We start from the raw sequence: 72,089 nt of genomic DNA, 5'->3' as shown, positions 1-72,089 counted from the left end.
TCAAGTGTGGGGATGGTGCAGGAAGCAATATAAACATAATAAAGAGCAAAATAAAGAATAATACATAAGAGAGAAAACAAATGAGTTTAAAAAAACTTTTCCTTGGTTCTTAAAGAGTTAGGTTGGTCCCCAGATTTTGAAAAATATTTTTCCATCTCTGCTTTGGGGTCATACATTTATTAGATAAAACATTCAAATTCTCTCAGACCATTCAAATTTTTTGTGGTAGTGGAAATGATAGTCAATGCCTTGCAGCCTGATTTTTAGACACCTCTTTTACTTTATCAGCATTACTTTAGGTGTAGGTTATCTAATCAGTATTCATTAACAGTTGTTTTTTCTTAATGCTATGTTTGTTTGTGTGTGTTTTTTTATAAGGTTATAATAGCAACACCAGGAAGACTCCTAGAAATTGTGAGACAAGACTGTATTCAACTCCAGGGTATTAAAATTGTAGTCGTGGATGAAGTAAGTGTGTGTGTTTTTTTTTTTTTTTTGCATTATTCTGCTCCTTAGGATTCTAGTTTGGTCATAAACCGCATCCTTTGGACTGTGGTTCCATGAACTTTAATTTTCAGGGATCTTTCTCCTTTATATCTTGTTATAATCCCACTTTCCCCTCCATTGTGACAAACAGCCCTTGGTTGGGGTCACAGCTCCCTCTAGAATCTGAACAATATGGACCTTGCTTCTGTCTCCTTGGTATCATCACAGCATCCACAGAGGCATGGAGAGCAGAAGCCAGGTTTGGGAATCAAACCCAGGTCTTTTCATAGCAACGCAGTTTGTAGCACTTACCACTGAGGCTCCCCCCACCCCCCCCAACACCAGGCCAGTCTAAACAAGTTGGTCCTTGAAATGAAAACAAAAACTGTTTACTGGGGGGGGGGAGGGAAGCAGAGATATGCTTTCCTTATGTAATTTATGAAGAACTGATATTTAGATGTCATATTGAAAATGCCCCTCTAAGTCCAGCTTTGGACATTTTGCTCAAAATGTTCAGACTCCAAATAGTAAATATAGAGATTTTCGAAAAGTCTATCTTTTTTTTTTTTTCTGAAAATGGCCACTTGCTAGATGTTTTTATGCTCTGTGTTTATCATTTTGGTCCATTAAAAAAAAAGTTCAAGTAAAAAAATGCACAAAATCAAGCCACTGGGATATGTGCATGTTTGTGTGTGTGTGGGGGGGGGGGGGGGCAGCATTCTTAGTACATTGGCCACACAGACGTCCCAGCAGATCAGTGAATTAACCTAGGGGCACTGCAGTGGACGTCGCATAAAGGTCCCAGGTACACATCTCACCACTGCTCACTTATATTGTAAGTGAGCCCTCTAAAACCCACCAAAAACCTACTGTACTCAACTATACACCACCATATGTGGCTGCGAGTGTCGCCTATTTAGGTACAGCAGTGTTTTGGAGGGCTCACACTCCACCACAAATGTAGATTATTGGCCTGGGTCATGTTCTCCATAGTGCACTGCACTGACCACTAGGCTACTCCAGGGACCTGCTTGCTGTACTAATAGGACTGGCTATAACATCTGAGGCTGTCATACAGACTGATATGTACTGTTTGTTTTACATCTTTGGGATTGGGAGGGGGTCATTGACCACTAGGGGAATAAGGGGAGGCCATTTCTTTATTCCTACCATTGTAATTTGGTCATTTAGGGCACTTTTCTGTGTCTTAGTCATTATTAAAACAGGTCTAGCTCAAAACGTGTTAGTTTTAGTCCTGCACGTTTTCATTTTGTTCCATTATGGCTGAAAAACAACAAGGTCTTTGACACGTCCCCTTGAGATTTGGACGCACTGCAAATGAACAGCATAGAAAAACGTCTGGAATATGGGTTTTGAAAATACCGATTTGGACATTTTGGTGAGGAAAAGGTCCAAATGCTGCTGTACGCCACTTTTGAAATGTTTTTTGAAAATGAGCCCCTTACCAGAACTACACAGCTACTTATATAAAAGCATCTTAGGAAACAAAAGATTTCTTGAAGGACTTCTGCTTTAGTTGTTTGACTAGGTATATGACACTTGAGTCAGCCTAGAGCAGCCTTTTGATTGCTTAAGAGAAAAGAAAACCTGTATTCTAGGTCCAAACTCAACTTTGGTTAAAATAAATACTGCCTTAAAAAGCTCTGCTTTCTTCATCAGGCCTTTTGGCAGAACTTCTTAGTCAGATGTATATATGACTTATAAACTTGATTTGTGTGTGGCCTTGCTCAGTTCTGTTACATTAAATTTTGGTTCATAGTATAGCACAGTTTTGCAAGTTAATGTTTACAAATTAATAGTATTTCTGTTGCATGAAATATTAAATGTACTGAATTTTTTTTGCAACCTTCATGACCTGGCTGACTGCCGTTATGGTTTATTAAGTTTAATATACTGCCATTTCATGAAGTCATAGCAAGGCAGTTTGCAGTTCAGTTAAACTAGTAAAAAATAGAGTCACACAATCAGTTTAAGAATAGCATGGGTTAATGGATGTAACAAAACCTTTTTCTATCTGCTGTTTCTCTATTTAGAGTTTTGTAGCATTTGGAACACACATACCTCTGATTTCTTACATGGCTGTTTTTGTTCTTCAGGCTGACACCATGCTAAAGATGGGTTTCCAGCAGCAGGTTTTGGATGTGTTAGAAAACACACCAGAGGACCGACAGACAATACTGGTGTCTGCCACAATTCCAGCAGGCATTGCACAGTTTGCTGATCAGCTTTTGCAGAATCCTGTCAAAATAACTGTTGGGGAAAAAAATGTGCCCTGTGCCAGTGTTCGGCAAATTGTCTTGTGGGTAGAAGAGCCATCCAAAAAGAAGAAATTATTTGAAATCGTAAATGTAGGTCATTGTTCATAATTTTTTTTCCAGATGCAAAGTGTATTCCGAGGTTCCTTCCTTTGCACAGATCATAAAATTAATTTTATCTTCATTGCCTATTTTAGTATTTTTCAAGGACAGCAAATATGCTACTTAAGTTTTGTAGAGACTTTGTGAAAGTTATCAGGAGTGGAAAGCAAGTTTCCTCTCTTTCTTTAGATTCTCTGAATTTACCTATTTTGCAGAGTGTATTATTGTTTTAGATTTTGAAAGAAATTTTAAGAGATGAAAACACAGCAGTCAGTGTGCCTGACAACTTGGATTTGGGCAGTTTTGGTGTTGGATTCCTTCCCTCAGTGGTTGTGAACTTAGCTTCCTCAGTCCTTGGCCAAGAACGTATTAATAATAGTTCTGTTAAATTGAGTGTAAAGGAAGCTATAAAGTAACTGAGCAAAGGTATTTTTGTTAGGCTAATGAATGTTTTGTGTTGTGAGCTTTAGGACCTGCTGAAGTCCTTTGCTCAAGCAGCTGCTGTTTCTTCTTTGAAGTGGCTTAATACCATATTCCATTTCTTGTAGGAAAATTAAAAAAAAAAAAAAAAGTTGATCATAATGAAGCATTTGCAAGTGTTTTCAGTCTGCTAGTCAGTCCCAGTAATATAGCAGAATGGGTACAACGTTTTGAAATGGCCTTTTTTCCATTCTCAGGATAAGAAGCTCTTCCACCCCCCTGTTTTGGTGTTTGTGGAGTGTAGACTAGGAGCTGACCTTCTCAGTGATGCAGTGCAGAAAATTACTGGACTCCAAAGCATTGCTATGCATTCTGATAAATCACAGAGTGAAAGAACCAAGATTTTACAGGTTTGTATATTGTGAAACTAAGGAGATTTGTGATCCTGTGGTGTATATTAAATGTGTGTTTAAATTCCAGCTTCTCTGCCATGATTTTTAAATACATTATGGTTTTTACTTATTAAGGTGCACTAAGGTTTTCACTTTACCATACATTGGTAGCCAGAATGAATACGCAGTGACTGTAAAAGCTCTGCATTAGCTGTTCTGGATGTTCCCAATCTTTTTGGAGGGCCAGCAACGCAGAGAAAACTTTGCTGCCTAACATAAACATCATGGCAGATAGTACACAAACCCCCAAATTCTATGTAGCACGCCTAGCTTTCCGCACAGAAATCCAGGCTGTAACTTAATTGACTTAACCATCCTATCAGCATTGTTAATAGCACTTAACAAGTAATAATAAGTATTAATTACAATGTACACGTTCAAATCCCTGAGCGTATTCTGTAATGCAGTGCACCTAAATTTTAATGTATGCAGGCAAAAAGGGGCGTGGTTATGGGCGGGGAAATAGACATTTTGTGCTTGTTCCCAAATTTACGCATGTTTTTATAGAATGACCCAGTGCGCATAAATCTGCGTGCAGGGATTTACACCAGGTTTTCGTTGGTGTAAATAGCAGCATGTAGTTTTAGTCACCGTGAGGTCCGCCTAAGCATGTTCTATATACCACGCGTAATCTAAGCATTTCTTATATAATACGCCTTGGTGGAAATGTTTACTGCACAGATTTTTTAGGCGCCATTATATAGAATCGCCCCCAGTGCAGGTAGTTATGCATATGGCATTAACATTGAACAGTTATCTGTAACTCTGTAATCATGAAGTTCTGTAAAAAAAAAAAAGCAACAACACATGGACGTCATGCCTTTAAATATTAAACTTTTTTTTGCAGGTAAAGGTTAGGTGATTATGGTTCTTTGGAGTTTTGTGTGACTGTAAGGACTTGGCTGTTTTCTTTGACTGCAGTTTCTTTTTGTATAGGCTGCTGCCATAGGCAATTGCCTAGTCTTGCCTAGTGGTTGAGCCAGTTCTGCATTAGGAGTTTGAAAACAGATGTTATGCTCTAATAAGACTTGTTTTCCTACTTTGTTAATTGGCAATGTATAGTTTTCATTTTCTAGAATGACATTTCAATTCAAAGTAGATTACTACTATTACTACTATTTAGCATTTCTATAGCGCTACCAAACAAACATTAATCTGGACTGATTACACCTTCTGAGCTGAAGTAAATGTCCATGGCTGCTTCTTAGTTGTGATTGTAGGTTTGTTAGGGTAATTTTATAAAGGCACGTAAGCGCTCATGCATCTTTATAAAAGGAGGCTTGAAATAGACCTGCCTTTGGGAATGCATCTGTACAAAATACCTATTAGGACTCAGTCTTGTCGACATGTGTACTTCTTTACATGCTGAAAAAGCTTTGTAATATTATCTCCATATGTGGAAGTGACTCGGAGCCAGAGGTTAGTTTGTTTCTAAATGATAAATAGTCAACTTCATGGTGAAGTTCAACCAGTAAAGAATTCCAGAGTGGTGGCAACGTGCTTGACGAAGCCCTCTCTCCTAAATGGATGGCAGATATATGCAGACTTTTGCTTGGGATTTGATGCTATGTTAAAAGAATGCTATATTAGATACTCTCTAAGATAGTTTAGCACTCACCGCACTTTGGTCAAATGGTTAAAAGTTAGAAATCAGGTGGTTGTAAAATACTAACTGGGAGCCAACAAAGACCCTCAAAAGCCATGGGGGAATGCTAACTTGCAGTTTATGATCTGTTGGGCTGCTACATTTTGGACTCTTGGCAGATTAAAATTTTAAATGTTGTTGTTGTTTTTTTGTTTTTAATAGTCCAGACATAGTGTCCATAATCTTTATCACACTGGAGTTTCTGAGAAAGAAATGTAGTAGTTTCATAAGCATAGTTTATGGAATAGTATTTTTGCCGTGAAGGAGAAAAGTTTGGGTACTTGTACTTATTCGTGGATTGCCTTTTTATTACTGAGCAAGCGCACTGATCACTAGTTTGTTGGCAAGAAAACCTCCAGATGCCAGAAGAAAGAGGGTAAGAAAAAAAATGAAGAAATAAATCTGCTTGCTTTTCTAATTGACAGGGGCTGCTTCAAGGGGATTATGATGTTGTGGTCAGCACAGGAGTCCTTGGACGAGGACTAGACTTGATCAATGTCAAACTGGTTGTGAATTTTGATATGCCTTCCAGCATGGATGAATATGTACATCAGGTATGGATCATAATAACATTACACAAAGACTTTGGTATGTTTTACTCAAATAAATCTATGCTGGCTTTACAAGGTCTCTGTAGACAGCATGGGGAATGCAGACATACTTTGAGATGATGTCATCTGATGAAGCCCGAGTGCCCAGAACTCTCCTCAGGTCAGAGAAGTCTGACAAAAGTTGACCCGTCTGGGTGGGGGATTCCTACACTGCCTCATAATTCCTCTTTGTTTCCAGACTTCTACATCTGGCGGATGTACTACAGCTCTTCTTAGCACCTCCTCTTACCTCAGAGCTATTTTTAGCTTGGCTCAGTTTTTACTTTCTGTTTTCAAAACCCCCAGTGTCATGGTTTCACTTGCGCATTCTTTTTCTTTCTTTTTTTTTTTTAAATCTTTATTAATAAATTCAATTTTCACTACAAAGTGTAAATATGCAATCGGCATTATTTTACAAATGAAATTCAAATACAATTAAGTAATGGAAAGAAAAATTCTTAACAGCCTATTTGTCCACAAACAAAGAAATCGGGTTCCAAGAATTCAAAAATTCTAAGAGAAATTAAAGAATATTTTAGCGGTTGCTACCTCGGGTTGTCGACCCTAGCCTGCTTTTTAGGGAGGGCATACAACATTCACATCGGCTCTAGCATCAAGAAATTCTTTAAACTGTTTTGGGTCTACAAACTGAAACTGTTTACCCTCAAGCAATACATTACAGATACAAGGAAATCGTAATACAAAGTTTACTCCCAGTGCCAACGCTCTAGGGCGCTGCTCCAAAAAAGCCCTGCGCCTTACTTGTGTGGGCCTCGAGAGATCTGGAAAAATTCGAACCTTTGAGCCCAAAAACAAGTTTTCTAAATGTCTTAAGGAAAGTCTTAAAACAGCATTGCGATCAGGCTCCAGTACAAAAGTGATCAGCATAGTTGACCTCTGTGTAATTATTTCCAGTGAACTTTCCAGGAAGGAAGTAAGATTCATTCCATCCCCCACTACTGGGGGGTTTCCATCAGTCCCCTTCGGGTTCCAGATATAATAGGCTCGTGTAATGGGAGTTAGTGAGTCTTTATCCATTCCAAGAATGTCAACCATATATTTTTTTACCATTTCCATAGGAGAAATTAAAGGAGATTTGGGGAAATTTAGAAACCTAAGGTTAAGTTTCCTAACCTGGTTCTCCAGGTATTCCATTCGCTTGTGCATGAAATTATTATCTTTAACCAATGCAGTTTCCAAATTCCCCATTTCTTGAAGCTCAGCATTCACTTTATCTAATTTCAAAGATTGCTGTGCAGTCACTTGCGCTTGGAGCAACGCAGCTTCAGACAAAACTTTAATATCACCAGTGTTTTCTTTCAATGTGTTCTGCATAGAAACCTGAATGCCATAAACCATGTCCCACAGTGACTCAAGTGTCACTATTGCTGGTCTAACCACGCCACTAAAGACTGGGAGAGATTGAGGTTGAGCCTCAGCTCGAGATAATTTTGAAACAATGTCTTGAGGTAGTACCTGTAAAGCTGATTGAATTAGCTGCTCTCGTTCATGAGATCCACTCTCTGTAGCTGCAAACCTTCCCTCAAGCAGGTTCGGTTGAGCCACTTCGGCTTCCGTCGCTGTTCGGGCTGCAAACAACTCTCTCCCAGGCTGAGGCGGAGCAATACGATCCACAGGGCTCAAGGAAGCCCCGTTAGGACTCTCGATCGACAGCGATACGTCGAGAGTTGCAGTGGGGGTCGAAGTTCCCCGAGGCCCTGGTTGTTGCTTTGAAAATTGCAAGGTCGTCTGCTTCAACGTTGGGATGGTCTCAGGAACCGAGGGATGTTCCTTAACCTTTCCCCTCCGCTTCCCCATCTGGAAAAACGAGGCAGCAGAAGCACCAACGGAGCTGAAAACCTAAGCTACCTCAGGAGCAAACACAGGTGCGTCCGCTTACAACGCCATCTTGGAATGTGCGCATTCTTTTTCATTGCTGACATGGCTGTGTAATTGACATCTGCCTCTCCTGTGTTGCCCAGACTTCCTTTCCGGCAACTCACAGCAGCACTTCAAATCCTAAAGTAAAATCTGCCACACAGCAAGCCAACATCTTGCCTGTTGTGGCTGGGGGCTGTGGTATCTATCGGAAAGGCAACAATCCATATTGTTCTGCAGCACCTCACCACCATGGGCACTGACTTGTGGGGTACCGCAAGGATTGATACTATCACTTATTCTGTTCAATATCTACCTTAAGCCACTAGTTGAGCTGATTCGGTCAATGGATACTCAGTTCTACATCTGCGCAGATGACGTGCAGCTACTCATACCCATTGAACCTGACTTTCCCACAGCCCTGAATAAACTGACTACCTGTTTAACAGCAATTCAAGAATGGGCTAAAAACAACAAACTTTGCCTGAACCCAGGTAAAACAGAGCTTCTATAGGTCCCTAACACAAGTGGACACATACCCAACATAAAAATCTCTTTTGGGAAGTACAAACTCCCCTGATCCTCCAGATCCAAGCAACCTTCATGAGCTGCTTCCATCATTTGCAGCAACTATGCTGCCTCTCTCCTTACACTGAGAAGGCAAATCTTAGCGGGGTTTAAAAAAGGTTTGGACAGCTTCCTAAAGGGAAAGTCCATTGACCATTATTAAAATGACTTGGAGAAAATCCACTGCTTTATTTCCGGGATAAGCAGCATAAAATCTGTTTACTGTTCTGGGATCTTGCCAGGTGCTTGTGACCTGGATTGGCCACTGTTGGAAACAGGATGCTGGGCTTGATGGACCTTTGGTCTGTCCCGGTGTGGCAATACTTATGTACTTATGAATGGTTGTGCATGCTGTAATATTATCAGGACTGCATTACTGTAATATACACTACACTGGTCTGACTACAAAGGGTTTCCACCAGCTCCAATTGATTCAGAATGCTGCAGTAAGACTAATAGAAGGTTGTAAGTGATGTGATTACATCACACCATTAAAAAAAAATTTCACTGGCTACCAGTATAATACAGGGCTAAATTTAAAACTCTGTGTCTGATCTTCAGTATGTGAAAGATGGCCGCTACCTAGAGGGCATGGGAGCAGCTAGCTCCGACGACTGTGACTGGGAATCGACTCGGAACGGGCTGTGTGACACCTGGGCGGGCACGGTGCTCAGCAGACCGACGGCCGCTGCCTGATCCAAGCTGAGGACCAACCAAAGGCCGAATGGAGGACTAACCTGAAGGCCGAATGGAGTACTCCACGGTGTCGAGGCATCTCGGGGTCAGCTCCTCTGGACGGAGCTGCACCATACTGCTGCACCGAGACTGATGTGGTCGGACGGGCCGGAGAGAGCCGCAGAGTGATGACGCGGCTCCCTCCCTGTCTTGGAACAACGCTACCCTGCCAGGCCTCGGCGCCCACTCGCGCCTCAGCATCATCGAGAGGAGCGCCGGCCGATTGGACGCCCGCCCAAGTCGACAAGGTGAGGAAGAGAGCGGTGCACGTGGCACAGAGCCGGGGAGGACAGACAGGAGAAGCAATTTCTGCAGCGATCCCGAGGCGAGGCGGGGGACCAGACCAGCTCACGTGCTGTCCGTTAAAATGTTTTATTATGTATTGTGTTGACATTGGAATGTAGCATAATATGCAGTACCTTGTATTGTTGTTTGAATATGTATTGCCTATGTTTGACATTCTTGCTGTACACTACCTTGAGTGAGTTTCTTGCTATCATTAAAGCCAGTAGAGTCGGCGATCTACAGGATTTAGTTTGCTATCTCCCATATGCACACAACAGAGTACTCCTCCATACTCAACCCCAAATTCCTGCCTAAAGTGGTTTCTTAAATCAAGCAATAGCTCTGCCAATGTTTTTTTCACCACCTCACCTGTCACAAGCAGAATCTTCCTGGCATACCCTGGATTTTAGCTGTGCTGTACTTTTATTATCTCCACTGAATGAAAGGCTTGCGGAAATCATCATCATTTTTTGTTACTTACAATCTCAAAAACCCTGGCTTACCAGCTTCCAAGCAGTCTTTATCTACCTGTGTGTCAGAATGCATTGCCTTTTGTTATGCGCTTGAAGGACTTCATCTTCTGAGGCGTATTGTCCCCTATCAAATTTGTGCTAAAGCTGCTTCAATAGCAAACCTCCGTTTAGCATCTGCGGGAGACATTTGCAAAGCAGCAACCTGGGCATCCACCCATACTTTTACTACACAAATTTTCCATTCAAGATGCAGCTTTTGGCCAAGCACTCCCTTGCAGCAACTTCACATATTAACTCATACTTTTTCCCTTCCTTTCTTTCCTCTACCCTTTCTCATTACAGGCCACTAAGTTAAGAATAATTTTGAAGTGGCCCTTAGCTTGGGACTCATGTCTGAGTGTCCCTGCATTCCCCATGGTGTCTACAGAGAAAGCAAAGTTGCTTATATGTAACAGGTTCTCCATAGACAACAGGGGAATGCAGCCATACTCCCCTTCCCCCGTCTCCTCAAAAGTCAAACAGTTGGACAAGTAAGAATGGTTAGTGCACATTAGCTTGGGTATCGACTAGAGAGGAGGAGGGGCTGTGAGGCAGCACAGAAATCGCCCATTTAGGCTCAGTGAAGACTCCTTTATTCAGACTTCTCTGAGCTGCAGGAGAGCTCTGGGCACTCGGGCGCCATCGGAGGATGTCACCTCAGAGTATGGCTGCATTCCCTTATTGTCTACGGAGAACTTCTGTTACAGATAAGCAACTTTGCCTTCTATGCAGTCAGCCAAGTTCTTTAGAATTTTGTTTTGTTTTTAAAATAGGATTTTATTTGCATGGATGATGCTTTTGTGGTAGTTATGAAGGATTGTACTAATATAGAATGATGCAAATAAATGTTATTAAGGGAGACACTGCAGAATAAATTTTTTTAATTTATTCTTTACGGTGTTCAATTTTGCAAATTCTACCTAAGTTTAGTCTCTTCCAGCTCATCCTTACTTAATACCTTCCCATTTTCTCCTGCCTCATTTTATTTTATTTTTATTAATTTTTTGTTGATGATCAAGGCAACATTCGTTACAATCTATAGCAAAGTTATCCAACAGATTATGTACAAGCATGTCATAAATCCAAAATACAGCTTGTCATCATAAATTTTCTATTTTCTCCCCCCCCCCCCCCCCCCCCCCCCCCCCCCCCCCGTTCAAACCCAATATCACAGTACAGCCTGGGGAGTTATCTTGGAGTCACAGTATGCTTACATAGGTCCACACCTTTCCTTTTTTGCATTCCCCATTCCATCTGCGTACCAACCCTTCCAGATCTCCCCTTCTCCCTCTTCAATAACCTCCCCACCCCTCTACCCCCCCTCCCTCCCTCTCTACGGTGTTACCCATTCAAAATTCTGCTACGGGCTGTTGGGGTCAGCGTGTCCCAAAATGGAGACCAACATTGAAGCAGGCGGTCCCCCTTTTGGGAGGCCAGAACTTCCACCTCTCTCCGCTCTATGGCACTCAAGGAAATCATTAAGGATCTCCATCTTTGCAATGTGGGTGGGTCTGACGAGATCCAGACCAGAAGGATCGTCTTCTTTCCCATAGTAACTGTTCTCCGAATTAATGCTAACATGCCTTTCTTGCGACAACCCCTCACCTGATAGGTATCAAATAGTAGGGCGGGGGCCGGGTGCCACTCAGTCCCACAGATAGTTGACACAAATGCGCAAAGCCGTCCTGCCTCATTTTATATATATGAACTGAATATTGCAAAGATATTTTATAGTGGAGACCTCAGGAACCCCTTCCAGTGCTACTCATGATCCCTTCTGCAAAAGTTTTGAAGAGAGTATTATTTGGCAGATCTGCACATCTCAGACTGTAGATGCATTCAAGGAACAAGAACCTGTCAAATGAAGGATCTGTTTGTGTTGCCAGGTCCTCACTGTAACAGTGCAGTACAGAATAGATGTGCTCAGGGCAGTAAACCTCTTATTACTTTTGATTTCATATTCTACTTTACTAATACTATACAATATATATGGTGTATTGTGAACTTGTGCATGTCACTGAATTTGCCTGTGTCTGTTCACCCACTTCTTTGGACCCTTTACTGTTTTTTAGTGAAATTTGAGCAAGCTGATGAGTTTGAATACAGGGTGACAATCCATAGAAGTGCCATATTTAATGGACTTAACTGTTCGAAATGTTTGTAGTGCTTGCTGCTTTTTAAAAATAGTTACGAACAATTATGCCCCTCCCTCCAAATCAGAAACCATCACAAATGAAAATTGTGATGTATTATCTAATTCCTTATCCTATTAAATTAATTTCAGTAGACCATAATATACACAAGCAATCCATCCCTTCCAAAAAAAGACTACCAAAGGCTCAAATACTGTATTAGCAGAATTACTGAGCATAGCAGTGATTATTAATCATTGCCCCAATATAATTATCCATATATTCTGTACAAGCACCCAAACTAAAAAAAAAAATTAAAAAATAGTTTGCGACTTTAAATCCCACTCTTTAAAAATATAGAACATGTGAGCTGAATCTTATGTCATACAAACATGGTCTGTGTTTGAAATATCTTACTTGAAGTCTCTTATTTAGTCGATGTACAGTAAGATATCAAAAAGAAGCAACAGTTAATTCATTACTGCAATCGTTGGATTCTCCATCACCATTATGCTAAGCGATTCTGCTATCAATAAGTGGTACTGTATTTGAGTACCTTGTTTGTATTTTGGGAGAGATTAATTGGTTGTGTACATTCTGGTCAATTTAAATTAATTGGATAAAAAAAATTAAGACATTAACACTCCACAGTTTTTGTGTTCAGTTTATGTAGATTTGAACAGAAACATCAGTGACTGGGTGTATAATGTTAAAGAAAATATAACAGCTTTTTGTATTTCAGGTTGGAAGAGCAGGAAGGTTGGGACACAGTGGAACCGCAATTACATTTGTGAACAAAAACAACAGGAAGCTTTTCTGGGATATTGTAAAACGAGTCCAACCAACAGGCTCCCTTCTTCCACCACAACTGCTAAATTCCCCTTACGTCCATGAACAGCAAAAGAAAGAGGCAAAAACTAAGCATTCGCACAATGCCCTGGTAACAGGGGATAATCTCATGGCCATTATCAAGAGACATGACAAAAGTGCTTCTCACAAGTGACATGTTCTAATTTATACTGTATGTTACAGTTCTCAAATTTAGAAAGTATATTTCAAAACTTTATTGTGGAATTAAATTTGCATTTTTGCTTTTTGAACTTGGAAGCTTCATTTTGTAATGTGATTGGATACTGGTTTTAATGTACTTCTGGCAGAAGTAAAGTCTTTCTCATTCCATGAGCGAATGAACTGCTTACAAGCCAGAGCCTAAAACTTGAGTAATTTTAAGGTATGTGCAGAAAAGTGCCTCCTTTCTGGAAGTCTGTGCAGCCTCCATTTTATCCCCATCTCACTATATTTGTTTGGCTTTTGCTCAAACCTTTTCAGTAGTAGCTCAAGGTCATGTTACATTTTAGATATAGTAGACATTACAGATGGCTTAGTATCTAAGGGCTGCATGCATGAACATTTGTTAATATGATTTAATGCAGGCCTCATTATTGGAATTGGGACATATTTAATAATATACATAAATAAAATTTGATTTGCATGAATATGTTTACACACATCATTAAATTTAGCACTGGCTTTGTACATGGGCACATCACTTCATCTTTCATTGCCTCAAGTTCACGAGGAGCATACTTAGGGATTTGAACAATGGCTTCTCTGCTTTTCAGTCCACCATGCTAGCTCTCAGGGCTGGCGTAAGGGTGTGGCAAACAAGGCAGTTGCTCTGGGCCCCTCTATCATAGGAGTCCCAAACCTGCCACAAGCCAAAGGAGCCATAGGCTGAAGGCCAGCTTTTGACCCCCTCCCGGGTTTCTGAGGAGGTGTAGCCTAGTTGTTAGTGCAGCAGCCAGAGAACCTGGGGAACTGGGTTCAATGCCCACTGCAGCTCCTTGTGACTCTGGGCAAGTCACTTAACTCTCCATTGCACAAGGTACATAATAAGTACCTATATATAATATGTAAACTGCATTGATTGTAACCACAGAGAGGCGGTCTATATCATGTCCCATCTCCTTTCCCTGGGCCCCCGAATGTCTAACACCAGCCCTGCTAACCGTAAGCTCCCGCTCCACTCCTATTAATGCTTTATAATAACTCACAATTAATGCCTTTCCTGAAAATCTTTATCGATAGGTTTCATAGTTATTCTGTCCAATTCACTTACCTTATAATTACAACAGGGGCTTGGTTGTACAAGAGATTTTAAAAATATCTATTTTTAGAGGTAATATATTTATACCAACAGTGAAAGGCCAAACAGTAGACAAAAAAAATAGAAGTAACAAGCACAATCAAAACAGCAATACTTCAGGGTACAAACATAAAAACTCAGCTCCCACTTGGTTGGTTCTTTTCCGAGAGAGACCAGGCCTTATATGGTCAACAGGATCCCATACACCAGATCATATAAGGGACAATAGTTTGTTCCACAACCGCCTCTTGGACACCATAGATGACCCGCCATGATGAGAAAAATGCCAGAGTTCAAATTGGGCCACCTGATGTAATTGATGCTGCCAGTGTTCATAAGTTGGAGGCAGTTCATCAATCCAATGTTGCAAAATAAGTTTATGTAATGTAAAAATGGCACACATAACAATGTGTTTCTGGAGGTGGGCACTCAAGAATGATCCTTCCAACTGCCCAGAATCAACAAATCATAAGTCCAGTCCATACGATCACCCACCAGCTGCCCCAAAAGAACAGGAACCTTCTGCCAAAGTTCATGAAGATGAGGGCACTCCAAGAAGGTATGTATCCAAGTTCTCATCCCCACCTTACATCGCAGACAACACTCATCCATCCATAATTGCATTCGACTGCCACACATTCTGGTAATATAAGCTCTATGAATAATCTTAAAGAGTATCCTGAAACAAAGCATTAGAAAGCAATTTAGAACCCGTCACCCACACGTTAACCAATTCAGGCTCTGTAATGCCCAAAGCTAAGTCCTCAGACCACTCCCGAGCCACCTCATCCAAAAGGGTATCTGACTTATAAAATTGCCCCTCCCTATACCACCGAGAAAGTATGTTAAAATTCCGAGGCAAGGCCTGAAAGTCTTCCTCCTCTGTGACTCGGAGGTCGTCCACCTTCTGCTTACCCTGCAATGTAAACAAGTAGCGGTGCACCTGTAAGTATAAGAAAAAATGCATCTTAGGAAAATGCCATAATTTGAGCAAAAAAGGGGAAGGTGTCTGAATCTAATTGGAGAAGATCGCCTTGCTGAGCACACCCTTGTGACTTCCAAATCTGAACACCCCCTCCACCCCACCCCCGGGACCAAGACCTGACTCAAAAGCAGGGTTCCCAGTAAGGGCAAAAAAGGGGGACAATTTGGGGGAGTGGCACCGAAAATGCCATCACCAGTTCCATGCCTTATGAAGAGGAATGGCAACAAAAGAAACACCTGGGTGTCACCAGACCCTATCACCGCCATTAATCAAGATCAAGGGGTCATATCCATTAGGATACTGTGAATGTTAGAGGGGAAAAACTTCTGATTACCATGATATAAAGGTGGAGAAAAATTTTAACTAAACTTATTGTAAACATCAAAAAAAATGTTTACCTGTTTGAGGCTATATAGGAAAGCTCAGAACATTACTTTTACAACTTGCCATAGAAAAAAATATATTTGACAGGAATACAAAATTCCTTCATTGCTGTATGATTTGTAAAGCAACACAAAACTTTGCAGATAAGTTATGCAAAACTCTTGTGGCAAACCTAATTCACAGGTCATACATAACAAGAACTGTACATTTGAAAAGGCAGCACTGTGGACAGAGAGCAAGACTAACTGCTATGGATTGCCAGACAGAAACTATGTATTAGCTGAATCCCTCACTTAAGTCACATACACAGAACAGATCCTGAAAGCCTGACTGGTAAGAGGGTACTCTGAGAATGGACTTGGGAAACACTGCTTTCAAATACAGGTGACCATTTTATCAATGCCTTGTTCATCAGTTTTGTTGAAAAGCAAATCTCTGTTAAGAAACCTAGCCCTTTTATATAGAGCATTAATGATGCTGTCTGGATAGTCCCTACATACCAAGTGGGATCATAAACTTTTGGATTGATGCTTAAGTGCAGATCCTGCAGGATGGTCACTTTGATAATGAAGAAAAGTATTACAATCTGTACTTATAAACAGTGGTAAATTTATCTTCTTGTTTTAGAACCAACACATCGAAAAAGGATATTATTTGATGATGGTAATTAATAGTGAATCGAATCTTTGAGTGACATATATTGTGGTTTGATATGTTTATGTACTATGCAGCTTGATTCATTAGAAAGTTTATTTTGTGCAATTGATACAGTGGGGGAAATAAGTATTTGATCCCTTGCTGATTTTGTAAGTTTGCCCACTGACAAAGACATGAGCAGCCCATAATTGAAGGGTAGGTTATTGATAACAGTGAGAGATAGCACATCACAAATTAAATCCGGAAAATCACATTGTGGAAAGTATATGAATTTATTTGCATTCTGCAGAGGGAAATAAGTATTTGATCCCCCACCAACCAGTAAGAGATCTGGCCCCTACAGACCAGGTAGATGCTCCAAATCAACTCGTTACCTGCATGACAGACAGCTGTCGGCAATGGTCACCTGTATGAAAGACACCTGTCCACAGACTCAGTGAATCAGTCAGACTCTAACCTCTACAAAATGGCCAAGAGCAAGGAGCTGTCTAAGGATGTCAGGGACAAGATCATACACCTGCACAAGGCTGGAATGGGCTACAAAACCATCAGTAAGACGCTGGGCGAGAAGGAGACAACTGTTGGTGCCATAGTAAGAAAATGGAAGAAGTACAAAATGACTGTCAATCGACAAAGATCTGGGGCTCCACGCAAAATCTCACCTCGTGGGGTATCCTTGATCATGAGGAAGGTTAGAAATCAGCCTACAACTACAAGGGGGGAACTTGTCAATGATCTCAAGGCAGCTGGGACCACTGTCACCACGAAAACCATTGGTAACACATTACGACATAACGGATTGCAATCCTGCAGTGCCCGCAAGGTCCCCCTGCTCCGGAAGGCACATGTGACGGCCCGTCTGAAGTTTGCCAGTGAACACCTGGATGATGCCGAGAGTGATTGGGAGAAGGTGCTGTGGTCAGATGAGACAAAAATTGAGCTCTTTGGCATGAACTCAACTCGCCGTGTTTGGAGGAAGAGAAATGCTGCCTATGACCCAAAGAACACCGTCCCCACTGTCAAGCATGGAGGTGGAAATGTTATGTTTTGGGGGTGTTTCTCTGCTAAGGGCACAGGACTACTTCACCGCATCAATGGGAGAATGGATGGGGCCATGTACCGTACAATTCTGAGTGACAACCTCCTTCCCTCCGCCAGGGCCTTAAAAATGGGTCGTGGCTGGGTCTTCCAGCACGACAATGACCCAAAACATACAACCAAGGCAACAAAGGAGTGGCTCAGGAAGAAGCACATTAGGGTCATGGAGTGGCCTAGCCAGTCACCAGACCTTAATCCCATTGAAAACTTATGGAGGGAGCTGAAGATGCGAGTTGCCAAGCGACAGCCCAGAACTCTTAATGATTTAGAGATGATCTGCAAAGAGGAGTGGACCAAAATTCCTCCTGACATGTGTGCAAACCTCATCATCAACTACAGAAGACGTCTGACCGCTGTGCTTGCCAACAAGGGTTTTGCCACCAAGTATTAGGTCTTGTTTGCCAGAGGGATCAAATACTTATTTCCCTCTGCAGAATGCAAATAAATTCATATACTTTCCACAATGTGATTTTCCGGATTTAATTTGTGATGTGCTATCTCTCACTGTTACCAATAACCTACCCTTCAATTATGGGCTGCTCATGTCTTTGTCAGTGGGCAAACTTACAAAATCAGCAAGGGATCAAATACTTATTTCCCCCACTGTATATTTGGAGGTGTATTTTCAAAGCACATAGACTTACAAAGTTCAATTGGTTACTATGGGGCTCATTTTTTAAACCGAAAAATGTAAAAAAAAAAGTCCACAAAACCTTGTTCAGAAATGGTATCTTTGAAAAAAAAGTTTATTTTTTCAAAAATGGGTATATTTCCTATTTGGATTTTGTACGCAGTATCAAAAATGCCTTTCCACTTAATTTGTAAGTCTATATGCTTTGAAAATGAGCCCCTTGGTCTCTTTCTATCCTCTTATGTATTGGATAAAATGTAAGACATGAACATTCTCAAATCTGGCATGTTTCCAATATCAGAAACTGAAATCTTTAGTAGCATTGTATGGTCAATTAGTTTTTCTGATTGGGGTATTGCCGCTCTCTTTTCACTCTCCTTTTGTCTTATCCTAAATCCTTCTCCAAAGTCTCATTTCTTTGTTCCATTTCTTCTCTGTGCCTTCTCTACATCTTTCTAATTTTGCTTTCATTTTAATTCTTTTTTTTCTATTCCTCTTTATTTTTCTGCCCCCTCTGTTCACTTATAACTAGACTGCACCTTTTCCCCCTCTTTCCACCCTCCAGTCTTCAATCCCCCTTTTTACCTCACACCTAGTAGCTTTCCACCTTCTGCTTTAACTCAGGCCCCAATGCTAAAAAAAGATGCCGTTTATTACTGCGTGCGATTATAGCCACAATTTCTAAACAGTAACTGATGCTCAAAGGAAATCGCATGCAAATGAGATCCATGGATATTCTGCAAGCAGCTTGGTAGGGAAAGCGCCTTCATGCGCAGAACAGTCTCTCAGTAAGTGTCCGTGTTCTGTTTTTGTTTCTCTGCCCTCCGACATTGGTTTGCTCCTCCTGCTCATATTTCAATGCTATTAAAAAATACAAGCAGACTGCTCCTTTCAGAAGTTGCCCTCACACAATGACAGCTCCAGACCTGTTGGAAAATTTTGCACATTAAAGGTAGGTGCTCCTTTCTATGTAATGCACGGAAATGTCTGTGCATCACACAGAATGTTCATTTTAATACTAATGAGCTCGTTGTAATACATTTGCATAGGATTATCGGTAGCTGCTGCAGCGAACAGTAAAAACCAAGCAGAACCCATGTGCATTAGACGCTGAATAACACACATGCTAGACTGGCTACAATTTGTCTAAATCAAATGTTGCTAGCATGATGTGCTTTGAGCATCGGGCCCTCATTCTGAAGCAACACATTCTTTTCTCTCTCTGACTTCTCCTCCAGCCTTCTGCTCCTTTTTTCTTTCTTTTAATCTCTACAAAAGGGCTTCCCAAACCTGCCCTGTGTATCTCAAAGCTAGTCAGGTTTTCAGGATAGCCACACTAAATATACTTGAGATCTGCATACATTGGAAATCTTGTATATGCAAAATGATCTCATGCATATTCAGTGTGACTATCCTGAAAACCTGACTGGCTATGGGGTCCTTAGGAATGGTGTGGAGGAGTAACCTAATGGTTAGTGCAGCGGGCTTTGATTCTGGCAACCTGGGTTTGATTCCCTTTGCAGCTCCTAGTGACCTTGGACAAGTAATTTAGCCCTCCATTGTCCCAGGTATAAAAAACTTAGATTGTAAGCCCTCTCAGGACAAAAGTACCCACATATAATGTATACAGCACTGCATCTAGTAGCACTATAGTTATTATTATTAGTAGGTAGGGGATATCTGCTATACAAGCTTATTTCAACCCTCTGTAGTCAACCTCTCTCCCTAGTTCTCATCTGTCTTTCTCTTTATCATCCCCTCACCAGCCTCAACTCCTTCTTGAAGTGCCGTGAAAAGCCGGCTAGTCCTGCTCCCCCTGATGTGAAAAGTAAGCAATAGCATGGATTGGGTCAGTAGGCCTTTTGATATGCATTTGGGGCTCAAGCCCCATGCAATTATTATATTGTAATAAGTCAAACTCCACCCGATATCTATATCCAGCATATATCTCTCTCTTTGATAAAGAACCTCAGCAGTGTTAGGGTATATCAATCTTCCTCACTTCTGAATTTTATACACCTATCTCCTCATCGGTTCTTATTGTAAACATTTCACAGTTTTTTTTAACAATGTAAAGAAATGTTACATAACTTTTTAATAGTTCTCTTAATGTAGGTATTTGTTACAACTGTCGGCCTTCTTTCGCTATTGCTACTTCAAGGGAAAACCCCTACAAAAACATCAAAATTAAGATGCTACTCTATTACCATTCATCTTAACAATTTTAACAAAAAAAGAGTTTTACCTCATATATAGCCTGACCTGTCCTGCCGACTGCTTTAATTCTTCCTGTCAAGATGGTGACTAACTGTTCAAACAAACTCTTAAATGATCACCTGACTATAAACCCGCCAATCACAGAGTCCCAACTCAAACTAACGTCATTCACTCTATCTCCACGTTCAACCCCTTTGGTGCCACTGTCTTTAATTTATGGATCTATTGTTGTTCTTTATAATTAAGAATCTTCTCATATTGACCTCCCTCCCACCCTTCTATAACTTGATCACTTTCCATCTCATATCTTAAACTGTATATTGTTTTTCCAATCAGTGTGTCATCAGGGGTGCCTGTAAATTTTCTACCACTATTCTTTACTTATGCTCATTTAAATTCATCTTTACTGGACGGCTACTCTGCCCCACATACACTAACTGGCAAGGACTTTCTATGTAGTATTTGTTTTGACTTTAATCATTATTTTAGTCTGTAGGTCTATCCAAGTTGGACCTGCTTTTGTACTAATACACCATTGGCATCTTCCATGGTCAGTATATGTACCCCCCTCATTATCTTCCTGGAATTTTTGTTTTGATAATATATATCTCCCAATGTCCTCCCTCTTTTATATGCAATCTCTGGGAAATCTTCAAAGAGTGGATATAGTTGCATAACATGCCAATGTTCTTTCATCAATTGTATTAAGCAATTGGAAAGAGCTGAAAAAGGTAAAATACAGGTCAAAGTTTCTTGTGGTTCTGATTTTTTGTCCATAAGCAATAAATCTCATTGAGCAAATCTAGCTCTTGGAAACGCTTGAGTCAGGGCATTCTTCGGTTATCCCCTAGCTTTAAATTGAGATGCCAATAAAGGTGCCTGATATTTAAAATCAACCAGATTAGTGCAGATATGATGGAGCCAAAACATTAATACTACATGTAATAGTCTTAGGGCCCTGTTTACTAAGATGCGCTAACGGTTTTAGTGAGACATCCAAATGGATATCTTTAGCATTAGCACATGCTAATTTTTAGCACGCACTAAAAACACTAGTGCGCCTACAGCGCTGCTTAGTAAACAGAGCCCTTAATATAGTACATGTTATAGAATGCCCTTGTCACATTCAAACAAAATGCATTTGGAATGACTGTAGGGCAGATGCACAAAGCATTTTCAAAACTGATGTAAAATGGGCATCCCAAAATATAAATATAAATCCTGTTATTACTTCAGACCAAACCAAAAGCTGGCACCGTTTTTCATCTGCACCTATACCCGCACCAAAGCCCAGATCTTTGTAAGCATCTTTAAATGTGAGTCTCAGAGGATGTTGTGGAGGTTCTCTCAGAGGACTTCACTCTGGGAGCCCAGCTCACTGTGCCGTTGAAATACAACCACCAACAGCTCAAAGACGCGACCGTGCAGTTAGACTTTATTAGCCTAGCTCGGGAGTGGTCCCGAGACCTTGAATGCACAGTCTCGGCCAATCACTGCGGGTTGTTCATAAAATCACTATATAAGTGGAGGCTAACTATACCACAGAGAAATTGTATAGGTGGGTACTGAGAACACACATATCCCCACACTGAGCACATCGAATGGGGTTTGCAACAAACGGAGATTGCTCAAAGTGTAAACAAAGTTCAGCCACGCTAGGACATATGTTTTGGCGTTGTAGATACATAGAGCATTTCTGGCACAGGGTGATTGGGGGGATAGACCAGCTATGGAATTGCACCCTTATCTGGGACCCTTTGCTATTATTTAATATCTTCCAATACTCGACAGATCCCCCAGGGGGATTTAAAGCATTTGCCAGACTGGCAGTCTATTTTGGAATAACGACCATTTTACAATTCTGGAGACTGAAAGAGGAGCCACCTATGAAAGTGGCGCTCGCATTTGATAAAGCAAATGCGAGTAGACATGTGTGGAGTTATCGATATGAATAGTCTGCCAGGCCAGAGTTCCGGGCGCAATGGGAGCCCTTACGGGATACCCTCCCTCCTAGAGGGAGAAGCTTTTTGTTACATTTTTAGTACATCCTGAGATTTGCCAATTCAAAAAAACAAAAAAAAAATATTAAAGTTGGGTACGACATGATTGAGGGAACAGTGACCAATGCAAATGTAAGCCTAGAACCTTTCCTGGGCTGCGTGATAGCCCCCTGATACTGGTTCTGGGAGGATGGGATGCGTGAAGGGAAATATAATGAACCTATATGACTACCTGGTATGCAAGGTTCACTGATGACATCTCAAGAGTACATGGGAGTAGAAGCTGGGAGAGGAGAGAGGGACAGGGGAAGGAAGGGGAAGAATAGTACGAAATTCAAAGTTGACTGACAATTTGACATGCCTATTTGTTCAGATATTTAATCACCAATTGGGAGTGACATTTATTTGATAACTGGATGATACACCTCCAAGACTTGTAGCTGACTATAGGATGTTTCTAAGCAAGCTGCTGAACTGTAAAAGGATGAATAAATAAGGGGGAGAGGGGGGAAGGGATGGAAGAGCATAAAACAGGGGAAAAAAGGTTGATGATAAACTATAACATGTCATTGTTATTTTGAATGTTCAGTTGCAAATTTGTCTTTTGTTCTCAATGCGTGTGTGTTTTTCCTTGCTATCATCAATAAAACATGATGAAACATAAATGTGAGTCTCTGTGTTACAAACAACATCCCCCCCCCCCCTGGCAAACGGTGAATGCAGTGAACAATCTGCATTTTACCTCACCTGACACCTTCCTCCTGACTGAAGTGAGAAGAAGCTTTTACAAATCAGCCTGCTTTCCAACCTTGCACATGCAAAAGGGACAGGAGAACAGATACAGGGAATAGAGGGTTGAGAGCAGAACAGCTAGCAACAGATGAGAGATGGGTCCATGCTCAGAACCAAACGCGGGTGCTAGAGGCGATTAGTGCTGGACTAGCGTCATTAGTGAGCACAGAATGCTGAGGCTTTAGCGTAGGAGAACGTGCACGCCAAAGATTAGTAAATAGCATGCTAATGTAGTCAATTAGATGTTAAAGAGGTTATTTCCTATTCCCTCCAAATGCTCAGAGAACAGTGCACAAAACAAAGCCGCCTCACTGCTAAAAACATTATGCCAGCTCGGAGCAGGATTTCTCATGATTCTTTCTTTAAAAACTGCCAGTTTTGATATAATTTGGAAGCAGAAGGAGCCCCGTGCAAGCCCCTAAGCACTGGCAGTGAGAGATGAATATGTGCAAGTCAGAGCAAACCCAAATGTGAAAGCACACATTGGCACCTGTTTGCTACATTTAAATATAAGCCTTCCAAGTAAACAAAAACTGAAACGCTTATATTGCAAGGTGCAGAAAACAGATGACAATGTGTGCTTCACTTTTGGGTTTGCCAGGCACATGAACACAGGAGCTGAGATTAACGTGAAACTCTTCTGCATGTGCCCCAAGGACATTCCCCCCCCCCCCCACTTGCTTTTGCTGTTATAGCTTGCATATAATCTGAATACCATTTCCTTTGAGCATTGGTAAGCTAGGTTTCTGTACTGTTTAAGCAGTATTTCTGCGCTGTTGGCTTACCAGGGGAGTTCTGAGCATCAGCTCATCAGTTTGTTCTTATACCTTATTCTTGTGCTTCCAAGCTCCACTTCTGGGTGGCTAGTTGCAGGCCTCATTGGCCCTTTTACTAAGCAGTGGTAAAACATGGCCTGTGCTAGTTTGGACGCATGAAATTGGCGCACGATGGGCCATTTTTTAAATGGGTCAGTAAATGGCCATGTACCAATATTAAACATTAGTTAGGTTAATAACTGGGAGCATTTAACATCTTTTTTTCCTGTGCATACATCAAAAGGAAAAGATGGTATGTGAGAATGTGCTCTGTTTGTTTTGTGGAATGCAGTGGTAAATTATAAAATGCACTTGATTTTTTTATTACAACTATTTCAAAGAACGGTATTAGTTAATGAGAGAAAAGCTTCCTTCATGCAGAAATTCTGGCCAGAATCTGTCTAAATGTGCCAACATTGTCCAGTTCTTTTGTATATATTTATTTCTTCTTCTAGTCTGTTTGGTTGTCAAAGGCATTTTTTTTGTTGTTGTTTTGGAATCTTTGTCTCCTGGTTGTGTGTTTGTACACAGATGAGTGTGATTTTATTAGGCAGGCAAACAATACACCACCAAAATAAAGTAGCAAGCAGCACATTATTATCCGCCAAGTTCATACAATTATGTTCAGTGGAAAATAAATCTGTGGGCTGTCTGCTATATGAATATTCCATCATGGTTTCATTATTGCTATCAAGTATTATATATTATGAGCATTTGCTTTAAACTTTGATTGTTTTAATTCATTTATCCAGACCTTGCATGTTAAAACCAAATCGAAAACCCAAGGGTGGTTAAACAGTTTGGTATGTGCTGTGCTATAGAAGTTGTTCATTTTTGTAATGTGTGTATGGATGCCTGTTCAGGTGTGTGCATGTAATAATCCTTGAAAAACTATCTATACTTATGGCTATGATTTCTGAACATGCAGCATCATTAAAGGGCAGACTTTTAAATGCCCAGTTGGGTATATATGGTACTCTCATCTTTGTTAAATGTTTCAGATGAACCCGAGTTTGCTTGGGATAATGTGGGAATAATCGGAATCATAGTTACCTGATGCTAGGGTCCACCTTGGGGGGTCAGTACTCAAGAAAAAGATCTGGGTGTTGTTGTAGATAATACGCTGAAATCTGCTCAGTGTGCGGCAGCGGCCAAAAAAGCAAACAGGATGCTAGGAATTGTTAGGAAAGGGACGGTGAAAAAGACTGAAAATACTATAATGTCTTTGTATCACTTCATGGTGTGTCTGTACCTTGACTATTGTGTTCAGTTGTGGTCGCCGTATCTCAAATAAAGATATAGCGGAATTAGAAAACGTTAAAAGAAGAGCGACCAAAATGATAAAGGGGATGGAACTCTTCTCATATGAGGAATGGCTAGGTTAGGGCTCTTCAGCTTTGAAAAAGAGACGGCTGAGGGGAGATATGATTGAGGTCTACAAAATAATGAGTGGTGTAAAACAAGTAGAAGTGAATCAATTTTTTACTCTTTAAAAAAGTACAAAGACTAGGGGACGCACAATGAAGTTACATGGAAATACTTTTAAAACAAATGGGAGGAAATATTTTTTCACTCAACGAATAGTTATCTCTGGAACTCATTGCCAAAGGATGTGGTAACAGCAGTTAGCATAACTGGGTTTAAAAAAAGGTTTAGATAAGTTCCTGGAGGCAAAGGGCCATATTCTATAAATGGCACATGAAAAATCAGTGCTTAAAAAACACTATTTTATAAACTGAATATGTACATTTGCCGTTCATGCATCTAAAATGTAGGCCCACCCATTAGGCCACCTAAAATCAGGCCTAAATACCTGCACCTAACTTAGGTGCAGATCAGGTGTATTCCATAACAGTGCGCATAGTTTTTTGGAACACTCACAACCCGCCCATTCCACGCCCCTTTTTCAGCTGTGTGCATTAGAATTTAGGTTCCCTAATATACCTACCTTACATGAACCTATTCTACTACAATAACACCCCACATTGAGCCTGCAAATAGGTGGGAAAATGTGGGATACAAATGTAACAAAGAAAATAAAAATAAATAGAATACGCCTAGAAAGCTGTGTGTGTAAATTCTAATTAAATCCAATTAAGTGCTGCTAATTGACTTAAGTACCAATTAATGGTGCTGATTGACTTGTTAATTAAGTTGTGGACGCAATTTGGCCACATGGCCAAATTAGTGTGCACAACATAAGGCACCATATATAGAATTTGGGGGAAGTCCATAGTCTGCTATTAAGACAGACATGGGGAAGCCACTGCTTGCCCTTGGATTGGTAACCTGGAATGTTGCTACAACTTGGCTGCCAGGTACTTGTGACCTGGATTGGCCACTATTGGAAACAGGATACTGGGCTAGATGAACCATTGGTCTGAGCCAGTATAGTTATTCTTATGTTCTTATCCTCCACTTTTGAAGGTACTGCCTATCCGACTGGATGTTGATGGCACAAGGAATGCAAGTTTGGTCCAGTGAAGACTAACTCAAAATAACCTGTTTCTTAGCTGGGCTCTAGTATTACCATACCATGTCTTTATGGTTGTGTTCTACTAATAAGTTTAAATGATTAACTGGTTTTCTTGAAAGAATTACATAACCTTTGGATAGATGACTAGACACAGAAACACACACCTATTTATGCAATATCACAATTCCTCAAGTACAGCCACTAAATTAACCTTTTAGGGTGGATAGTGTTCAAAAAGAGCTCCTTATAGTAACATAGTAGATGACGGCAGAAAAAGACCTGCACGGTCCATCCAGTCTGCCCAACAAGATAACTCATATTTGCTGCTTTTTGTGTATACCCTACTTTGATTTGTACCTGTGCTCTTCAGGGCACAGACCGTATAAGTCTACCCAGCACTATCCTCACCTCCCAACCACCAGCCCTGCCTCCCAACCACCGGCTCTGGCACAGACCGTACAAGTCTGTCCAGCACTATCCTTGCCTCCCAACCACCAGTCCCGCTGCCCACCACCAGCTCTGGCACAGACCGTATAAGTCTGCCCAGCACTATCCCCGCCTCCCAACCACCAGCCCCGCCTCCCGATCTTGACTAAACTCCTGAGGATCCATTCCTTCGGCACAGGATTCCTTTATGCTTATCCCACGCATGTTTGAATTCCGTTACCGTTTTCATTTCCACCACCTCCTGCGGGAGGGCATTCCAAGCATCCACTACTCTCTCCATGAAAAAATACTTCCTGACATTTTTCTTGAGTCTGCCCCCCTTCAATCTCATTTCATGTCCTCTTGTTCTACCACCTTCCCATCTCCGGAAAAGGTTCGTTTGTGGATTAATACCTTTCAAATATTTGAACGTCAGTATCATATCACCCTGTTTCTCCTTTCCTCCAGAGTATACATGTTTAGTTCAGCAAGTCTCTCCTCATACGTCTTGTAACGCAAATCCCATACCATTCTCGTAGCTTTTCTTTGCACCGCTTCAATTCTTTTTACATCCTTAACAAGCTCCTTATATTTTCTTCTAGAAAAAAAAGAGATGATTTTTCAGTTTTGGTACAGTATATGTCATCACAAGAACAAAATATAAGGAAACCAATGGACTGCATTAGGGGCTTATAGAGTTATAGTCCATTTAGGTATGTTTAAACAAATGAGTGATCTGCATGAAACAAAATATTTATTTTTATTATTTTGACTTATAAAACCACTTGTTCCTGAAACATGCTGAAAACAGAATAATCCATTTGTGTATCTAAAATGTAAACTACTAGAAAAGAGATGAGGTGCGGATGTGATTCCATGTGCCCCAATGAGAGTTTAATTTTACTTCCATTTAATTACAACATATTCCATGTTTATATATCACCAGGCTTCCCAAGGCAGTTTACAACAGTTAAGAATAAGATGAACCCAGTTATTCCATTATTACACTTCCTCTGTGTACATCTGTATGCTGCACAAGCAAGCCAGCATGTTTGAAAATATAAGTGAGATCAAATAAAAATGCTACCAGCAATAAAGAACAACATGGATGCAGCAGCTCATATGTTTGTTTGCTTTGAGTGTACTTGAATGATGGCTGGGGAGGGGAGGGGAAAGAGAGACGAATTTAAGTGGCTTAAACTTTTTGACATCAGACTGTGTGGTAGCCCCAGAATAAGGCTTGGAATACAAGGAGACAAAGAGGACGTTTGATTGAGAACCTCCTTGCACTAGAATGAGGCTTGAAATGCATAGACAACCGGAACAGCATTAATAGTGAATATACCGCCACAGAACTGCATACATTACAAGAAAGTAGCCCCCCAAACACAACCCCACCAACTCAAGCATTCAAAACTAGTCTAATTTGGCTGGGAACCCGCCCAAAGTGGCAACTGAACTTTCTTAGCCGCGTCCCGCCCTGCCGGAAAAAGGAAGTTGTGGCGGAAGGAAAGAATTTGCGTCAGAGGTGGCGGGACGCTTGAAAAAAATAAAACGTTGGGTTTGTGTTTTTTTTTTTGGTGACTTGCATTGCATCTTGCATGAATTGTTGTTGGTTCCAGTAATCTTAAAGACCATATTGAAGACAGGACGTGTGAGTAGGGACTTTGAGAAAGAGGGAGAGAGATGTAATGTGGGAGAAGAGGTTTTCTGGACTGGGGGGACTGGAAGAGAAGGAGGGATGCTAAATTGCAGGAGGGGAAGGGCCTTGAATTTGTGTGAAGAGGGGCCTTATGTGTGTAAGGGTATTCAAATGTGTGTGACATAGAGGCGCATTTTCAAAGCATTTAAACTTGGGAACTTTCTAAGTCTAAGTGCTTTTAAAACGAACCCCTTGCTGTAAGTTTCCTTTTAATTTTGTGCTATGGGGGTTGAGGATATTTCCATAGTAGGATTTTCTTTCTACTGTGGTAGCTGTGGGGTGTGATCTTCTCGCTACCCTATTGGTTCCTGCTTCTCTTCTTGACTTGACTAGATGAGGAGTAAACAACCCTATAGATATAGATGGACTGATATGTGGATATGGCCTTCCATAAGCACACTTATTCAAATGGAATATGTTTTTTTTGCCCATATACTCTACTGCATTCTCTGTGCAATGGGGTTTTGAATGTTTTTGAAAACAAAAAAGTTGTTGGGGTTGTGCACACGGTTACCATATGGCTCCAGAAACAGGAGGACGGATTGAGCCAGCCGGGTTTTACTTCCATTGCTTTCCATTGAAAGCAATGGCAGTAAAACCCGGCTGGCTCAATTACCTCCATTGAAAGCAATTAAAGTAAAACCCGGCTGGCTCAATCCGTCCTCCTTTTTCTGGAGCCATTGTGCATGCTTAGTGGTTTGGATTGGAAGGGCCATTTTATTTCCCTTTCTTTCAAGGGAAAGGGAATGGGACTTATATACCGCCTTTCTATGGTTTTTCCAACTATATTCAAAGTGGTTTACATATTATATGTAGGTACTTATTTGTACCTGGGACAATGGAGGGTTAAGTGACTTGCCCAGAGTCACAAGGAGCTGCAGTGGGAATCAAACCCAGTTCCCCAGGATCAGAGCCCGCTGCACTAACCACTAGGCTACTCCTTTTAACAATAATTGATTACAACTTCCCTTTTTAATTCTGTGCTGTAGCCCAGGTTTTAGTTACCTTGATGTTTAGACCAGTTGGGTCTCTTTTTGGCAGATAAAGTATAAGCTCTCCTGACAGAAAATGTTGTATAGTATGTAGTGCATGTTTTAGGTACACAAGGAATTCTGTATTCCACCCCACCCCCCATGGTATGGAAAGAAAAGCTGCGTGCTTGACTTAAAAAGGGAACTTAAATATGTGGGGGTTTTGCTGAAAGTTACAAGTTTAATGGGTGAGGTAATTTAAATTCATTTTTGCATTTTTTAAAATTCCTTCTATTGTGATTTTAAACATACAATGAACATGTTTACTCAACATGTGTTAGTACAATTGCTAATTTTTGGGATACAATACAAAATTAGAGCTAAAAGCTACAAAATAGAAAAATCCACTTAAATGCTCTCTGTTTTAAAATAAACCATGGTCTTCAGATTACTGGTCAAATTCTTAAAGAACTTGAAGTTATAAATTTAAATAAATGGAGTCTTAAGAGTCTAGGGTGCCTACATAGATGGCCTAACCCTTTAACAGACTCATCATCGGCTCCTCTACCCACCATAGTGTAAAAAACTCCCCAATGGAGAAAAAAACGCTAGAAAAAAAATGGAGGGTCTGATAATCAAAACACTTCACAAATAATTCCACAAAAATGAAGTCTCAGGTTTATAACCTTCTATGTGCCTGAAAACAGACTGAAAAAAACAAAGTTATTTTATAATTCATATACAAAAATAAAGAGGTACTAATAACACCCAGAAATCAACAAATAGTCACTTAGCTTCTCTCATCGGTGAAACAATTTCTTGTCATTCAACACCATGGAGCCTTGACTTCAACTGTGAGCTGGGATCACAAACCTCCATCAAATCCCCGACAGCAGGATCCCCTGTTTCGCTACTGCCTCAGGAGTAAATATCCAGGACTTAACTGTCAGTCCTTCCAAGCGAAATAAAAGGCGTACTTTATCCAGTAGCCATTTTCAGCCTTTTATTTCGCTTGGAAAGACTAAGTCGTGGATATTTACTCCTAAGGCAGTAGTGAAACAGGGGATCCCGCTGTCGGGGATTTGATGGAGGTTTGTGATCCCAGCTCACAGTTGAAGTCAAGGCTCCATTGTGTTGAATGACAAGAAATTTTTTCACCGATGAGAGAAGCTGAGTGACTATTTGTTGATTTCTGGGTGTTATTAGTACCTCTTTATTTTTGTATATGAATTATAAAATAACTTTGTTTTTTTCAGTCTGTTTTCGGGCACATAGAAGGTTATAAACCTGAGACTTAATTTTTGTGGAATTATTTGTGAAGTGTTTTGATTCAGACCCTCTTTTTTTTTATTTTTTTATTTTGCTACAGTGTTTTTTTTTCTCCATTGGGGAGTTTTTTACACTGTGGTGGGTAGAGGAGCCGATGATGCTGATGATGAGTCTGTTAAAGGGTTAGGCCATCTATGTATGTAAGCACCCTAGACTCTTGAGACTCCATTTATTTAAATGTATAACTTCAAGTTCTTTAAGAATTTGACTGCTAATCTGAAGTCCATGGTTTATTCTAAAACAGAGCAGCTGTTAAGTGGATTTTTAATTTTTTGGATGCCATAAGAAGAAAAGAATGTTTCTGTAATGAATATTTATTATTTATTTATTTATTTGCATTTGTAGCCCACATTTTCCCACCTATTATATAATGCCAAGTATTTAAAAATGGTTTCACTGTATCTGGACAACTTGAGTAATTGAATTATTCTATCATTGTAGACATAATGACTCAAATTATACAGCAACGAGGTCTTCCTTTTGGGTTTTGTTGCTAAAAGTGGCTTGCTTATTTTTTTCAAAATCATGAATATTTGTTTTTACACAACTCCTTAGGATTTAAATCAGTCTTCTAATGCTTTATTATTTGAATTAAAGCTTAAATGAAACAAAAAAGGGGGTGAGAGATAATCAATCTCTATGTATCTGTGATACCAATAAGAGGAAACTAAGGAGCAGCTAAATTTGAAAAAAAAAAAAAAAAAAGTGTAGAGGGGAGGATTCAGTATAGGCTGTATATGAATCAGCCAAGCTTACTTTTAATGAGAAATTACTATTTTGGCTCACTTAATTAGCTCTATTATTATTATTATTAGCTTCCCCCCTTAAAAACGTTTTTGCCTTATTTTTTCAAAAAACATTGTCACTCCCCAGTATCCAACTTATGTATCAATTTTTTCCAACAATCTGATATTTCTGTGATGATTGCAAACTGCTAAGTTTCAACAATGGACAGGAGTCAAAATAACTGCCTCTCCATATTATGCATATTAAATAAATGAGTAGTTATCCATAGACATATCTTAATTGTTGGTTCGCTCTACTGCTGTTCCTCTTCGAGCTCCCTGTTTCAATAGTTCCTTCATCAGGGATGCCAGTGCTTGCTTTTGTGCCACTTCTTTGTCTAAATGGATTGTTTCAGCTGGTAGCAATGAGCCTCCTCTGGGTCTGCCAGGATGGAGACAGCCAGTATCTGAGGCAGACCCAGAGGAGGTTTATTGCTGCCAGCTGAAACAATCTATTTAGACAAAGAAGTGGCATGAAAGCAAGCACTGGCGTCCCTTATGAAGTAACTATTGAAACAGGGTGCTGTGTCAGAGGAAGAGGAATAGCAGTATAGCAAACCAACGATTAAGATAAGTCTATGGCTAACTGCTAATTTATTTACTAGTGCTGCATAATATGGAAAGGCAAAGGGGAGTGTTATTTTGACTCCTGCCTTTCCATTGTTAATTGAAACTTTGTCAATTTGCAATCATCACGGCAATATTGGATTGTTTTAAAAATTTGATACATAAGTTGGACATTGGTGAGTGTGCATGTGTTTTGATTTTTTATTGATTGAAGAAAAATAAGTTAAACTATATATATATATATCCTTTTTTGAAAAATAAGGCAAAGTAAAAAAAAAAAAAAAAAAAAGGGGAAGCTCATGATGTATAGAGCTAATCAAGTGAGCCAAAATCATTGTCGTTTCTCACTAAAAGTAAGCTTGGCTAATTCATATACAGCCTATACTGAATCTTCCCCTGTACTTTTCCTTGCTTTCAAATTTAGCTGCTTCTTGGTTTCCTCTTATTGGTATCACAGATATAGAGGGATTGATTTTACTCTTTAACATTTGCATTAAAACATAACTTAGCAAAACAGGAGGCATACAGACACTCCTCTACAAAGTTCTGTACTTCCTCAAACTTCTCTCTGGCTTTGGAGCCTAGGATCGGACCTTCCCCGCTCCTTTGTCCACAATTGGCTCCTCAGGGAACAACCAGGTTGACTTGCTGTCTAGTTCCAAAGTCACCGATCTTCCTAGGGATGATATGGAGTGGAGGAGTGGCCTAGTGGTTAGGGTGGTGGACTTTGGTCCCGGGGCACTGAGGAACTGAGTTCGATTCCCACTTCAGGCACAGGCAGCTCCTTATGACTCTGGGCAAGACACTTAACCCTCCATTGCCCCAGGTACAAATAAGTACCTGTATACAATATGTAAGCCACATTGAGCCTGCCATGAGTGGGAAAGCGCGGGGTACAAATGTAACAAAAAAAAAAAAAAAAGGGAACACTTCTGGGTTTCTCCCTCAAGGATTCTTCAGCAAGGACACAGGAGCTCACCTTTCTCCGTATCTGTTTTTCTGATTTGACTCACAAGGACTGACTCAGTCTTCTTGTAGACCCAACCATTAGAACATTTCTGGAGGAGAGCATTGTCTGTGGTTCACTCTAGCTATACATTCTTGTGCTGCTCTGTGAGGAAGCACAGGTCCTTCTCCTTTCGTATGCTACCTTGTGGGGGAGCTTAGGATGGAAAACACTGAATCATGACTTATGGCAAATGGAAATGCTTGGTTTTTAATTGTCTACCTTGTTTCTTTAATTTCACAGGGTATTTCTCAGGACATAGACTTAATAAGTTGTGGCAGCAGCGGTAATAGATGGAGCCAGTAGGTGGCTGAGATTCAGATTTATACCTATGAAGAAACTGGTTTATGTCTTATTAGAATCTTGTAGTTAAATCTACTTGAAAGTAAAATGCCGATTTACACAGTACCTACCAAACAGCACATCAACAGGGCTGGAATTTCATCTTCATATTTAAAAAGTCCTTTAAATATCTATGCTAAAAGCAACAAGTTAGGGCAGCAGAATAAGCCCCAGTCATCAGATGAAAAAGGTGTCCAACCTCCACTGCCTTTGGATACAACAAAAGATTTAAATAGAACTTATATAGTCTCTGCCTTTGAAAAATCTGCAGACACTCCCCCGAGCCTGAAGCAAGATGGCATGCTTATTCTTCAGAAACGAAAAATGACCAAAAAAGACTCCACCTGTAGTGATAAAGAGACATATGAGAACACTGTACAGAATGCTGAAGAACAACAAGTGCAAAGACAACCTACACTGCAACGGCGGACTGGAGTGGGCAACAAACAAGTTCCAGTGAATAACAATAGCCAGTCAGGTCTCAAGAACCCAGATTCAGCTGGACAGTTAAGCAATGAAACATCTTTTCCAGCAAACATTATTAGCAAGACATACTGTAGTGCATCTGTCCAGTCAATGAAATCTCACCTGATTGTTGAACTGAAAGGTGCTCCAAAAAGCAAGGACTCATGTTCTGTTCTTGAAGGTACAGATGGAAATGGTAAAATGACATGTGTGAATGGTAGGGCATTCAGAGACAAAACACAGAGCCCAAACAAAGTTCTTAATTCAGGTTATTCGTATGTTGTAACATCTGTTAACAGGACACCTGGTGCCAAACTGCATGAAAAATGCATAGCAAATAAAATAATTGGAAAGGAAATTCTTAAAACTCCAGATAACAAATCTGGAAGTTTAAACCAACAGAGGCCACTCAGACAAGAAGCTATGTTAAAAAGTCTTAAATTGGCATCAGCATGTGACATGTTCCAAAACATCAGGAGTTCTACAGTGTCTGCTTGCAAAAACAGAGCAAGCAATCTGCCAGTTACCCCGAAGAAAAGTATAGCCAACTCTTTCCGTGCAAGCAGACCTGAAAGGACACAAGACCACAATGTAGCAAGTAGCACTGTTGTATTAAAAGAGAGCAAGGCTCAGGACAGCTGCATTGACCAAGACCCTTCAAAGGCTGAGAACTCTGTAGTGACGGTGGCTGTGCGCATAAGGCCTTTCAGCAACAGGTCAGTAAATATGTTTGTTTGTTAGTCTCATTCAGCTCATAAAATATTCACTTATTGGGTATATTTATTTGTGTAATCCATTTGCATTCTGCCTACAGTGCTAAGCGAATCACATTATAACATACACAGTAAAACAAAATTTCAATTAGAAGGGAAATGCAACACAAGACAGCACAAAAGCCAAATATATGTTTAAATCGTGTTTATTAACAGAACCACCATACAGTCATCCAAAGTCATCCAGCAAACAAGACAGAGACCAAAACAGACTGCTAACATAACAAGTTTCCCCCCCCATACCTCCCCTGTAAAACCAGATATATGTAATGCTGCTTACTTTTGTATGAAAACAAAATTTTAAAATTTTATTTCAAAATTAGAATGTGACAGCACACCTTTTTCCAGTTATCATTTCTGGATGTGCGTTTACATTTATTGATCATTGTCACAATCAAAAGGAACCAATTCCCTCTCATCCTACCATCCTATCCCCCCTTAGACATTCTTCATCAACTTTTTACCTGAAAACATAAAATTTAAATTATAGATGACCAACTGCATCATAGTAATGTACTTGAAAAGCCAGTACAGCATGTGAAGGAAAGTTTGATGTGTGCTTTTCACCCTTTATATTGTGGACACTTCTTTTGAGTTTATTTAATCCTCATGGCATATGAGACCCAGTTTTGCATAATTCTTATTCCGTTTGCCAGAGGGACTGGGAGTGAGAGCGACATATTTTACTTGTGTGGGTCTCATTGTGCTGGCTTCAGCCTGATAGGTGAACACATGAAGTCATAGACATCAGATTGAAGTTGGTAAAAGACCCACACAGGTAAGACTGCAGCTTTCTTCTTACCAGTGGGAGGGAAGGAGGGTGGTTAAAGTAACCAGATTTTTGATTGGTAAATCTGGGATGCTGGTTCTCTAGTGCTAGTACTAATCAAGCAGTTTAGTATGGAGGGAGTCTCCATTGTCTCCATGAAAGTTTTCTGAAGTATATCAAAGGACATACAAGAGAATTAATTAAGCACAGAAAAAAAAATCAGCCAACATAATCCAACTATACCCAACATGTAATTTTTTTTGCAGGTGATAAATTCGATTCAGATTTTAGCTGTGTTCCACAGCATCCAATTTACTTTAGAAGCTGAACAGTTACTAGATCACTGTGATAAATATTACTAAATGGAAATATAATGCTTTTTTCTACTACTATGAGAGAAGGGATTCTCTTTGCTATGCAGAGTCTGCTTCATTCACACCATGAATGACTGGAGGAGAGGGGCAGCTCTTCTTTGCTCTCTTTGCTTCTATCTGCTCTAAGCTCACTCCCCTCTTTCCTGTTCTTGGGGAAAATCCACTGCTTATTTCTAGAATAAGCAGCATAAAATCTGTTTTACTGTTTTGTGATCTTGCCAGGTACTTGTAACCTGGATTGGCCACTGTTGGAAACAGGATACTGGGCTTGATAGACCTTTGGTCTGTCCCAGTATGGTAACTCTTCTTAAGGACAACTTTGTTTAAAAGCAAAATAGGGCTATAAGACCCACAGGCAGAAGGATCTTTTCCATGCTTCAGCAGGACTGTTATACCCGCTTCAGTCATACTAGAGGGCAACTGATTACCCTCCAGCAAACCACTGTGTAGTCATATATTTTGTTTTGTGTGTTAGATCTGCATCTGAAAAGCAGCATCCAATGTACAAAGCTTGTTCTTTCAGACTGCATCTATATTCCTTTGAATCCTACTCCCTCCCCATTGGCTGCTTTTTTCTTACATAAACTTTCTTTAGAGGTCTTATTCTCCACTACTTCACTCAAAGTACCTTTTTTGTCAATGAATCTTACCTGTAGCCTGCCTGGTTTAATTCTTAAAACCTCTTCATTTGTTTTGTCTGTCTGTTTTCTATCATGACTAGATAAGACTCCATAAGATATAAACAGAACTTTACCATAGGGGATAACTCATTTTCGTTAAATTTAAATTCAACATTTTTAGGAGTGGAATCAATGCAGTTGCGTTTACTGTGCTGATCTAAAACATTACTCAGCCGTTTACAAATAAAGCAGAATACATCTGTTAGATTAATTTATGGCCTATCAAAATGATTCAGTTAAAAGTTGCCATCTGAAACTACATTGGCTGCCGATTATAGCTTGCATCCGCTTTAAGATGAATGGTTTTTTTTAAAATTCTTTCTGAAATTCCTCCTTGTATGGTTTTTATGGCCATACTCTTACAGAATGCTGCATCCAAGTATGATATCTGAAACCAATTTCTTTTGAGATTTCCAGATATAACTAGCTTAAAATCAATCAATACTTTTTTTTTTCTTCTTTATGTTGTCAAATGGCCACACTATTGAATTCTTTACCTTTATCATTGAGAACCTGTCATCACTATTTGGCATTTAGAAAAAAGCTGAAAACCATTTTATGTTATGATACTGGTCTTGTATTTTCAGAATGTAACTGATGGGACTATATTGGTTAGGATTGTGTTAATTGCTGTTTGTATTGTAATTCCTGGATATTTTGATCTGGTCTTTTTTTTTAATTTTTTTTATATAATCTGTCCTTGAACTGCTGAGGTAAATGTAGAATAAAAGTCCCGGTACAACTTAACAAAGAGCAGGGTCTGTGTCTGCCTTGAGGACTCGTACATTTGATAATGCTATACACATGAACAGTAATATTACAAAAAACAACCCCCCCCCCCCAAAAAAAAACAAAACAAAACAAAAAAAGCACAGCACATAAGTTTAAGTAAAAAAGAATAAACATAGTTGTTGTACAAAGTAGTATTTGGATTATTGGTTAAAGCTTGCTTTGTGTTTGCTCTAACTTGCATTTTATTTTTATTCAGGGAAAGAAGTGAAAACGCGTACCAAGTAATTTCTGTGAATGGACAGGAAGTCATTGTCCAGCATCCAGAAACCAACCAAGCTCATAATTTTGTCTATGACTTTTCTTTTTGGTCATTTGATAAGTCTCATTCTAACTATGCTAGCCAAGAAAATGTTTATGAGAAGCTGGCGGTCCCTCTCTTGGAGCGAGCTTTTGAGGGTTACAACACTTGTCTCTTTGCTTATGGGCAGACGGGCTCTGGAAAGTCTTACACGTAAGTATCAAGGCGTGGATGACAATTCATCAAAGTTTTGGTAACACTGGGATTTTTAGAACACCAGGTTTTTGAAGTATTTACCAAGAATGAAATGCACTTGCTTTGTTGGGCTTCATTCACCGATAAACTGCTTTTTGTGGTGAAGGTAAGGAGGGACTGCATTTTTTTCACTTCTTGGAGAGTCCACACACCACACTTCACCACCATGCATCCCTTTCATTCTTCATCATACAGTACAGCTCTCTTGCTCCCTTTCTCTGTCCTCCCAGGCCAGAAGACACTACTTCTGTCCATCTCCTCTGGAGAGGAAGCAGGTGGATGGTGGGGCAGCATGCCTTGTGCAGCTGCTCCTGGTCCTTTTCAGCATTGAGAATATGGTCAGGTGCTGTGGCCCAGCTTTCTGGTGTTTGTTCCTTTTTGGAGATGGAATTCTTATGGCCTGATTTGACTATGCTGTTGCTTCTCAGCAGAGGGGGGCACATTCTACGATGCTGCTCTGCTGTTTCGTCTTGGTGAAAATCAATTCCTGAAGTGAACAGGCAAACTTATTTTTGAATCCCTGAAAATCACACCATTTTACTATAAAGGAGGCATTTTATACCAATTTTTTAAAGTGATCTGTTATGGCTCTTGTTATATATTAGTCAAATAACTGTAGATCACATCTAATTTGGATTGTGAGTTGTATGATGGAAGCCCTGTATTGATTGTATCCTTAGTTTTCAGAATTAAACACACACTAGCACTTTTTTTTTTAATCACAGCTTAAAAGGGCTTACCACAGGATACGTTCCTAATTGACACGTGCTAAAAATATGTTTTTAATTTTTGCATGGAGTGGTGCAGAGAATGGATGTTTCAGCGCTAATCAGCATGTCCATTTAGCCATGTACTAACTAATTAGCACAATATTACCATGTGAACCCTTACTGCTTACAAAATAGGTGTCAGTAAGTGCTCCTGTGGTAATGGTGACATTAGTGCTTGGCCATTAATGCAAAAAAGGGAAAATCGTCTATATTACTGCTGCAGTAAAAATGACCTTGGTACACAGGAAAAACCCTGCATAAGGGTGTGCTAAGGCCACTTTCTACCACAGCTTACTAAAAGGACCCCTATGAAAGAAATAAGACTAGAAAAAGTAAGACACACAATAGAAAGTTTAATAACTAGCAGTAACTCTTGCATTTGGATGGTGTTTAAGTTCCCTCACAAAACCCACCCCAATGTTTTAATATTGATCCCAATACTCTCTGCCGTAGGTTGTCTCTTCTGCAACTGGGTCAGTGTGCATACAAGCCTTCACTTTTTAATGAGATATTTGAGCCTATCTCAGTAAAGCAGCCTTGTTCCATGTAGGCTGGATGTGCTGATGAGGTCATTGTCTGCTTCCTCAGCAGCCCTCCAGACCGGTCAAGACGCTTAGGTTGTGCACGCCTACCAGCAGAGGGAGACTGAGAACACTAACTTTGAACACTGTACATATAACCTATGCCTAACCATATTTATCCAGTATTTCTCAGTTTCCAGCAGAGGGTAGACATGCAGCTTGTCCGGTCTGGTAGGCCTTAGGGTTTTTCTCAGGGTCTAGTTTTGTTTTATTTTCTATTCCTTAGTAAAAAAAAAAAAAAAAAAGAAATAAGAATCCCTGTGCCTGGTTTCTCTGTGTGCTTGGGGGTAGTGGGTCCTGTGGGGCCTTTACTTTGTACCCCTTGGGGTGTCACATCCGGATGGCTGGGTTCCTCCCCCTAGCCGGCTCTCCCGCTTGGTCAGCCTTGTGCCTCGGCTGCCATGGTGGGGCGGCAGCCTTGAGTGCCTTTCAGTCAGCTGCAGCGAGGCTCAAATAAAGTTTGAAAAAAAAAAAAAAAGAGCTGTTTCTCTGGTTTTGAAGCGGCGTCGTTCTGGCTGCTTGGGAGAGCTGAGGCCTGTGGTGAGCTCGTGTGTGTGTGGGTGGCTTGGCCTTTAGATTTTTCCCGCTGTCAGTCATGTCGGGGGAAACTCCTCCGTTGCCGATTTTGTGCTCGTCAGGGGTTGGAAGTGCTGGGTAGCCAGTGCCGTTTTTGTGGGTAGACCAAGCACCCTTCCTCCGTGCCTCCGCTGTTATTGTCCAAGGTTCCCACCGCGTGTTCGGAGGGGGTTGAGTCAGCACAAGCAGCCGTCACTGTGACGGTCCTGATTTTTGGCGGGAACCGCCGCCATTTTGGATTTGTCCCGCGCTGGATCGGAGCCGGCGCAGTCTGCACAGGGAATCCCTGTTCCGGGCCCGTCTTCACTTTTAGAATCCTCCGGGGGGATGGGTTTCCCACCAGACTTTATTTGGGCCATGTTCCAGGCCTGGAAAGTGGGTCCTTCTCGCATGGAGCTCCCTGGTTAAGTGATGGGGTGGATTAGCTAAGAGGCCTCGTTTGATGTGGTCAGAGCACCTGGAGACCTGTTCTCTACCAGATTTGGAGGGGAATCTTGGTGCGCTAGAGGAGGAAGAGGTGTCCCTGTCGGGTCAGGATAAAGAGATGTCTTTGCCAGGTGAGGACCCTTCGGTAGTTCAGAATTTTCATAGGGATGAGTTATCTGAGCTTATTGATCAGGTGTCTTCTACTTTAAAATTTGAACCTGCGGAGGTTCCTCTGGGAGATGGGAAGCAGGTGGATCCGTTGGTTAAGGGGATTAGGCGGGTACCACGCTCGTTTCCTATGAACGCAGACCTGAGGGACATGGTAGTGCAGGAGTGGGCTTCCCTGGATACTCCGTGTAAGGTGGCTCGGGCCATGGCTAAGCTCTACCCTCTTCCCCAGGTGGATAGGGATTCTTTGAAACCTCCTGCGGTGAATGCAGTGGTAACGGCGATGACTAAGGCCACAGCTATCCCGGTGGATGGTGGCGCCGCATTAAGGGACCCTCAGGATAGAAAGTTGGAGTCCTTTCTTAAATGGAGTTTTGATTTATCGGCTTTGGTGTTGCAAGCCTCTGTTTGTTGAGATTTGGTAGCTCATGCTTGTTTCCACTGTGCGTCCTGGGTTCAGGAGCTGGCTTAGTTGGAGATGGGGTCATCTTTTTTTGGTAGATGCGATATACGATTTGTTACAGGTGTTGGCAAAGAACATGACCTTAGGGGTTGGAGCCTGTCGAGCCCTGTGGTTATGGGGTTGTGTTGCTGATGCGGCTTCAAAGTCAAAGCTTTCTTCGCTCCCCTTTAAAGGTTCTATGCTGTTTTGAGGAGGAGCTAGAAAAGTTGGCGCGGGGACTTGGTGATGCTAAGGTCCTGCGGCTTCCGGAGCTTCGGCCTAAGTCAGGTTCCAGGAGGACTTCCGTGCGTGGATGTTTTCGGGATGCAAGGCGGTATAGGCCTGGTAGGTGTAGTGGAGTGTCCAGGGGTCGGTTTTTCCAGCGGACCCAGCCCTTTCGAGGTGGACGCTGTGGTGGCCGGGATTCCTCCTCGGGAGCTCCCGGTACAGCCCATAATTCCCAATGATGGTGTGGGGGCCCAGTCTCTGGTACGCGTGGGCGCCTGGTTAAGTTTATTTTACCAGAGGTGGGTCCAGGTCAATTCAGACCACTAGGTTCTGGAGGTAGTACGTGACGGATACGCACTAGAGTTCAATGGCCCTCTTTCAGATTTCTTTCTAGTGTTTCCTTGTCACTCTCGGCGCAAGGCGAGAGCAGTGCGAGACACTCTGTTGCGCCAGATAGACCTCGGAGCAGTGGTCTCCATTCCTCCAGGGGAAAGGGGAACGGGTTGCTACATGATTTTATTTTGTGGTGCCCAAGAAGGAGGGTTCCTATCGTCCCATTTTAGACCTCAAGAGAGTCATTGGAGTTCTGAAGGTCCCCTCCTTTCGGATGGAAACTTTACGCTCGGTTATTGTGGCGGTTCAGAGAGGAGAGTTTCTCACTTCGTTAGACCTGACAGAGGCCTACTTGCACATTCCCATCCGGGCAGCGCATCAGCGTTTTCTTTGCTGTATTAGGGAAGTATTTCCAGTTTTGTGCGCTTCCCTTCAGTCTTGCGACGGCGCCACACAAGTTTTCCAAGGTGATGGTGGTTGTGGTGGCGGCTCTATGAAAGTAAGGCATTTTGGTTCATCCTTACCTCGACGATTGGTTGATTCGAGCCAAATCGAGGTTGGAAAGCGCAGAGGCAATCGCACGGGTGGTATCCTTTTTGCAGTCTCAGGGTTGGATGGTGAATCCAGCCAAGAGTCAACTAGTACCTTCAGTCCCTGGAGTACCTAGGGGTCCGTTTTGAGATGGAGAAAGGTCGGGTGTTCCTGATGTCCACTCGAGTTTCCAAGTTGTAGGGTCAAATTCGGCAGCAGCTGTGTGCACAGAGGGCTCCCTCGGCTCGTTCTTACCTTCACGTGCTGGGTCTGATGGTGGAAGTGATAGCGGTGGTCCCTTGGGCCAGGGCCCATATGCGTCATTTGCAGAGGGCTCTGTTGGATTGCTGGTTTCCTCAGACCCAGCAGTTGGAGGAGACACTACTTCTGTTAGAGGCTCCTCGTCGCAACCTGTGCTGGTGGCTTCACACTCCGAATCTAGTGAAGGGAATGCTGTTGGAGCCGCCGGGCTGGATAGTTTTCATCATAGATGCGAGTCTATGGGGCTGGGGAGGTCATTGCCTGGGGCAGGTGGCCCAGGGTCTTTGGTCATTGGAGGAAGTTCGCTGGTCCATCAACCGGCTGGAGATGTGGGCGATTCGATTGGCTCTCCAGTCTTTTCAGTTTCTTCTCAAAGGTAGCGCTATCAGGATTCTTTCCGACAATGCCACGGCTGTGGCTTATGTAAATCGGCAGGGGGGAACGAGGAGCCGAGCGGTGGCCGAAGAGGCGACAAGAGTTACTAAGCTGGGCAGAAGTGCATCTTCAGGAGCTCTCGGCAGTTCACGTGGCAGGTGTAGACAACGTGAGCGTACTCTTTGAGTAGGCGCACGTTGGATCCCAGAGAATGGTCTCTTCATCAGTCAGTCTTTGAGCGCATAGTGTTGGAATGAGGTCGTCCAGTGATGGATCTCATGGCGTCGGCCGACAATGCCCAGGTTTCTCGCTTCAGTCGTCCGAGGAGATCGATGCGTTGGTTTTTCCATGGCCTCTTCATGAGTTGCTTTATGTGTTCCCTCCGTGGCCATTGGTGGGGCGAGTAGTGCAGAGAATAGAGCGACACTCTGGTCCAGTGATCCTGGTGGCTCCCAATTGGCCATGCTGTCCGTGGTACGGAGATCTAGTGCGGTTGGCAGTCCAGGAGCTGATCCCATTGGGGTCCGCAGTGAGGTTGGTTCAGGGGTCAATCGAGATGGCCGATCCCACTCTGTTCTCGCTTATGGCCTGGCTCTTGAGCGGCACAAATTGAAAGGTTTTTCTCCCAGGGTAATTGATACTATGTTGCGTTCCCGTAAGAGGTCTACTTTGGCTTATGTGCGCGTGTGGCGAATCTTTGAGAATTGGTGTCAGGAGCGGTCTTACCTTGCCTTGCATGTTTCGATAGCGGAGGTTTTGGAATTTCTGCAGGACGGATTAGACAGGGGCCTCGCGCAGTCTTCCCTAAAAGTGCAGGTGGCAGCCTTGTCCTGGTTCAGGGGGTATCCTTAGCGGCCTCTCCTGATGTTGTGCGTTTCTTGAAGGTAGTGAAGTTGATCCGTCCGCTGCATCGTCCGGTGGTTCCTCCATGGGATTTGAACAAAATATGTGCATATACATGCATGTATGTGTTACAACTAACACGTACAATTAAGTAATGTGAAAATGTTTGTGGAATAATGTAAATGAGGAGTGGCCTAGTGTTTAGAGCACCGGTCTTGCAATCAAGAGGTGGCTGGTTCAAATCCCACTGCTGCTCCTTGTGATCTTGGGCAAGTCACTTAACCCTCCATTGCCTCAGGTACAAACTTAGATTGTGAGCCCTCCTGGGACAGAGAAATATCCAGTGTACCTGAATGTAACTCACCTTGAGCTACTACTGAAAAAGGTGTGAGCAAAATGTAAATAGAGTATTTAAAAAAATGACATGTGAATACCAAGAAGATATGCAGGAGCGGAGCTGAAAGAGAGACATGAAGTGTAATGAGAAATTGACATCGGTATGAAACAAAACTTTAAAGTGATAGACGATACCTTCAATCTAGTGCAAAACGAATAGGAAGAACAGCCTGAAATATTATGAAGTCACATAATGCACAGGAATTAATGATGATAAATAAAATAATGGGGTCAAAAACATCTATTGCCAATGATAAAAACATATTGTTCATGCTAAAATAGAAATAATCATGATGCCTACAAAGCGTACTAGAAACCTGAGGCACCAAAAGTGTATGAGACAAACAAAAAACAAATAATCTAAATTAAAAATTTAAAAATTATAATAATAAAAAGACCCATTATTACATAGTGAAAAAAGCTATAAATAAAACACTCTATTATGCAATTCACTTTTTCACAAACACAAGGCATGTCAACATTTATAAAAAGTGTAAAAATATTGTTATATCTGTATGTATAACAGAAACAATACAGGCTTAAGAACCTACCGTATTTTTCGGACTATAAGACGCACCGGACCATAAGACGCACCTAGGTTTTAGAGGAGGGAAATAGGAAAAAAAAAATTTTCCTTTTTCCCTCCTCTAAAACCTAGGTGCTCCGGTGCGTCTTGTCCGAGTTTTGGATCACCGTCCCCTACTTACGCGATGCCATGTTCCCTGGTGGTCTAGTGACGTCGGGGCAGGAAAGAGCCCCCTCTTTCCTGCCCATCGCGCTGCTCTCCGTGCTCCTGACTGCTTCCTGACGGTCTCGGCGAGATTCAAAATGGCCGCCATTTTGAATCTCGCCGAGGACCGTCAGGGAAGCAGTCAGGAGCACGGAGAGCAGCGCGTATGGGCAGGAAAGAGGGGGCTCTTTCCTGCCCCGACGTCACTAGACCACCAGGGAACATGGCATCGCGTAAGTAGGGGACGGCGATCCAAAACTCGCTACCTCTCGGACTATAGACGCACCCCCCATTTTCCTCCCAAATTTTGGGGGAAAAAAGTGCGTCTTATAGTCGAAAAATACGGTAAATATGGCGGCAGGATGACCGGCAAAATGATCCCAAATAAAACCCCATAAGAAAAGAATATACCGAGGCAATATATAAGAAGAGCAACTGATAATGAATATAAAACCATCTGTGAGAGCCCCTGGAGAGGCACTATTAACTACAGTGAGCAACTGTCTGGAATCTATTTGATCCTTGAGTCTGAACACGAAGGGGGTATATACGCAAAAATCTAAACCTGAGAAAATACTGATAGAGGCTAGATGTTGCAAAGCACAAGCAATATCTGAAAACACTAAATATAATGGATAATGTATAGAATGTGGAGACCGGACCAAACCATACCATTCTATTTAAAAAGATGCTGCTAACTTTTGTTTCCTTCCATTCTGTGTTTGATTACTGTGGGGAGCATATATCCCTTTCTGTTTTGATTCATGGGTGGCATAAAATTTGATGGTAGGCCACATGTGGTGTACACATGGTTTAGGGTAAAGATTGTGAGCTTGATTTCATTAAAAAAATAATTTCCTGGTTCTAGAATTGGAATGAATCTTTCATTATTGTTCTAGTTGAATATCTAGGATTGAAACCTTTAATGAGTAAATTGGATTTCTGAACTTGCAATCCAGTTTGGATTAGCTCTGTTTGTTTTTGATTATTTACACAGAATAGTAACATTTTCTTTTGAACAGGTACACAAAAGTAATCAAGATTCTTTTGACTTAGGATGATGGGATTTGATGAAGAGCAAGGCATAATTCCAAGATTTTGTGAAGATCTCTTTTCTCGGATATTGAGAATAGAAACGGCACAGGTGAGATCTGGAAGGATTTGTTGATGCTCAGTCAACACTCCAAATCCTCTGAATATGTATTAGATGCTATACAGCAGCCTGCCTGTCACATATTCCATCCTGTCTTTCTCACTCATATTTTTTCTTATTTTTTTCTCCCTGTTTTTGTTTTTCTTCTACCTCCCGCCTTCTCTCCAGCTTCTTACTTCCTCCCTCCCGCCTCTTGGTCTCTTATTACTCTCTTGGCCCTCTTCACTGCAGCCTAATCCCAATCGGCAAGCTTGCAAATGGGGTTCTTTAGGGTTCATGGCAGGTATGCAGGTGACCAGTAGTAATATAAAAAGCAATTGACAAATATTTGTTCGTGAACATTGGAGAAAATACTTTTTTTTTTTGTTTGTTTTGTTACATTTGTACCCCGCGCTTTCCCACTCATGGCAGGCTCAATGCGGCCTACATGGGGCAATGGCGGGTTAAGTGACTTGCCCAGAGTCACAAGGAGCTGCCTGTGCCTGAAGTGGGAATCGAACTCAGTTCCTCAGTTCCCCAGGACCAAAGTCCACCACCCTAACCACTAGGCCACTCCTCCACTCCAATCCATAAAGGGTTTTTGTTTCTGTAAGCAACTCTTGATTTGTCCATTTGTTAGGTTACACAAGCACATGTAAATAATTAGAATTTATGGGCCCAATATTCAGAGCATAAATTGACTTCTCTGAAAACTTTCTAGGGCTGAGTGTATTCATTTTTACTAAATCTTGCTAAACTCTTAAATTTAGGAGCATAAAGAGTGGGTAGTAACAGGGATGGATTTAGGGTGGGGGAAATGAAGTTTGGAGCTTAGCACTGAGTTTTTTAGTCCTAGGCTCATAAATTAGGTTCGTAAACAAATAGAAGGCCTAAGCTTTAGCATAATTTTTAAGCACCTAAATTAAAATGTATTTTCAGCTGGAAAGTTGTGCTGTTAAGTTTGGCTGAAAATAGGGAACACGTTTAGAAGGCTAACTTAGGAGCTCAGCATTTTCTGAATATTGGGCCCTATGTTACTTTAAAAACTTGTCATACAGTCCCTTCCTAGGAATGTCTGAATGCATATTTCTTAAATGCTATAGTTTTATAAAGATGTTGAATAAAATGCTGTATTACTGCTGTATTATTACTGTACTAGCAGAAATATCCTTTTCTTTGCTGGGTTAGAGACACTCTCTACAAGAGTTCTTATCTGTGCTACCTGAAACTGTGGCACATCTGCCCACACCATGGTATGAGCCCACTGCTATGGCATAACTTTCACTATACCATGGCTTGATGCAGTTAATGCTACGATTCCATAGTCCTGCTCTTGAAAGTGATAACACTCTGTACCACCATACAGGGGAACTAGGAAATACAAAACCTTCCTTATCTTTCCTCTCAAGAAGATATACGCTTATTCCTAGCAAGCTCAGGTATAGAGAGCTAGCCTAATATATATACACTCTAAAGGGTAAGAGCTGACAGATCAAGGGAGACTAGCAAAGCAATTTTCCAAGTTACTATGAAGTTCAATTAGTGGAGAAGTAAGCACTGTCTCCATACTAAAGTAGACACGAAATCCAGATTGAGCGTATAAAGAATTAATAGACTCAATATAAATAGAAAGTTGATCAAGAACCACTGACTCCACAACTTTAGAAAGAAAGGATAAATTCTACACTGATAACTTTTGGCCTGCATTGGATCAAGATCTGATTTTTTTTTTTCCAGAATAGGCTTAATAAGGGCTGACTTCAGTGAGACTAGTAAATTACTGGATGTCAGACTTAATAAGAATAGAATGAAGACAGAAGTAGACCTATGGATGGTGTTTTAACCAGCTCAAAGGGATTGGATCAAAGAACAGACTTAGTTATGGGCATACCCTTTACAAACTCTATACCTCAAAGTAGTGCACACACACACACACACACAACTTTATATGTAAACAAAATTGCGGGCTGTGTCTGCTGTATGTTGCCTTGGGTGAATCTCTTTATAGAGGTGGTTAATAAATCCCAATAAATTAATAACAAGAATGTCAAGTGGACTTTTTTTCCCATGTGGTGTCAAGTACATAAGTACATAAGTAGTGCCATACTGGAAAGACCAAAGGTCCATCTAGCCCAGCATCCTGTCACCGACAGTGGCCAATCCAGGTCAAGGGCACCTGGCACGCTCCCCAAACGTAAAAACATTCCAGACAAGGTATACCTAAAATGCGGAATTTTTCCAAGTCCATTTAATAGCGGTCTATGGACTTGTCCTTTAGGAATCTATCTAACCCTTTTTAAACTCCGTCAAGCTAACCGCCCGTACCACGTTCTCCGGCAACGAATTCCAGAGTCTAATACACGTTGGGTGAAGAAAAAATTTTCTCCGATTCGTTTTAAATTTAACCACACTGTAGCTTCAACTCATGCCCTCTAGTCCTAGTATTTTGGATAGCGTGAACAGTCGCTTCACATCCACCCGATCCATTCCACTCATTATTTTAACACTTCTATCATATCTCCCCTCAGCCGTCTCTTCTCAGCCTCTCTTCAAGGAAAGTCGTCCCATCCCCACTTCATTTTCGTCGCCCTTCGCTGTACCGTTTCCAATTCTACTATATCTTTTTGAGAGACGGAGACCAGTACTGAACACAATACTCCAGGTGCGGTCGCACCATGGAGCGCTACAACGGCATTATAACATCGCACACCTGGACTCCATACCCTTCCTAATAACCCCCAACATTCTATTCGCTTTCCTAGCGCAGCAGCACACTGAGCAGAAGGTTTCAGCGTATCATCGACGCGCCACCCAGCCCTTTCTGCTCCGTAACTCCTAACGCGGAACCTTGCAAGACGTAGCTATAATTCGGGTTCCTCTTACCCACATGCATCACTTTGCACTTGTCAACATTGAACTTCATCTGCCACTTGCACGCCCATTCTCCCAGTCTCGCAAGGTCCTCCTGTAATCGTTCACATTCCTCCTGCGACTTGACGACCCTGAATAATTTTGTGTCATCGGCGAATTTAATTACCTCACTAGTTATTCCCATCTCTAGGTCATTTATAAATACATTAAAAAGCAACGGACCCAGCACAGACCCCTGCGGGACCCCACTAACTACCCTCCTCCACTGAGAATACTGGCCATGCAATCCTACTCTCTGCTTCCTATCTTTCAACCAGTTCTTAATCCATAATAATACCCTACCTCCGATTCCATGACTCTGCAATTTCTTCAGGAGTCTTTCGTGCGGCACTTTGTCAAACGCCTTCTGAAAATCCAGATATACAATATCAACCGGCTCCCCATTGTCCACATGTTTGCTTACCCCCTCAAAAAATGCATTAGATTGGTGAGGCAAGACTTCCCTTCACTAAATCCGTGCTGACTTTGTCTCATCAGTCCATGTTTTTGTATATGCTCTGCAATTTTATTCTTAATAATAGCCTCCACCATCTTGCCCGGCACCGACGTCAGACTCACCGGTCTATAATTTCCCGGATCTCCTCTGGAACCCTTCTTAAAAATCGGAGTAACATTGGCTACCCTCCAGTCTTCCGGTACTACACTCGATTTTAGGGACAGATTGCATATTTCTAACAGTAGCTCCGCAAGTTCATTTTTTAGTTCTATTAATACTCTGGGATGAATACCATCAGGTCCCGGTGATTTACTACTCTTCAGCTTGCTGAACTGACCCATTACATCCTCCAAGGTTACAGAGAATTTGTTTAGTTTCTCCGACTCCCCCGCTTCAAATATTCTTTCCGGCACCGGTGTCCCCCCCAAATCCTCCTCGGTGAAGACCGAAGCAAAGAATTCATTTAATTTCTCCGCTACGGCTTTGTCCTCCTTGATCGCCCCTTTAACACCATTTTCGTCCAGCGGCCCAACCGACTCTTTGGCCGGTTTCCTGCTTTTAATGTATCTAAAAAAATTTTTACTATGTATTTTTGCTTCCAACGCTAATTTCTTCTCAAAGTCCTTTTTTGCCCTCCTTATCTCCGCTTTGCATTTGGCTTGGCATTCCTTATGATCTATCCTGTTACTTTCAGTTGGTTCTCTTCTCCACTTTCTGAAGGATTGTTTTTTGGCTCTAATGATTTCCTTTATCTTACTGTTTAGCCACGGCTGACGTTTAGTTTTTTCCCTTTTTTCTAATACGTGGAATATATTTGTCCTGAACCTCCAGGATGGTGTTTTTAAACAGCATCCACGCCTGATGCAAGTTTTTTACTCTGCGAGCTGCTCCTTTCAGTCTTTTTTTCACCATTGTTCTCATTTTGTCGTAATCACCTTTTCTATAGTTAAACGCTAGCGTACTTGATTTCCTAGTTTCACTTCCTTCAATGCCAATATCAAAACCGATCATATTATGATCACTGTTATCAAGCGGCCCTCGTATCGTTACCCCCTGCACTAGATCATGAGCACCACTAAGGACTAAGTCTAGTATTTTTCCTTCTCTCGTCGGCTCCTGAACCAGCTGTTCCACGAAGCTGTCCTTGATTTCATCAAGAAATCTTATGTCCCTTGCGTGTACAGATGTTACATTAACCCAGTCTATATGCGGGTAATTGAAATCCCCCATTATTATTGTGTTGCCCAGTTTGTTTGCGTCCCTGATTTCCTTTAACATTTCCGCATCCGTCTGTTCGTCCTGGCCAGGCGGACGGTAGTACACTCCTATCACTATCCTTTTCCCCTTTGCACATGGAATTTCAATCCACAGTGATTCCAAGGAGTGTTTTGTTTCCTGCAGAATTTTCAATCTATTTGATTCAAGGCTCTCGTTAATATACAATGCTACCCCTCCACCAATCCGATTCACCCTATCACTACGATATAATTTGTACCCCGGTATGACAGTGTCCCACTGGTTATCCTCCTTCCACCAGGTCTCAGAGATGCCTATTATATCTAATTTTTCATTTAGTGCAATATATTCCAACTCCCCCATCTTATTTCTTAGGCTCCTGGCATTCGCATATAGACATTTCAAACTATGTTTGTTGTTCCTAAGTACATCATGCTTAGTACTTGACAGTATTAATTGGCAATCTTTTGTCTGATTTTTATTGTTATTTAAAGATACCCGATCTACTACAATCTCTTTTGCAACCTCACTATCAGGATACTCTATCCCTGTTATGGTGATATCTTTGAAAGATACCTTATCCCGAACCATGCTCTTTTGACAGGACTGTCGGCCTTCCCCCCATTTCTAGTTTAAAAGCTGCTCTATCTTCTTCTTAAACGCCGATGCCAGCAGCCTGGTCCCACTCTGGTTAAGATGGAGCCCATCCTTTCGGAATAGGCTCCCCCTTCCCCAGAATGTTGCCCAGTTCCTAACAAATCTAAAGCCCTCCTCCCTGCACCATCGTCTCATCCACGCATTGAGACTCTGGAGCTCTGCCTGTCTCTTGGGCCCTGCGCGTGGCACAGGTAGCATTTCAGAAAATGCTACCCTGGAGGATCTGGATTTCAGCTTTCTACCTAAGAGCCTAAATTTTGCTTCCAGAACCTCTCTCCCACATTTTCCTATGTCATTAGTACCCACATGTACCAAGACAGCCGTCTCCTCCCCAGCACTATATAAAATCCTATCTAGGTGACGCGTGAGGTCCGCCACCTTCGCACCAGGCAGGCAAGTCACCAGGCGATCCTCACGTCCACCAGCCACCAGTACTTAACCTACCATGGAAGTGGTCCTGTGGGCGAGAGTCCACATGCGCCCGCTTCAGTGCTTGCTGCTGAGTTGGTGGTCTCCGGTTTCGCAGGACTATCAGGTGCATCTCCATTTGACTCCTCAGGCCAGGCTCAGTATACAATGGTGGCTCCAGGATGACAACTTGAAGAAGGGGATACCATTGGCGTCTCCACCGTGGATTCTGGTGGTGATGGATACCAGCCTAGAGGGTTGGGGTGCTCATTGTTTGCAGAGCAGTGCTTAGGGCCGGTGGACTGGAGGCTCAGTGGCCCATCAACCATTTGAAGCTCTGAGCGGTGGCCCGGGCTTTGTAGGTGTTCCGGGGCTTGTACGGGGTAAGCCGGTCTGTGTTCTCTCTGACAACACGATGGCTGTTGTGTACATCATTTTGGATATGGTTATAAGATCAACCTAGTAAATCCTGAGCTTTATTTGAATATTTGTTGACGTTTATATATGATTTTTAGTATTCTCTACAGCTCCTTCTATTTGATTATACAGGTAGAGACTATTAAGAACAAAATTACAGAGCATATTCAAAAGCATGGATTAATGAGACAAAGTCAATATGGCTTTAGTGAAAGGAAATGTTGCCTATCTACTACATTTCTTTGAAGGGGTGAACAAACGTGGATAAAGGTGAGCCGGTTGATACTGTGTATCTGGATTTTCAGAAGGCGTTTGACAAAGTACCTCATGAAAGACTCCAGATGAAATTGGAGAGTCATGGGATAGGAGGTAGTGTTCTATTGTGGATTAAAAACTGGTTAAAAGATAGAAAACAGAGAGTAGGGTTAACTAGTCAGTATTCTCAGTAGAGAAGGATAGTTAGTGGGGTTCCCCAGGGGTCTGTGCTGGGACAGCTGCTTTTTAACATATTTATAAATGACCTAGAGTTGGGAGTAACTAGAGAGGTAATTACATTTGCTGATGACACAAAGTTATTCAAAGTCGTTAAATCGCGGGAGGATTGTGAAAAATTACACGAGGACTTTACGAGACTGGGAGACTGGGCGTCCAAATGGCAGATGATGTTTAATGTGAGCAAGTGCAAAGTGATGCATTTGGGAAAGAGGAACCCGAATTATAGCTATGTCATGCAAGGTTCCACGTTAGGAGTCGCAGATCAAGAAAGGGATCTAAGTGTCGTTGTTGATGATACGTTGAAACCTTCTGCTCAGTGTGCTGCTGTGGCTAAGAAAGCAAATAGAATGTTAGGTATTATTAGGAAAGGAATGAATATTGTGTTCAATTCTGGTCGCCGCATCTCAAAAAAGATATAGTGGAATTAGAAAAGTTGCAGAGAACGGCGATGAAAATGATAAAGGGGATGGGACGACTTCCCTATGAGGAAAGGCTAAAGCGGCTAGGGCTCTTCAGTTTGGAGAAAAGGCGGCTGAGGGAAGATATGGTAGAGGTCTATAAAATAATGAGTGGAGTTGAAGGGGTAGATGTAAAGCGTCTGTTTACGCTTTCCAAAAATACTAGGACTAGGGGGCATGCGATGAAGCTACAATGTAGTAAATTTAAAACGAATCTGAGAAAATGTTTCTTCACTGAACGTGTAATTAAACTCTGGAATTCACTGCCAGAGAATGTGGTAAAGGCGGTTAGCTTAGTGGAGTTTAAAAAAGGTTTGGATGGCTTCCTAAAGGAAAAGTCCATAGACCATTATTAAATGGACTTGGGGAAAATCCACTATTTACTACTACTATTTAGCATTTCTATAGCGCTACAAGGCGTACGCAGCGCTGCACAAACATAGACGAAAGACAGTCCTTGCTCAAAGAGCTTACAATCTAGCAGTATACTACTACTACTACTATTAAACATTTCTATAGTATAATAAAATGTTTTGTACTTTTTTGGGATCTTGCCAAGTATTTGTGACCTGGATTGGCCACTGTTGGAAACAGGATGCTGGGCTTGATGGACCTTTGGACTTTCCCAGTATGGCAATACTTATGTACTTATTTTTGCAGGAGGGCCATCAAAGGCCTGGTGTATAATTTGCTGTGAGTTCAGGTGGCTGCTTTGGCTTGCTACAGAGGGCGTGTTGAGCATGCTTCTCTGGCCACGCATCTGGATGTGGTGTGGTTTCTGAAGGGGGTTAGTTGGCTCTGGTCTCTCTGGTCTCCCTGTCCAGAATGGAACCTTAATTTGGTTCTGAGTGCCGTGCAATGGGCTCCTTTTGAGCCTCTGAAGAAATCAGTCATGATCCCTTCCTCCCTCTCTTTTTTTGGACTCTGAAGTTATGATTCGGATGGTTCCATCTTTACCGAAGGTGGCGTCAGCGGCCCTGAGGTGTTTGAATGTGAGATGAGCACTGTTGTGGTACCTGTGGGAGATTGTCACAGGACTGACCATCTGGTTTATCCTGCTGACGGGTTCCCAGAGGGGTCTCACGGCTTCCAAGGTGACCCTGGCATACTGGATTAAGGACGCTGTGGCCTCAGTTACATGCTGGTGGGTTGCCAGGTTCCAGGAGCTTTGCATATGCATTTTACCCATGCTGTGGCGACTTTTAGGCGCAGTCGGATGTTTTCTGTGGACGATATCTGTCGGGTGGCTACTGGGCCTTTTTTCACTTGTTCTGTGTTTGTTTGCAAAGTCAATAAAAAAACAAAACAAAAAGAAAAGTGTTTTTAAAACATGAAATAACTTCAGAGCAATTTCTCTACGACTGCTGGATTTGATGGTGGTTCTCTGCAGCATTGAACCACAGTGGCTGGTTTTCGATTCTGTGGGTGGAACAGAGGATATAGGGCCAGGCAAACGAGCGTGGCCTGGTGGTTGATGGGGTCTGTTCGGGTCTAGCTCTGGTTGCTGCTTTGGTATTCAACATACTAACTTGCTGAGGAGCTATCTGTCCTATGTGGGTGATCTCTATGTCCACCTGCTGTTAGATTTATTTATTTATTATCACATTTTCCCAACTGTGTCAGGCTCAATGTGGCTTACATTGCACCGTCATGGCAAATGCCAATCCAGTGAATTAAACTAATACAAGATATAACTAGTTTCTGGATTCATCTGCTGCGATTAAAGGAAAGAAAATTACCAGGTAAGATATAATTTTCCCTTCTTGAATATTTTCTTATTTCTCCTTTGCCCTTAGCTTAAAGAGAATTTTTGTTTATGGCTCCGGAGCAGTGCTAGTGTCTGGATAGGGGCTGAGACCCGTGAGGGTTTCTTGTGCTCTGGGGGTGTTCCACTGCATCCCTCCCCCCAATTTTGTCCTGGAAGTTCTCCCTCCGAATTGGGAGAAACAGAACTGCTTGTTCCTCAGGTTCTGTCTACCCCAGTGGAGGTAAAGGAGCCTTCAGCATGTTTGGGACAAGCCTCAATTTATATGTATGAAAATTAAAAACAAAAAAGGTTTGTTTCTTGCAGCACTAGTCTGAAATTTGGCTATCCCAGGGAGGCTGTAATTTGATTCCCCTGTGTGTTCGGTGTTTTGTCGGTCAGGGTGCAGGGTTTGGCACTTTTTTTTCTTTCTTCCTTTGGAAGTATATGAGCCAGGTGGAGCCTGAGCACCGACAGGCTCTGCAATTGTCAGCGGCAAGATTGTACAAGTATTAAGGCAGCCTGCAGGAGCAGCTTTGGGTTCCTTTCCAGGACAGGAGACCCATGAGGAGCTGGATTCTGCGAGTGTTAGATATTCTGACATGATTTTGGCGGTGGTGGAAACCACCACCATTTTGGATTCCTCATCATCCCAGGATCAGCGCCTGCAGCTGGTAGCAGTATTCCTTCTTAGGTGTGTCGAGCAGGGAGAGGAAGTGGGGGTGATTTTTATTTTCCCTCCTACATTTATTCTAGCTATGTATAAGGGCTTTTGTATGAAGAAAGCTGGAGAACAGCCAGTACTTGAGCTTGAAAGCTTTTTTTTTTTTGGGGGGGGGGGGGCATTCTACTGCACCCAAATGGTAGCATTGAGAATGGGAAAGAAGTTTCTGGACTCTGGCTCTCTGTCTGAGGAGGATCAAGCTCTGGGTGAGGATCCTCGATTTTGAGTTTTCTGCAAGGCTGTGGTGTTGGAGTTGGAACCAATTTTGAGTGGAGTTGGTAAAAATGTACAAACTTCGACTTCAGCTTCAAATAAAAAATTACAACATTATAATTTATGGTGAATTTATCATCTTAATCTGTCAGATCCAGGATAAAGATGATAGGCTTTAAATTTTTTGTTCTGGATATATCTAATAACAGTCGGAGGTTTGGTGTACTGACTCCATAGCCCTGGTTTTCTGGGGAAGAAGCCTAGATGGAGGATCTGCCTCCAGTTGAGGACTCCTCAGTGGTCTCTAATTTCATAGAGATGAGCTGCAGGAACTTATAGCACAAGTATCTTTGCTTTTGAAATTTGAGTAAGATTCCACCACGGCAGAACCTCACAAGTTGATCCTTTGTTAAAAGGCATTCATAAGCCCACTAAATCCTTTCTGTTGCATCAGACGCAGTGGTCCTGCCAGGAGAAAAACACACTGAGGTTTTTCATATACTCCACAGCAGCATCAAGGGCATGTTCACTTCCCTTCATATGCTAGGGTTCCACAGAACTTTCCTTCAAAATCTTTTCCCATGGTACAACAAGTTGGGGTCACTAAAGTTTACCTTGCAATGTTTGTTCATAGTCTGTTCTGGCAAATCATTATGCAACATCATAAATGACATGGACACCAAAGTCAGTCGGTTCCCTCATGTCATATGTATCTTTCCAACAACAAAAAAGGCAATAGACCTGAGAGTGACCTAATCTTATCATCTATAGATAGTGCGTATAATTCCATCACTTCAGCTTGATGCACTTCATCACTCTAGAGACCTTAGTTCCCCAGGTTCATATATATTTTTTGGACCCCTCTAATACTAGAAGTTCAAACCCTTAAAGAACTTTTTATAAAGGCTCATCAGTCTCAAGGCCTTAAAACACCACCCATTTATATTTGTTTTGTAATCCAAATCCTTCTTCAACCCACCCTACTTTTTCTCCAGTGGGGATTTATTTCAACCCAATAATTTTTTCATTTAGTTTTCTATTTCATCTTAACTCCTCAGGAGGAATATTCTCTGTTTCTTTTACCTGTATTCAGTAGCCAAATTTCACAAACCAAGTTCCAAATTCACTAGGTTAATATCACAAACCTTTTGCGCTCTCAAGCATTCTTTCACCATACAACCTCTTGATTCTACTTTCTAGTCTTGCCTCATCAGACTTAGTTTATGGGCGTAACCTTTACGAACTGTATACCTCAAAGTAGTGCGCACACATTTTATACTGTAAACAAAATTGCGGGCTGTGTCGTATGCTGCCTTGGGTGAATCTCTTTATAGAGGTGATTAATAAATCCCAATAAATTAATAACAAGAATGTCAAATGGACTTTTTTCCCCATGTGGTGTCAAGTACTTAACCTACACTGACTCATACCTTCTTCTCACTGTATCCTGTAATACATTTATCAACTACCACTGGTTCTTCCTCTTTCTGGACAGAGCTTCAATACCTGTAGACCATATCCTAATTGAACATGGTCTAACTAGATCTGTTACACACTGGCAAGTCTTCCCATATCTCAAAGCATATGTGCCTACCAACTACGAGCTAAAGCAGCCCCATGTTGCACACCACAGATCCACTCCTTTGTGAGCACTGGCTAATCAACCAGATGCACATGATTAGACTGCAGCTGATTCTGGCACAGGATAGACAAACCTTAAGATCTCCTACGGTAGATGCTGTAGTTTCTGCAGTCACTAAGAAGACCATGTCCCTGTGGATGGGGATACATCTCTGATGGATGCTGAAGACTGTAGAATGGAGTCTTTGCTAAAACAGTGTTTTGATATGTCGACTTTGGCAATTCAGGTGGCGTTTTACAGAGGTCTAGTGACTAGAATTTGTTTTCGTTTGGTTTAGATAGTGTGACTGGTCGCTGGTGGGCTAGAAAACTACTAAAATTAAGATCAGATCATCCTCTTTGGCAGGCGCACTCTGATTTGCTTCGGGCTTCAGCCAAGTCCATGGTGCTCATTGTGGGAGCTTGAAGGTCCTTATGACTGTGTGCCTGGTTGGATGTCTGTTTGAAATCGAATCTGAGCAGGTTTCCCTTTATGAGAACTCTGGTGAAAAGTTTGATAAATTGGAGAAGAGTCTTGGAAACTAAGATCTCTCTATTGCTGGAGAATAGGCTGAAGCTTACTGGTAAAGGGTTTCAGGCAGAGGTAGCTTTAGGGAGGGGCAACATTATTGCTCTGATAGTCTATGGCAGTCAGTACGGTAGTTTTTTTTTTTCCAAAGACAGAGATCTGGTTCTACGGCATAGGCCTATGGGGCCCAATAAATGTGTTAGAGGCTCATCCTCCAGTGGCTGTGGGAGCTTGGTTACAAGGTTTTCATCAGAGGTGGGTCCAGAATACCTTGGACCCAGTGGGTTCTCGAAGTCATCTTCAAGGGGTACACCTTGGTATTTACATGGTCACTGTCGAGGCCTTTTTGGAGTCCCCTTAAAAGGCACTCTGAACCCTTGGTGGGGAGTATGCTTAAGGATGTTACCTTGAACACAGTGTTTCTGCTCACTATCTCATCAGCTCCTTGGATTTCGGAATTACAGGTGTTACCGTGCAGGAAGCCTTTCTGATGTTTTTCAGGGGCAAAGTGGTTCTTTGGCCAGTGCCTTCTGTTTTCCCAAAGGTAGTTATGGTTCTTTTTCTCAACCAATTTATAGCATTGCATGTGTTGGGAGAGGCCCAAGGATCAGAGGAATAAAAAGCAATCAGCTGAATGTTAGTGTTGACAGCATACTTGAGTAGAACCGAGGTATTCTGGCATTTGGACTTTCCTTGCATTTTAATTGGAGGGCACAAGAAGGGTGAGGCGGTGTCCAAGGCCACTATTGCTAGGTGGATTAAAGGGAAATGGGACTTGATATACCGCCTTTCTGTGGAGGCATCTATTGCTTCAGCCTATATCTTGCACGGATGGCCTGCCCCAGAAGGTCTGAAAGCTCAATTCCACTAGAGGTCAGGCAGCTTCATGGGTGGAGAGCTTGTTAGTTCCGCTTCTGGAAATTTGTAGGGGAGCTATCTGGTCATCGCTCTTTTCCCTTGTTCAACATTATCGTCTGGATGTCCAAGCTAGACGAGATATATCTTTTGGAGCACAAGTTTTATCTGCAGGATTTGGAGGACCCCACCCCTAGAGGTCACTGCTTTGGTACTTCCCATAAGTCTGGGCTGGTCTAGAGGGGTGGTAAGGAAAAAGACATTAGGTCTTACTTGCTAATTTGCTTTCCTTTAGTTCCTCCAGACTGGCTCAGAACCCGCCTAGTATGGCTTCTGGTAGCTGTTTTAGGAATCTTGGTGCAGTGGAGGGTAGCAGATGTGGTTGTCTACAAGAAGAACCTTATGAAGTGTGGTTTTCATTTTAATCAATGTTACTGGTTGTTGAATATTAAAAAATATATAAGCATAGTTCAAAGAAGGGTGTCTGAGCAGAAGAAAAAGGGACTGTACAGGGCAGTTATCAGCTCATTGAAAATTCTAGAATTCTAAATCTCCACCTGTTGGCAGGAGTACATAACCCATCAGTCTGGGCAGGTTTAGACTAAAGGAATGCAAATTAGCAGGTAAGACTTAATTTCTCCTTTATATATTCACAGGTTTACATAAACTTGCAAAATTACTAAAACTGAAGAGTAATGCAAATCAGTTCATTAGTGATTTGCAGTGGCAAAATTTCTGTGGAATATTTGTGCAATACCCAGTTGTTTGATGCAACTTAACTACATCTCAACAGTGTAGTTAAGTTTTGAAAATAAGTCTGATTTCATGTGGATTTTATCCCTCCAAAATTCCATGGGCAACCATTTCAATAATATTTAAATGAGCTGGTACCATATTTTATTTTTATTTTGTTACATTTGTATCCCGCGCTTTCCCACTCATGGCAGGCTCAATGCGGCTTACATGGGGCAATGGAGGGTTAAGTGACTTGCCCAGAGTCACAAGGAGCTGCCTGTGCCTGAAGTGGGAATCAAACTCAGTTCCTTAGTTCCCCAGGACCAAAGTCCACCACCCTAACCACTAGGCCACTAGGCTGTAAATTTATTGCCGCAGTCTTGATATGAGAAAGAGGCTTTATGCTTTGATATATGTAGTTGACATTAAACCTTTTGAAGGCAGAGGAGAAAGATAATCATAATATATATATATTTTTTAAACTAGATATCGCATCATCTTGAAATGAGCTATTTTGAAGTTTACAATGAGAAAATTCATGATCTTCTTGTATCTAAAGATGGTCAAAAGAAGCAACCGGTAAGAGTATGTCTTTTGGATGCTGTATGTGTGTGTTTTTTTTAATTTTTTTATTTGAGACCAATATTTAGTGTTGTAGTAGTGTTAACTGGATATCTTTTTCCAGATATTCAGTGGCATGTTGGTACTGCTGATTATACATAAGTGAAGTTGAGAGAGAAAGATCTGGTTCATTTTATGACAGCCCTTCAATACCATTAAGGTTGTCTAACTAAACTTGAGCTATGTCTCAGGAAGTACTGAATATTTGGTAGCGGCTAAATTTTGTTTGGCAAATCTAGACACTGCAAATGATAAACTGAATGACAGGTAATTATTCTCTCTACTTGATCAACTGACTAATGTTACCACCTAGTAAGCACCGGGGATAAAACTTCCCCATCTACAACAGACCTAGCCACCTACTTCCAATCCAAGATCCAGACAGAAACCAACTCAACTTCTCAAATTCTAGCTGTGACTCACCACTTCCCCCGTTTCTACACCAGCCGACAGAATCTGGTCCCAGTTTGATGAGATACAACTCCCTGAGGTGAAACGCCTCTTCACAAAATACGCTAAATTAACCTTTTGTACAGATATTTGCCCACCCATTTAATCAAGCTAGCTTCCACAACATTCTTTGCTGCCCTCGCCCAGTGGCTGAACTTTCATTTGTGCTCCGGCAATTTTCCTCTCACCTATACCAAAAAAATAAAACTGAGCATGTCCACTATTGGAATCCTTGTGGATCGAAATTCCACGTGAAAAGGGAAAAAAAATGGTGATAGGAGTGTACTACCGTCCGCCTGGCCAGGACGAGCAGACGGACGCAGCAATGTCAAAGGAAATTAGGGAAGCGAATAAAATGGGCAATGTAGTAATAATGGGTGATTTCAATTATCCGTATATAGACTGGGTTAATGTAACATCTGTACACGCCAGGGAGATAAAATTTCTTGATGAAATCAAGGACAGCTTCATGGAACAGCTGGTCCAGGAGCCGACCAGAGAAGGAAAAATACTAGTCCTTTGTGGAGCTCATGATCTTGTGCAGGGGGTAACGGTGCGAGGGCCACTTGATAACAGTGATTATAATGTGATCAGTTTTGATATTGGCATTGAAGTAAGTGAACTTAGGAAATCGAATACACTAGCGTTTAACTTTAGAAAAGGTGATTATGACAAAATGAAAACAAAAAACAGTTAAAAAAAGAATGAAAGGTGCAGCTCACAGGGTAAAAAAACTGGCATCAGGCGTACAGAGGTACAGGACAAATATATTCCGCGTATTAGAAAAAGAAGAAAAAAGACCAAACGTCAGCCGGCGTACCTAAACAGTAAGGTAAAGGAAGCCATTATAGCCAAAAAACAATCCTTCAGAAAGTGGAGAAGAGAACCAACTGAAAATAATAAGATAAAACATAAGAAATGCCGAGCCAAATGCAAAGCGGAGATAAGGAGGGCAAAAAAGGCCTTTGGAAAAAAAAAAGTTAGCATTAGAAGCGAAAATACATAGTAAACATTTTTTTAGATGCATGAAAAGCAGGAAGCCGGCTAAAGAATCGGTTGGGCCGCTGGACGAAAATGGTGTTAAAGAGGCGATCAGGGAAGACAAAGCCGTAGCGGAGAAATTAAATGAATTCTTTGCTTCGGTCTTCACCGAGGAGGATTTGGGAGGGACATCGGTGCCGGAAAGCGTATTTGAAGCAGGCGAGTCAGAGAAACTAAACGAATTCTCTGTAAACTTGGAGGATGTAATGGGTCAGTTCTGCAACTGAAGAGTAGTAAATCACCAGGACCAGATGGTATTCATCCCAGAGTATTAATAGAACTGAAAAATGAACTTGTAGAGCTACTGTTAGTAATATGCAAACTATCCCTAAAATCAGGTGTGGTACCGGAAGACTGGAGGGTAGCCAATGTTACGACGACTTTTAAAAAAGGTTCCAGAGGGGATCCAGGAAATTATAGACCAGTGAGTCTGACGTCTGGACCGGGCAAAATGGTAGAGGCTATTAAGAATAAAATTACAGAGCACATACAAAAACATGGGCTGATGAGACAAAGTCAGCACGGATTTAGTGAAGGGAAGTCTTGCCTCACCAATCTACTGCATTTTTTTTGAGGGGGTGAACAAACTTGTGGACAATGGGGAGCCGGTGGATATTGTGTATCTGGATTTTCAAAAGGCGTTTGATAAAGTCCCTCATGAAAGACTCCAGAAGAAACAGGAAAGTCATGGGATCGGAGGTAGGGTATTACTATGGATTAAGAACTGGTTGAAAGATAGGAGGCAGAGAGTGGATTGAATGGTCAGTATTCTCAATGGACAAGGGTAGTTAGTGGGGTCCCGCCGGGGTCTGTGCTGGGACCGCTGCTTTTTAACATTTATAAATAACCTTGAGATGGGAGTAACTAGTGAGGTAATTAAATTCGCATATGACACAAAATTATTCAGGGTCGTCAAGTCGCAGGAGGAGTGTGAAAGATTACAGGAGGACCTCGCGAGATTGGGCGTTGAAAGTGGCAGATGAAGTTCAATGTTGACAAGTACAAAGTGATGCATGTGGGTAAGAGGAACCCGAATTACAGCTATGTCATGCAAGGTTCTGCGTTAGGAGTCACAGACCTAGAAAGGGATCTGGGAGTCATCATTGATAAGACATTGAAAACTTCTGCTCAGTGTGCTGCAGCAGCTAAGAAAGCACACAGAATGTTGAATATTATTAGGAAAGGGATGGAAAACAAACACGAGGATGTTATAATGCTGTTGTATCGCTCCATGGTGCGACTGCACCTCGAATATTGTGTCCAATTCTGGTCGCCGCATCTCAAAAAAAGGTATAAAGGAATTGGAGAAGGTGCAGAGAAGGGTGATGATAAATGATAAAAGGGATGGGACGACTTCCCTATGAGGAAAGGCTAAGACGGTTAGGGCTTTTCAGCTTGGAGAAAAGGCGGCTGAGGGGTGATATGATAGAAGTCTACAAGATAATGAGCGGAGTAGAGTGGACAGATGTGAAGCATTTGTTTACACTTTCAAACAATAATAGAACCAGGGGACTCAAGATGAAGCTAGAATATGGTATATTTAAAAAAAAGTAGAAAGTTTTTCTTTACTCAGCGTGTAGTTGGACGCTGGAACTCGTTACCGGAGAATGTAGTGACAGCAGCTGGCCTTACAGAGTTTAAGGGGGGGTTTGGACAGATTCCTGAAGGAAAAGTCCATTGAACGTTATTAATTTTTTTCTTTTTTTTTCCGGTTTTGCCGGGTTCTTGAAGCCTGGATTGGCCACTGTCGGAGACAGGATGCTGGGCTTGATGGACCCTTGGTCTTTTCCCAGTATGGCGGTGCTTATGTGCTTAAGTAACTACCACCCAATCGAGTCCATACCTCTATTTAATAGTATGGAGGACTATGTGACTGAAAAAGTCGACCGCTATTTCCAAAAATTTGACATTTTACACCCTTCCCAATCGAGCTTCAGGAAAAACTACAGAACCAAAACCATGGTAACAACCCTGATGTCAAAGCACTAAAGAGGTACTCTGCAAAAGACAATGCACAATTGTTATGCAATTTGACTTGAGCAGTGCCTTCGACCTAGTAGATTTTGAGCTGATCATCCAAATTCTGAATCATTTTGGCATTCAAGGCTCAGTCTTATCGCGGTTCCATGGTTTTCTAACAAACTGCTACGACCTAGTCAAAAAGGATGAAGTGCTTTCTGACAAATGGAGCCCTCCCAGCGTGGTCCCCCAGGTTTCTCACTCTCTCCCTCCCTCTTAACCTACTTTTACAGTCCTAGGTACCACCCTCGATCTTGCTAGGATAAAACACTTTATCTATGCAGACAACATCACTGTGAATATCCTGTCTCCCAACTATGGTCAGACACCACTGATCTCATCAGACCTGTATCAGCGTATTAGAAATCTGGACAAGAGAAAATCCAAGCTTGTATGGTTAGTCCCAAAACAGACCCTAGATGCACCAAGTCTGACACCCGGATGGAAACAATTTCTCCTTGGACCTCCATTCAAAATTCTAGGAGTAGAGGTGGATCATCTACTATTCATGCAGAACCACACCCAGTTGATAATAAACAATCCATCACCCTGAGAAAACCGAGGACAATCGAAAAATTTCACCCTAGAAACTTTCCGCTTTTGGTCCCGTCATTAATTCTCCCCAAACTGGATTACTGCATTGTAGCGCTAGCCATATCTTCCAAATCGGTACTTCACCGTCTGCAGCTCGTACAGAACTCGGTAGTCAGACTAATCTTGGAATACACGCTTAGAATAACCTCAACCATATTTTTCCAAGCTCCACTGGTTACCAGTTAGGGAGAGAATACAGTTTAAACTGGGTATCACCACCTACAATATTCTCAATGGGGAAGCACCTGAGTACACATTAAACCTAATATTCCTACACAGAGATCATCTAGGTATATACTCGTAACTTATTCCACCTCAAATTTCCAATGTACAAGTACCTAAAATCAACCAAACACTTGAATCTCTCTGTTCCAACTAGCCAACCAACTCCCTGATTTTCTGAAATCAGGCATACACTATCCGCCATGTTCAGAAAACTCCTCAAATCCTCCTTATTCAGTAAGGCAGGCCTATCTAACTATCGTCATGAAGACCCCTCCATAATAGACATGCCTCTAGTTGCTCTATTCTCATGTTATTCCTGAACGATCTAGTCCAGCTGTTTACCAACTGTGATTTGTCCTTTAACTGTATAGATATAGGCGGATTACAAAAACTGTAGAAATAATAATAATAACATAGGTATTTAGTAAACAGCATTCTCACTTCTCCCTTCTTTTCCATTATCTATTAGCTTTAGAGTACATCACTGTAACTGTCTATTGCTTATGTTTGACTTATTCTTGCTATACACTGTCTTCTCCTCTCCCTCCACTCTCTCAGTTGATAACACCCTCATCGTCCCCGTCTCATCTGCCCGCAACCTCGGAGTCATCTTCAACTCCTCCCTCTCCTTCTCTGCGCATATCCAGCCCATGGGCGGGATCAGAGCTTGAGAGACAGAAGTGAAGCAAAGGCGCGCCGAGCGAAGACCATGCCGCATTTTGCTGTAGCTTCCGACGCCTTTTCAATTTCGGAGGAGGAGGGCGAGCGCTGGTACTGGGAGGTGCTGGGAGGGAAGGAGGGCGAGCGCTGGTGCTGGGAGGTGCTGGGAGGGAGGGAGGGCGGGCGGGCGGCCTGGGGCTTCCGCGGTTTGGAAGAGGGAGTGAGGGTGGGCGGCCTGGTACTCGGAGGGAGGGAGAGTGGGCGGAGCGGACCGACGGCGCGCATGCCAAAGGAGAGGGCTCTGCGTGCCCTCTCTGGCACGCGTGCCATAGGTTCGCCATCGCTGCTCTATAACATTAGCAAAATTCGCCCTTTCCTCTCTGAGCACACCACCCGAACTCTCATCCACTCTCTCATTACCTCTCGCCTCGACTACTGCAAGCTACTCCTCACTGGCCTCCCACTTTGCCATCTATACCCCCTTCAGTCCGTTCAGAACTCTGCTGCACGTCTTATCTTCCGCTTGGACCGATATACTCACATCTCCCCTCTCCTCAAATCACTTCACTGGCTTCCGATCAGGTACCGTATACAGTTCAAGCTTCTCCTACTAAAAACAAATGCACTCGATCTGCAGCCCTCCTTACCTCTCTACCCTCATCTCCCCTTATGTTCCTACCCGTAACCTCCGCTCTCAAGACAAATCCCTCCTTTCAGTACTTTTCTCCACCACCGCCAACTCCAGGCTCCGCCCTTTCTGCCTCGCCTCACCCCATGCTTGGAATAAACTCCCTGAGCCCATACCCAGGCCCCCTCCCTGCCCATCTTCAAATCCTTACTCAAAGCCCACCTCTTCAATGTCGCCTTCGGCACCTAACCACTATACCTCTATTCAAGAAATCTCGACTGCCCCAACTTGACATTTCGTCCATTAGATTGTAAGCTCCTTTGAGCAGGGACGGTCCTTTTTTGGTAAACTGTACAGCGCTGCGTAACCCTAGTAGCGCTCTAGAAATGTTGAGTAGTAGTAGTAGTGACTTCAAAAAGGATGGGTAAATAAGTTTTCCATGTTGGGCAATAAATAAGTAGTGCTGTGGAGTCAGTACACCAAACCTTCTGGTTCCTCAATTTTTCTACTGTCCGACCCCCAACTCTGATTCCTACTATGTATAATAATTCTAAGAGAAATGTATAACATAGGTTATTTTTTTTATGTACAAAATTAGGACTAATAGACTACAAAATATATTTGAAGTTTGAGCAAAGAACCTGAACAAGAGTATAAAATGATAAATTTACTATGTATTATAATGCAAGCTTTATTTTGAATAAGAATCAGTACATTTTTACTGGCTCCGGACTCCACAGCTCTGTAAATAAGTCTCCTAGAAGCTGCTTCTCGCCACAACATTTATTATTATTTTTGAGGCCTTTTAAATTCAGGGAAATAAAATTAGGCAATTCCTTGGTCATTTTTTAAATATTGTCCAGTCTTTTACTTCATTTTGCACCTTAACCACTTCCATGCCTCCATTCTTATACCACATGCCTCACAGACCACTCTAACCACATTTCTTCCTCCCCCCCCAACATCTACCCTCAACTGAAGTCTGATACATACCCATCTAAAAATGTCTTCCCCCAGAGGCAAGAGCAACCCCTCCCGTGACCCACTCATTTTCTCCTATTGATTAGCATCATACAATATCAAACAGGATTTGAGGTGCCTCAAACTTGCTTAAATCTGTTCCTAAAGCCCCCACTCACACAACTCCTGTCATTTCTCAGACATAGAGCCCCCATATGCAAGTTAAACCCAATCCCTAGAAAATGTTTAGTTCCAAGTCCATTCATGACCCCAACCCCCCAGTTCAGCTCCTTCATAGTGAGATATATGCTGTCCTTAGTGATTCTTCAGAGTCTCTGCACTGATCTTTTCTCCCAGGCATATTGCTTATATTTGGAGTTTCTTCTACACAAAATCTCAACCTCTTTTGACACCAGGATTGCACTCTGATGATTTTTATTGATTTTTAAAACAAGAAAACAAAAGGAAAAGCCCGCATGTAGCAAATGTTTTCTTTCATTAGTTTCAATGACGTCTTTTAGCTGCCCCCATTTGCTGAAGGTCAGCATATATTTACTTTGTACATGTTCCATAGCATCCGCCCCAGGAATTAGACGTTAAACATGATCGGATCTTTAGCTGAATGGTCATGAAAGCATGCCACAGTGTTGCTTGGTACATTTCCCAAATTCTCTCCTTTAATAATGGGTGGGGGAAGGTGGGGGTGTTCTGTTTTGGTGGTGGTAGTGCTCAAAATGGGTCTGGATCTCTGGACCATGACCTCCTTATGTTCTCAAACTCAGCTGTCTTAGGCTGAGTTTCAGTATCTTCTGACGTCTCAGTCAGCTCTTACTTTTTCTCTCTAGGCCTTAATTTCTTCTTTCCAGTTCTCTATTCACTTCTTCCTAATCCTTGAGTCACCCTTCAGCTTCCAGTACTCTGTGGCCAATCTTATTCTAAGGCTCCTCTCAGTTCAACAATCACAACCCCCAGATTCCATTGCAGCTCTTTGAATGAGTCCAGCATCTCTTCCCTTAGAAAATGGTTACCTTATCTCATGAGGCTAGATCTGCTGTCATTACTGCTATTCAGTCTCTGTCATTTTGGAATGTTTTCCCTGTGAGGAGCCGCTACTCAGTATCTAACTTCCTTGGGTAGTCATCCTCAAATTAGGGCTGGAAGGTTTTTTTACCATCTAACTACTACTACTACTATTTCATTTCTATAGCGCTACAAGGCGTACGCAGCGCTGCACAAACATAGAAGAAAGACAGTCCCTGCTCAAAGAGCTTACAATCTAATAGACAAAAAATAAATAAAGTAAGCAAATCAAATCAATTAATGTGATTGGGAAGGAAGAGGAGGGTAGGTGGAGGCGAGTGGTTACAAGTGGTTACGAGTCAAAAGCAATGTTAAAGAGGTGGGCTTTCAGTCTAGATTTAAAGGTGGCCAAGGATGGGGCAAGACGTAGGGGCTCAGGAAGTTTATTCCAGGCGTAGGGTGCAGCGACAGAAGGCGCGAAGTCTGGAGTTGGCAGTAGTGGAGAAGGGAACAGATAAGAAGGATTTATCCATGGAGCGGAGTGCACGGGAAGGGGTGTAGGGAAGGACGAGTGTGGGAGATACTGGGGAGCAGCAGAGTGAGTACATTTATAGGTTAGTAGAAGAAGTTTGAACAGGATGCGAAAACGGATAGGGAGCCAGTGAAGGGTCTTGAGGAGAGGGGTAGTATGAGTAAAACGACCCTGGCGGAAGATGAGACAGGCAGCAGAGTTTTGAACCGACTGGAGAGGGGAGAGGTGACTAAGTGGGAGGCCAGCAAGAAGCAGATTGCAGTAGTCTAAACGAGAGGTGACAAGGGTGTGGATGAGGGTTTTGGTAGAGTGCTCGGAAAGAAAGGGGCGGATTTTACGGATGTTGTAAAGAAAGAAACGACAGGTCTTGGCAATCTGCTGGATATGAGCAGAGAAGGAGAGAGAAGAGTCAAAGATGACCCCAAGGTTTCGAGCTGAGGAGACAGGGAGAATGAGAGAGCCATCAACAGAAATAGAAAACGGGGGGAGCGGGGAGGTGGGTTGGGGGGGGAAAATGAGAAGCTCGGTTTTGGTCATATTTAATTACAGGTGGCGTTGAGACATCCAGACAGCAATGTCAGACAAGCACGCTGAAACTTTGGTTTGGATGCAAGGTGAGATATCAGGGTGGAAAGGTAGATTTGGGAGTCATCAGCATAGAGATGGTAGGAAAAGCCATGGGATGAGATTAATGAACCAAGGGAAGATGTAGAAAAGAGGAGGGGACCAAGAACAGATCCCTGAGGTACGCCGACAGGCAGAGGGATAGAAGTAGAAGAGGATCCACCAGAGTGAACACTAAAGGTGCGGAGGGAGAGGTAGGAAGAGAACCAGGAAAGGACAGAGCCCTGGAATCCAAGTGAGGACAGGGTATCGAGAAGTATGCTGTGATGGACAGTGTCAAAAGCAGCGGAAAGATCAGAAGAATGAGGATGGAACCTTGGTTCAGGTTGCAGCCACTGAAGATAGTCTAAAGAATTCGCTTGGTTAGGCAAGTTTCCAGTAAGTAACATCACTTCCCCACTGGGGGTAATTTTTTTTTCCCTTGGAGGAGAGGGAACAGGATATTTGGCAGAAGCATTTTTTCCTTAGTGTGTATTTGTACACATTTTTCATTCCAGGGCATTAATGTTCCCTTACTTGATGTGACTGCACCAGTATCATGCCAAAAAGCCCTTAATTTATTGATTAGGTAAATTACTGTTGTCTCTTGCACAAATAGCTTTTAGTGTGTGGTGTTATTTGACATTTGTTCCCTTCCAGAGAGAAATTAAAGACTTGGGCAAAACATGTGCCATTTTCAAAATCATGCAGGTAAATGGGTATTAAGGTGCTCTGCCCAATACCCAGATTGGGTGGTAAGAATGCAAATACTTTTGTGATACAACTTGAGAGAGACTTGTAAGTGAATATGACTGAAGGATTCAAACATTTCATATTAATTCTAATGTTTGCTTGCTAATAAATATACTATGTGTAATGAGGAGCACTGCAGTGGAGTGCATTCCTCCTTAATCACCAGCTGAAACCACCTCAGTTAAATCTATGGAAGTAAAATGAGCCAGTCCTCCTGCTGCCTTCTCTAAGGAACAGGGTTTTTTTTAAAAAAAATAAGCCAAGCATGGCACCTAGGCTTCCAGAGGTCTACCTAGCTTGACTCCGATTTGGTTCAGATTGGTTTAACCTTTCTGCTCCTGGATTGGAGGACAGGGCTATGTACCGCAACTTCCAGGATTCTTAGGCATTCTGGTCCCTCCCAAGTTGAAAGCTATTTGCTGCTAGAGGTTGCACAGCAACTGACCATCCCCTAAGTATCCAGACCCCTCCTCTGTAAGCTTGCCTGCTGCATGGAATTTATGGCAGCTGCTCATTTCTGAGGTAAGAGGATTTTTGTGTTCTCTTTCTATTGTCTGGTTCTGTTCCCTCGTCCTTTTTTTGTTCCTGGTTCCCATAATAAACACATTGTCGTCTTTCTTTTATTCATTTCCCTACTCACTACATCATCTGAGTCTATAGGGATAGTACAATCTCCTCCCTTCTAGCAGCCTGTCCAAACTTATCCTTTAGCTCCCCTGGGGATAATCCTGTAGTGAGAAGGCAATGAAGATGTAAAGACATGGTTTTATTACATTGTGTATGCTCTGATTGACCACCTCTTATGTTTGTTGGCAATGTTTTTTTTTTTAAAGGCATATCTGCAGGTAAAATGGTGTTTTAGTGCCTGAAATGGCTTTTTCTAAAACTTCCTGAGGTGTATGCAGTTATTTCTATAAGGATTGTATGTGCATAAACTTATCTAACATGGGTGGAGGCATTTTTGAAGGGAAGAGTTAGGGTGGTGTTTGGACTAATGTAGTTTCTTTATAAAAAAAAAATCCCATAAAAATAAAACTGGACATTATGTATATACCAAAAATCGTGTGAATATGTGCATATATTTTCTAAAGGGTAGTCTTTAAGAAAGTGTGTTCATATTCTCCATTTGAAAACTGGTGCAACTTGTATGCACAGCCAGTTTATCATCACTGTGTAGAAATGAATTATAGATTTTTACTGTTTTCATGCCTTGAGCGCTGGTTGTGGTAAGGTGTTGTCTAAATGTTTTAAACGATTCAAGCCAGAATTTAGTGTCACAATTGTTTTTTTTTGTTTTTCTTCTTTTCAACAGCTCAGAGTAAGAGAACATCCAACCTATGGACCTTATGTTGAGGAGCTGTCAGTGTAAGGTGTTTTATTTCAGAATCTGAACATTGTAAATTTCTACTTTCTGTTCAGTAAAGTTAATCTAGGCTAACTCCCCCCTCCATAAAACTAAATAAAGAAGAAATTCAAGTTCCATATCATCAAGCTGATCAATCCATAGACTGGTGGGTTGTGTCCATCTACCAGCAGGTGGAGATAGAGAGCAAACTTTTGCCTCCCTATATGTGGTCATGTGCTGCCGGAAACTCCTCTGTATGTTCTCTATCTCAGCAGGTGGTGGTCACACACAGCAGCAGCTCTGGCTAGGCCTCCAAGCCTAATTTTTAGGTTTTGTTGAGTGCCTGGGGTTGAGGGCTCTTTTGAGCAAGTGCAAACCTGGTGGTGCCAGGTCCCTCCTTTTCTCCCCCCTCCCGCTGGCTCCGTTAAAAAAAAAAAAAAAATTTTAAACGTCCTTAAAGGCGTTTATTTCGACGTTTATTTAAACGTTCATTGCAGCTACTCACTGGGACACCAGTTCGTTACAGCTCGGAGTGGACAGCAGGTAATTTTTACCTTTTTATAGCGGGCAGGGGGTTCCCCGATTCTTCTCCTCGTGACATATGGCGTCGGAGGGCGAGGGCGCAAAGGGTCGCTCCCATCGCTTGAGCGCTTCTAGAGGGGATGCGGGGGTCTTACAGCCTGATTCGCCCTTGTTGGGTGACAGTTTCGTGACCGATGAATGTCCCGGTCCTTCCTCCCGTGGCGGTTTTTCCCGCCATAAACGCCCATCCCCCGCTCCTCGCCTCCGCCATCTTGGCCGGCCACGCGGCTCGGACGGCTTCTTCGTGGGCCGCCCTTGAGGTTGGAGACATTAATGCCATGAACGCCCTTAATTTGGGCGACGGCACAAAAGCGGCTAAAGTTAAGCGCCGTTCTTCCCGCGGCTCCTTCGCGGAGTGTCGCACCGGACGCCATTTTGGATGCGCAGCATGTCTCTCCCCGCTCTTGCGAGCGCCGGTTGAGGGTGCGTCTAGGGCTGTTGCCCAGGCTGCGGAAGTGCACAGTCTGGGGGGTTTCTCCCCCGAGTTTGTTTTGCTGCTGCATCAGGCTTTCCTCATGCAAAACGCTGCCCCTGCTCCCTCGTCTGGTAAAGAGGTTGAGGTTCCCAGAGGTAAACGCCCTCGGGTTGATTCCCAGGCCTTGGAATTTGTCTCCTCCGATGTAGATGAGGGCAGCGTGTCTGAGATCTCCCAACGGTCCTTTGCGGATTCCTTGGAGGAGACGGATCCCGCTCGGATGGAGCGGATGACCCCTCTGCAGCGCGGCTTTTTAGCCCAGAGGATTTGCCCAACCTGTTGTCAGGCCATGGACACTTTGAAGATTTCCTCTCCGGAGGACGTCTCTCCCTCAGCCCCTGTTGGCTCTGCCATTATGCTGGGGACGAAGCGCCCGCCTAGAACCTTCCACGTGCATGATGCCATGCACACCCTAATTTCGGCTCAATGGGATGTCCCAGAAGCGAGCCTTAAAGTGGCTAGGGCTATGTCCCGCCTCTATCCTTTGGCTGTGAGTGAACGTGAGGCCTATCTGTGGCCTACCGTGGATTCTTTAATCACTGCGGTGACTAAGAAAACGGCGTTGCCGGTGGAAGG

General features: G+C 42.2%; 2 protein-coding genes across 2 annotated transcripts in view; both read left to right on the top strand.

Annotated features, from left to right (window-relative positions):
- Positions 1–13,180, top strand: part of LOC115471790 (probable ATP-dependent RNA helicase DDX59) — a 19,238-nt gene extending 6,058 nt beyond the window's left edge. The window contains exons 3-7 of the mRNA XM_030205624.1: positions 379–468; positions 2,604–2,855; positions 3,542–3,694; positions 5,807–5,935; positions 12,823–13,180. Of these exons, the coding sequence (XP_030061484.1) occupies positions 379–468; positions 2,604–2,855; positions 3,542–3,694; positions 5,807–5,935; positions 12,823–13,083 (885 nt within the window). The 3' untranslated portion in view covers positions 13,084–13,180. The remainder of the gene's footprint in view (positions 1–378; positions 469–2,603; positions 2,856–3,541; positions 3,695–5,806; positions 5,936–12,822) is intronic.
- A 20,226-nt stretch (positions 13,181–33,406) lies between these two features.
- On the top strand, positions 33,407–70,480 carry LOC115472459 (kinesin-like protein KIF14). The gene is made up of 5 exons (XM_030206749.1): positions 33,407–34,590; positions 37,459–37,713; positions 45,472–45,559; positions 59,492–59,584; positions 70,424–70,480. Exons 1-5 carry the CDS (start codon positions 33,458–33,460, stop codon positions 70,478–70,480), a joined length of 1,626 nt encoding a protein of 541 aa, XP_030062609.1. The 5' UTR covers positions 33,407–33,457.
- Positions 70,481–72,089: the final 1,609 nt, after the last annotated feature.

This window comes from Microcaecilia unicolor, chromosome 6 (genome assembly GCF_901765095.1).
Source record: "Microcaecilia unicolor chromosome 6, aMicUni1.1, whole genome shotgun sequence".
In the NCBI taxonomy this organism is placed as follows: domain Eukaryota; kingdom Metazoa; phylum Chordata; class Amphibia; order Gymnophiona; family Siphonopidae; genus Microcaecilia; species Microcaecilia unicolor.
This window is presented reverse-complemented; position numbering and strand designations above follow the sequence as displayed.

What these genes read in the sequence shown, in the direction of transcription:
- LOC115472459 (XM_030206749.1), top strand. Translation starts at nt 33,458, where the DNA reads ATGCCGATTTACACAGTACCTACCAAACAGCACATCAACAGGGCTGGA. An exon ending in ATAAGGCCTTTCAGCAACAG is followed by an intron (nt 34,591 to 37,458) that starts GTCAGTAAATAT and finishes ATTTTTATTCAG; the next exon opens with GGAAAGAAGTGAAAACGCGT. An exon ending in TGAGAATAGAAACGGCACAG is followed by an intron (nt 45,560 to 59,491) that starts GTGAGATCTGGA and finishes TTTTTAAACTAG; the next exon opens with ATATCGCATCATCTTGAAAT.